Below are 72,089 nucleotides of genomic sequence, written 5' to 3'. Positions count from 1 at the left end.
CTAATAGTGATTGGCTGCCTCATTCTCCTTGGATAAATTATATAAAAAGGTCCTACTAGCAATGATTGTTTTTTTTTAAAAAAATAACCACTTGGGTTTCTATACTGGAGGGAATGGTGTTCAATTTTTTTGTGGCGGGGATGCACATGTAGTTTCCTTGTTAGACTTGATTCTATAATTTCTCTCACACCACATACTTCTAGAATTTAAACCCAACCCTATGACTATGTATTTAGCTTTCCCCTCTCTGGCCCAATGCATACACCCCAATTATCACTGCTGTCAGACAGGATCAAAACAGCAAATAAGTTCCAATGACTATAATGGTTAGACTGACTGGAGAGAACTGTGAAGAACTTCTTGTTTAGTATTGCATTGGTTGCAGTGAAACCAAGAGATCGAATGATGATTATTAGCTTAGCTATTAAAAAACAGGCCGTTAGGTGAATCTTCAGTGGTTATATTATAAGAGAGAGAGAGAGAGAGAGAGAGAGAGAGAGAGAGAGAGAGAGAGAGAGAGAGAGAGAGAATTTATAAGGAAAGCATTTAGAAAGGTGTCCATGCAATATTCTGGAAATTACTCAAGTTTTCCAAAAAGTATTGCCTTCACCAAAGGCTTCTGGACAAATTAATTAGTCATGGGATAATAAGACATTAACTGGTTGACAAACTGAAAACAGAGAGTAGGAAGAAGAAATGGACATCAGAGTGGTGATCTTCCAAAGATCTGTATTAGGAACAATGCTTTTTAACTTCTTCATGAATGACATATTTTGAAGTTAAGCAATGATATGGGTTGTAAAAAATAAAAAGGGATTGTGAGGAGTTGAGAAAGGATATTTCCCCAAAATTGAATTGGCATTCAAATGACAAACATAGCTCGGATGCACTCTGGGGCAATTTATCTATCTATGAACACACAGAGAGAGATGAGATCTGATATGACAGTGACATGACTATGTCATGATTCAATTAAAATGTCAGCCCTCTATGTGACAGTTTTGAAAAGGCTTTATTAAATATTATGGATTTGGAAATACCATAATGCCTTTGTATACTCTACCTTTGTACATTTGGGATGGTCTGCAGTTCAAGTCTTGAAAAGGATATTGTAGAGTTATAAAAAAAACACAGAAAAGAGCAACCGGAATCATATGAGCATGAAGCAATTCCATTATTAAGAAAAGGTTGTAACTTTTGAAACCTTTTACTTTAGAAAAAAAAAAGTTGAGGAAGGCAAGGGCATTACAGAGGTTTCTAAAATTATTCATGCTTTGGATTAAATGAGGAGACATTTCTTTTCCTCCCTGTCTCACAATTTTAGAATTGAGGCTCATCCAATGAAGCGGAATGGTTAGATATTCTGGGCAGACAATATATAACCACTGCTTACCCAAACATAAACTATGGAACTAACTATCACAATATGTAGAGATGGCCACCAACAAAAATGTTCTCAAGAGGCTATTGAAACCTACTAGTCTATGATGACCAGGGCTTTCTTTTCAGCTGGAATTCACAGGAACTCAGTTCTCTCACCTCGCAGGTGGATGTCATTGCCATTATAAGAGAACAATGGAGGTATTTATAGCGAGTCCCAGCACCTCTTTTTCTAGAAAAAAATGATTACTGGGTGTTACACCCAGGTTTATAGCCAGCACACAGCTGAATAATAATCTGCTGGGAAAGAGGCAGTGGGAAAGGGCTATTGCTCACATATTTTCTGTGTGGGTTTCCCATGGATATCTGCTTAGACACTGTAGAAAAAAAGATGCTGGACCAGATCGACCCACCAGGGCTTTGCTGATGTTGAGATGATGCAGGTACAGGAGGCAATGCTGAAAGCTGCTCCTACAAAAGCAGTCAAGGATAGAAAGGAGATATCGAGACAGAATGCCAGTTAATGCAGTATGAGTCTATATTTTTCTTCTTCTCTACTCCAGTGTGATGGTGAAAAAATATCAGCATGTCTTGTCCTTGGCGTATGCTGTAAAAGAGATCAATGAGAACTGCAAGATCTTACCCAACATCACTTTGGGGTTCCATATCTATGACAGTCACTTTGATGCACAGATAACTTACCAGAACACTTTGAATCTTCTCTTTAATCAGAAGAGGATTGTTCTCAACTACAACTGTGATGTGCAGAAAAATCTAATTGCTGTCATTGGAGGCCTTGACTCTGAAACATCATTCCACATAGCTACTGTCTTAGGCCTCTACAAGATTCCACAGGTAGGATGACAAAGGAAAGGTCCCAGATTTAATTCCTGGCATCTCCATGTAGGCACCAAATGTTAGCATTGGACAGGGTGCCGCTGATATTTCACAGCAATAACAGCAGCAGCAGCAGCAACAACAACAATTTTATTATTGATACTCCATCCATCTGATTGAGTTGCCCCAGCCACTCTGGGTGGCATCCAACATAATAAAAACACAGTAACTGTCCAACATTAAAAACTTCCTGATACAGAGCTGCCACTGGCTCTGTCTGCAAGTAAGGAAGATTTGAGGGGTAGATGTTCTGAGATGTTGTGTGAAGTTAAAAGTGGTGAGAGATCCCACATGCATAAGAACATAAGAAGAGCCTGCTAGATCAGGCCAGTGGTCTGTCTGTTCCAGAATGCTCTTTTCACAGCAGCCAAACAGATTCCTGTGGGCAAACTAAAATACCAATGGGCAAACAAGGTGCCTAAGGGTTTAGCATCGACTATTTTGTGTAGCAAATATGAAAGAAACAATCACTATTATAATTAAGCGAACATTTCCCCCAATGGAAACAAACATTATTTTCCTTGCTTAGGTCACCTATTGTTTATATGCACCAGGTGTGAGCGATGTAACTCAGCGCTCTCCCTTATATCGCATGGTGCCAAAGGAAGAGCATCAGTACACCGGAATTGTCAAGCTGCTGCTCCATTTTCAGTGGAAGTGGGTTGGGATCCTGGCTATGGGTGATGATAAAGGAGAAAAATTCATCCAGACCATGGACCACATCTTTTCCCGGAATGGTATCTGTACAGCCTTCGCTAAAAGGATGCCAAAACAGAGCAACATTTTAGGTGTGATTAACTTTTACGACATTTATATGGATATAATAGCTTCACTAAATGAGACAAGCGTCAATGTCTGTGTTGCAAGTGCTGATCCTCACATGATGTTGATTTTGCAAGTAGTGCTCAATCTAATTGAAACGGATATTATGATTCCCATAAGCAAGGTGTGGGTTATGACAGCCCATTGGGACTTTTCATTGGAGCCATTTTTCCACAATCTGGATGTAAACATTTTCCACGGTGCCTTGTCTTTTGCCATTCATTCTACTGAGGTGAAGGGGTTCAAAGATTTCCTTAAGATCCGGAATCCCTCCATCTCTGATGAAGATGGCTTTATCAGGGCCTTCTGGGAACAAGCATTCAGCTGTTCATTAACTGCAGATACTGACATGGGTAATGGATGCTGCACAGGAAAGGAGATGCTGGAGAGACTTCCTGGACCTTTTTTCGAAATGAGTATGACCAGCCAAAGTTATAGCATTTATAATGCTGTATACACTGTTGCACATGCACTGAATGCCTTATATGCATCTAGAAACAGATACAGAACCATTGCGGATAGAGACCTTCTGGAGATTTCAAAGATAAGTCTTTTAAAGGTGATGTACCATATGTTATTGCCTATTTATATTTTTAGGAACTGACTATGAAATTGACAATATTTGTTTGTTTATATGGGACCATCAATGTACATTGAGTTTTATGATATGCATTTATTTATTTATTTATTTATTTATTTATTTATTTATTTATTTATTTATTTATTTATTTATTCATACCCCAGCCACTCTGGGTGGCTTCCAACAAAAGATAAAAAAAAATACATTAAAACCCCAGTCATTTAAAACTTCCCTATACAGGGCTGCCTTCAGATATCTTCTAAACGTCAGATAGATTTTTATTTCTTTGATATCTGATGGGAGAGCGTTCCACAGGGCGGGCACCACTACCGAGAAGGCCCTCTTCCTGGTTCCCTGTAACTTTGCTTCTCGCAGTGAGGGAACCGCCAGAAGGCCCTTGGCGCTGAACCTCAGTGTCCGGGTTGGATGATGGGTGTGGAAATGCTCCTTCAGGTATACTGGGCCGAAGACTAAAGCCAGAAGACTAAAGACTTTAGCCAGAAGACTAAAGGCCAATTTCTTAGATTGTTTGGAATGTACTTCCTGATAAGATGGTTTCTGCAGGAGCCCCTCCAAGAAGAGTGCAGTGATCAACTGAGTTTATAAGGCATAGGTAGGCAAACCCATGCCTTATATATCCGGGAGCTGGATCCGGCCCAGTTGCCTTCTAAATCCGGCCCGCGGACGGTCTGGGAATCAGCGTGTTTTTACATGAGTAGAATGTGTGCTTTTATTTAAAATGCATTTATCAGTTATTTGTGGGGCATAGGAATTCATTCATGGTTGTTCTTTTTTCAAAATATAGTCCTGCCCCCCACAAGGTCTGAGGGACAGTGGATCGGCCCCCTGCTGAAAAAGTTTGCTGACCCCTGATATAAGGGGTAAGAAAACATTTTCAGGTATCATGGTCCCAAGCTGTGTAGGGTTTTATATGCCAAAACCAGCACTTTGAATTTAGCCCAGTAGTTAATTGGCAGCCCATGCAATTCTTCAAAAAGTGGGGTAATATACAGTATAAGCAGTACTCTGTCCCAGTGTATGGGGTATTTTGCACCAACTACAGTTTCCAGACCAATCTCAAGGGCAGTGCCGCACAGAGCACATTGCTTATAAAGCACATTCACACTTCAAAAATCTGACTTAAACATCTTTTACTCTAGCTTCATGCTTTTCTTAGGAGCATCTCATTCAACAACAGTGCTGGTGACAAAGTGTCCTTTGATGAGAAGGGTGAATTGTTAGCTGGTTTTGATATTATCAATTGGGTCACTTTCCCAAACAAATCTTTCCTAAAAGTGAAAGTAGGAAGAATGGAGCCTCAAGAACCACTGGAAGGACAGATCTCCATCAACGAGACAATGATTACATGGCACAACCAATTGAACCAGGTAGGGTCAGACTGGATAGTCTAGGGTACAAAGTTGATCAGTTAATCCTACTCTTGGAAGCCATTTGTGAAAAGCTGGAATAGAACTAAAACATATGAATGAATAACGGAGTAAATACTAAATATTGTTTGACCTTCCCCACATCCTTTTGTAAAATCAATTTTAGGTAGCACCTGTTTTTCCTATAAAAAAGGTGCTGGCACTCAAAAGCAGCTCCTGCCCTGACCATTGTGAGTGCCACCATCTAGGCAACCAGAATGCATATGACCAGCAGCTGTGCACAGTGCACAGTGGGGGAAGCACATCACATGCTGCACCATCCATTTTCAGGCTCCTTGGGGAGCAAGATTTGTGTGCTCAAGCTAGCCCGGTGTGTGTGTGTGTGTGTGTGTGTGGCAGCGACCAGACCCCAGCAGGCCTTTGCTCATGGCACAGCTCCCTACACAGCTGAGCATTGATTGTAGGGGGAGGGTGCCAATACTGTGTACTGGTGAGTACCACCAGAAAAAAAAGGATTGGTTTTAGGGGAGAAGATAAATTGGAATGAGGACAAAGGATCATTTTCTGTGTGAAAGTCCCAAATCAGATATTACTTAGGGAATGCAAACCTAATTCCATATGAGATCAATGTTTCTTTTTATTATTCTTAACATTTTTGTTCCATTTTTTTAAAAAACAACAACCACAAAGCTATTTCATTTTGTTTTGTAGCAGTTCACTAACACACACACATACACAGCACTGAAAAAAGAATGTGCCATTCTCTGTCAGTGCTTAAAACATTCCTCTTCTTTCCCGAGTTAGTATCAATAGCAGCCTGAATACAACCTCCCTGTGAAGTATATGATCTTTTGTTACAATTTAGCAACCTGTTCATTACAATATGAAATTGCACATATATCTTCTTTCTGTAATGGTTTTACTCACCAAGGCTTCTCTTCCCCAGTGTGATCCCAGCCTACCAGGTATTAAACGGTACACATGCTGGCATTACAACTCTACAAAGTTCTGTAAGAGGACAATGGGTTAATTTAAAGGGGGAAACCTCAACTTATTTAGAGTGAGGGCAAAGATTCCTGAATGACTCAAAACATAGATCCTATCTTTTCAGCAATTCATCCAGCATGACCCCACCAAGAAAACACCCTACTAAAAGGAAGTGGTATCTTCTAAGGGTGCTGACCCCTCACCCTTCATGTTAACTCTGGTTGAATAAACATACAAAACCCTATCAGAGGCACATGATGCTCTTTGTTAAATTCAGCAACCTCACTGTTACGAGAGATTTTATAAATGTTATCTCTTCCCTTTTATGAGCAGGCTATCCCCCTTGCCTTGTGTAATGACTACTGCTATCCAGGTTTCAGCAGAAAAAAGAAGGAGGGCAAGCCATTTTGTTGCTATGAGTGTCTTCCATGTGCAGAGGGGAAGATTTCAAATGCGAAGGGTAAGGAGACATCATTTTCTAAAGGATGTTCAGAACCTTTTTGTATCTCATAGGGTTATGCCACAAAATAATAATAAATACTTCCATTTAAAAAAAAAAACCTTTGCTGACCCATTATGAGCAATTGCATTTGAAAATGATCAAAGGAGAGAAACTTTGCTGAAATTCTCATCTGCAAGGTTTATTCACATTCCATTTGTGATGGCTGAAGAGTGTTCGTGGGTGTATTTTATTTCATTTTGCCAGTAATCTAACCAGTTGTCTGCAGTCTGCAGGCTTCCCACATGCCTATGGTTCAATAAGGGGGGGGGGGTGACATGGGGCTTTTTCAGATCAGGAAGCAAGGGAAGCTGGGAAGGCTATAGAGTGCTGGATAAAACTTTCGTTGAAAGACAGAAAACCACACACACACCACCCTAGGCCACCCTACAACAGTCACCATCAGGAATATTAGACAGAAATTTGTACAGCCCATCCAATCCACCCTGAGGCTCCCACTCTTTCCTATCAAGTGCCAACTAAGAGACCACCTGCTCCATTTTGCACCCTCTGGTCAAATAGTTCGGGGGGGACGGACTAATGCTAAATAAGAGGGTTTTTCGTTTTCCCCTAAACCTAGATAAGCATATGACCAGGAAGCAGGGGCAAGAAGGAGATGTATCTTCTAACCCCTTCTAATTGAAATTAGGGGGGTTAATTTTTCATGGTGCTGCTTTACAAGGGTCTTTTCTGCATTTGAAACAAATGCACTTCTGGGCTAAGCATTTTCTCATACTAGCCACAGGGAAACTAAATAGTTCTATGGTAATCTGCCAGCATGTTAGATAATCAACAATAACATCAGTCCATGCAATAACATCAGTCCATTCAATATCTCTATTATACTTCGGTAATACAGTATAATATGGAAGAACTTGTTGATTAAAATACTATTACCTTTTTCTTTTTCTTTTTAAAGATATGGATGATTGTTTTGAATGCCAAGAACATAAATATCCTAATAAAGAGAGAAACGAGTGCCTTCTGAAATATCTGAACTTTTTATCTTATGATGAACCTTTGGGCATCAGTTTGACTGTTTTGGCTCTGTCACTATCTTCAATGACAGTGTTGGTGTTTGGAATCTTTGTCAAGCACCGGAAGACTCCCATTGTCAAAGCCAACAACCAGAACCTCACCTACACTCTGCTCATCTCCCTCCTGCTCTGCTTCCTCTGCTCCTTGCTATTCATTGGAAAGCCTCAGACACTAACTTGTCAGTTACGACAAACTGCTTTCGGTATCATTTTTTCAGTAGCTGTTTCTTCTGTTTTGGCAAAAACCCTCACTGTGGTTTTGGCTTTCATGGCTACCAAGCCAGGATCCAAAATAAGGAAATGGGTGGGGAAAAGATTCTCAAACTCTATTATTTTCAGCTGTTCAGTTATCCAAGTAGGTATTTGCATACTATGGCTATGTACAGACCCTCCCTTTCCAGATTTAGACATGCATTCTCTTCCTGAAGAAATTGTAGTGGAATGCAATGAAGGATCAGCCCACATGTTCTACTATATTCTTGGTTACATGGGATTGCTGGCTCTTGTCAGCTTTGTTGTGGCTTTCTTTGCTCGGAGACTGCCAGACACTTTTAATGAAGCCAAATTCATCACTTTCAGCATGCTGGTGTTTTGCAGTGTTTGGCTTTCTTTTGTTCCAACGTTTCTGAGCACCAAAGGAAAATACATGGTGGCTGTGGAGATCTTCTCTATCTTGGCCTCCAGCGCAGGGATACTGAGCTGTATTTTCTCCCCTAAATGCTATATAATTGTCCTCAGACCTGAACTGAACAGTAAAGAGCAGCTAAAAAAGAGAAATAACTAAAAGTCAAACAACTGAAATCATGATACTCAGAAGTAAATCCAGTTGACTGAAATAGGCTTTATTTCCATTTAATTTTGCTGAGCAAATAGGTGGAATATGTCCAATGAGAGTCTGAAGATAGGATATTGACCATTAATCAGAGGTGGCATATTTACGAATACATCTCTGCCCCCCCCCCAAATGCTATGCTTTTCTCTACATAAAGATATTTTGTTTAAATGTTAGGTTAATGTTGTCCATCAGTTATGTTTGCTTAAAAGGTTTCCAGTTCAAAGAAACATGTTCCCTCTACAATTGTTCCAGTGCCATCATTAAAACTAATTTACAGTTGATCCATGTGGACACTGTGCCATGTCATATATAGATTATCACTATTTTTAGTTATTAAATTTATATACACCCCTTCATCAAGAGACCACAGGGTGGTTTACAGAATAAAACACAAATTAAACAATTTTATAATAGTAAAATGGGGGGAAGACAAAACTCATCCTGCTTTAAAAGGCCACAGAATCATTAACAGCCAAAGAGGAATGTTTTCACGTGGTGCCAAAATATATGCTGGGGAAATCATTCTGCAAACAGGGACCCACCACAGAAATGGCCTGTTATGATGCTGGCACCCTCCAAACCTCCATTCTCCATATGCCGCCTCCTCCATTACATATTTTTGGTGCCAGGTGTTTGATTCTGGATTGTTTTATTGATGTTTAATGTGCGGTAAACCACTTTGAGATTTTTCTTAAAAATATAAAGTGGTATAGAAATGAAAATAATAAACAAATAAAAACATTGTTCCAGGCCTTGGGCTCATTAAACAATCTATGGCCTCCTAGACTGTCCAAATTTTAGTGGCACCCTTGGTGACACCAAAATCCAGCACCCGCCACCTCTCACCTTCTGTTGGGCTTCATGGTTGTGGTGTCTGCTACAGTGCCCCAGAAGCTTCATACCCAGTGTGACCAAACTGTGTGAGCAAGCCAGTAGTTTGAGAAGAATATTAACAACAGATTATGCCACTGCATTAAGACTTACATTGGATGCCAATGAGCTAATAAAGTAAGCTGAAGGTCTGCTGCTGGCATGGGTTTAAAAAGCACTTTGCAGCTTGGGACAGGGTAAAAGATCATTTCACCTATCCTTATCCTTATTCTTATCCTTCATAATATATCCCACCTTTTCCCCAGTTTGGGACTCAATTTGTGGCTTACACACATAAAGTACAACAAGCTAAAGACATAGAAAGAGAACCATTAAAATGCACAATAAAACCATTAAACCACAATAGTATTAAAATAAGATGAAAAGATCCATTTGAAATTGACCCAGTACGTTTCCGAGCACAATTCAAAGTGTTGGTGCTGACCTTTAAAGCCCTAAACGGCCTCGGTCCTGTATACCTGAAGGAGCATCTCCACCCCCATCATCCAGCCCAGACACTGAGGTCCAGTGCTGAGGGCCTTCTGGCAGTTCCCTCGCTGCGAGAAGTGAGGGAACCAGGCAGAGGGTCTTCTTGGTAGTGGTGCCTGCCCTGTGGAATGCCCTCCCAGCAGATGTCAAGGAAATAAACAACTATTTTACTTTTAAAAGACAACTGTTTAGGGAAGTTTTTAATGTCTGATGCTGTATTGTTTTTAATATTTGGTTGGAAACTGCCCAGAGTAGCTGGGGAAACTCAACCAGATGGGCGGGGTATAAATAAATTATTATTATTATTATTATTATTATTATTATTATTATTATTATTATTATTATTATTATACAACATCAAACTTATTACTGCACCATGCAGGAGAGGTTCTCCTGCATCGACCATCTCATCAGGTGGTCCTTCCCTTTGAAATGGAGCTCTTACAAAATGGACCTGGGCCATGCTGCAAGCAAAGCATGTTCATTATGGTCCATCTGCGGGTGTTAGATTTTCTCTCTAGTTTTGTGGAACGTAGGCATTTACAGTGGTACCTCAGGTTAAGTACTTAATTTGTTCCGGAGGTCCGTACTTAACCTGAAACTGCTCTTAACCTGAAGCACCACTTTAGCGAATGGGGCCTCCTGCTGCTGCCGTGCTGCCGGAGCACAATTTCTGTTCTCATCCTGAAGCAAAGTACTTAATCCGAGGTAATATTTCTGGGTTAGCGGAGCCTGTATCCTGAAGCGTATGTAACCTGAAGCGTATGTAACCTGAGGTACCACTGTATTGCCTGTCTCACAACAGAGGACAGAAGAGCTTTGTCAAGAGGAGTAAAACATGATTTGCTCAATGGTTATATTACACATAATGCCAACTATGGTAGATTGCAATGCCCCAGGGACTATGAACCATAAAATTATCTCAAGGCACTGTGATTCAGCCTTCCTTCGGCAATAGCCACATAGCACTTTGGTGTCAACAAGTATATGCCAGAGTGAAATTCAGAATGTTTATAAAGACTACCCAGTTCCAATGAGAACTGATCTACCACGTATACCAACAGCCTGAGCTGCTCATAGCAACAGATTTCAGTGGAGGTTGACAGTGGAGGATGATAATGAGTTTAGACTGAAACAGGTGCTTTAATGTTAAGAAGAGTAGACTTTCATCTCAGGATATTAGAGGTACTTTTGTTGCTGCTACCCATCATGTTCCCTCTATTTTCAGAACATCCTGCTTTGCATTGTGTGACTGACCCCATCCATGTCCAACACCAATATTATCAGCCTGGGCACTTCATCATCGGTGGTATCACTTCACAGCTATTCTTACCCTCCTTCACTCCACTATACTTCAAGGAGAAGCCAAATGAAATGCTTGCTGATGAATATGCGTAAGAAGATTTTTCATTCTCTGGGTAAAAAAGTCCCAAGTCGGGAAAATACTAGATAACAGAAGCAACGCCATGTTCATGAAGCAATCTGCTTGTGGTGGCAGGTGCTCAATGAGACTTGTAAGATGGAAAGCAGGGAGACCAACAGTAGGTGGAGTTGGAGTCAATAAGGAGAAGAGACACCCCTGGGCTGGTTATAAATAGAGATGGGGGAGTACTTTGATTTCATTCACAATTAAAAACAGCCTACCTCTTTCACAATTGCTGGAACAATAGGGGAAGAGTCGGACATGACTAAATGACTAAACAATAACAACAAAAGAGCTATCCCTTCAAATTCACACTTTAATGAATTCTGCTATACAGTTTTCCATCTAAGTAGTGTGTACAAAAATGCAAATAATAGGGTAAAGTGTCACTATAAATACATACTGTTTATTGTTACAGACAGCATACAAAACTGTTGCAAAATTTCATAAAATCATGAGTATATTAGGCAAAATTTACAATGAAAGTGATGAATTTTCATGTATAAGCGTCATGAACAGAAAAGGATGACAAGTGGGGAAATCCATGAACTAATCCCCATGGGTGCATTAGCAATTTTTTGAGCAGGTTTACTCTTTATATACAGTACTGAACATCATCTTCTTGCATTCTTTATATATTTGCTATGGTGATTCTGTGCAGCACAGAGCAAATATTTAATGGGATTGAAACTCCCTTCTCATCCATACGAAATAAATATACAGGTTTGATGATGGACAGTGTGAATTAGTCTGCAGACTATACACCAGCGAAAGCAAGAAAACCCATTATACGCATCATCTTTTTTCTCTTGCTTCAGTGCAGTGCCAAAGAACTACCAGCATGCCCTATCCTTAGTCTTTGCTGTGAAGGAAGTTAATGAGAACGCCAAGATTTTACTAAACATCACTCTGGGGTTCCAGATCTATGACAGCTACTTCAATGCAAGGATGACTTATCAGAATACTTTGAATCTTGTCTCTCGCCATGAGAAGACTGTTCCCAACTACAAGTGTGGTGCTGAGAAGAACCTGATAGCTGTTATTGGGGGTCTTGACTCTGAAACGTCAATCTACATGGATTCCATCTTAAGCTGCTACAAGATTCCACAGGTAACATGATTCTAAATGGGTTGAAGCATTCACAACTGGGACATGTTTTTTTTTTTTTTTGCATATAATTTTTATTAATCCACAAATAATACAAAACAAAATGCATAAGTTTCACATCTTTTCCATTACTTATTTCTCTTTTGGACTTCCCTCAACTGTTCCGTAAATCATTCATAGTCGTAGTTATAATTACATATTTCTCAAATTTGTATTGACATTATTTATCTCTTTTTTTCTTATTCCCTTTAAACAATACTTCTTACTTTTCTTACAGAGCTTCTTTAAATCCCTTAAGCGTCATCTGTCCTTCACTTAGACATTCCAGATATTCCACAAATTTCCCCCAGTTCTCGATGAACTTTTGGTCTCTTAAGTATCTAATCTTTCCTGTCAATTTGTCTAGCTCTGCGTAATCTAACAGTTTTATTCTCCACTCTTCTATGGTCGGTATTTCTTGCTGTTTCCAACTCTGGGCCAGTAACACTCTTGCGGCTGTGATTGCATATCTAAAGAATTTGCAGTCTTCCCTTTTTATCTCATTTCCTACCATTCCCAACAGAAAGACTTCTGGTTTTTTCGTAAATGTGTATTTTAGAATCTTCTTTAACTCATTGTATATTTTCTCCCAGAAGTCTTTCACTTTCTTACAATCCCACCACAAATGGAAGAAAGTGCCCTCTTTATCCCTGCATTTCCAGCACCGATTGCATGTCTTGTACATTTTTGCCAGTTTTACCGGCGTCATGTACCATCTATAAAACATCTTCATCGTGTTTTCTTTTAACGTCATACAAGCAGTGAATTTTAATCCCTCATTCCACAGTTTCTCCCAATCTTCGAATTGTATATTATGACCCACATCCCTGGCCCAGCTGATCATCACTAACTTAACTTCTTCATCTTCCAAATTCCAATATAACAACAGTTTATACATTTTAGATAAATTTTTGCCATCATTATCAATAACCTCACTTTGAAATTTCGATTCCTTATCCGCAAAGCCTCGTTCTTTACTATCTTTCTTAAACATCTCATTTATTTGGAAGTAGTGCAGCCAATCGTATACATGTTCTTTTACCTGCTCATACGGTTTTATTTTCCACTTTCCCCCTTCTTTAAATAGCAGTTGGCCGTATGTTATCCAATTACTTCTCATATTGATTCCCTTTACGCTCATGACTTCTAGAGGTGATAGCCAGCGTGGTGTTCTAGGTTCTAATAGATTTTTATACCTGTCCCAGACCTCTATTAAGGGACCTCGGAAGATGTGGTTCTCAAAACCTTTATGGACTCTCTTTTTCTCCTGCCATAGATAGGCATGCCATCCAAATCTGTTTTCGTATCCCTCTAAGTCCAGCAATTTGTTGTTCTCTAACTTAATCCACTCCTTCACCCAGCAGAGACATGATGCCTCATAATACAGTTTCAAATCTGGCAGGGCAAAGCCTCCTCTTTCTTTTAAGTCTGTTAATAATTTAAATTGGATTCTCGGTTTTTTGCCCTGCCAGATGTATCTAGAGATCGCTCTCTGCCACTCTTTAAAGATCTTATTCCCCTTAATTATAGGGATACTCTGAAATAAAAATAATATATTTGGGAGGACATTCATTTTGATTGTAGAGATCCTTCCCCAAAATGACAATTTCAGCCTCCCCCACACCTCCATGTCCCTTTTTATTTCCTTCCACGCTGGTTCGTAATTGTTTTTAAATAAGTCTATATTTTTGGGAGTTATCCATATTCCCAGGTATTTCACCTTTTTAACCACCTCTATTTGTGTTTGTTGTTGCATTATTTCTATTTGATCTTGATCCATGTTCTTCACAATCATTTTTGTTTTTTCCCTATTTAATTTGAAACCTGTCACACTTCCAAACTGTTCCATTTCCTCCAAAACCTCTTTTACCGTACTTATTGGCTCTTCAATCATTATTACCAAGTCATCTGCGAACGCTTTGATCTTATATTCGTTCTGGCCAAGTGTCACCCCCTTTATTTCCTTGTTTTGTCTAATTGAGTTCAAGAGAACTTCTAATACCGTTATAAAAAGTAGCGGTGAAAGCGGGCACCCCTGTCTTGTTCCCTTTTGTATCCTTATTTCTTCTGTGACTACATTGTTTATAATCAATTTGGCTTTTTGTTCTGTGTAAATTGCTTTTATTCCGTTAAAAAACTCTTTACCAATTTCCATGTATTCCAAATTCCTCAGCATGAAGTCCCATGATATGTTGTCGAATGCCTTTTCGGCATCGACAAACATCATTGTAGCTTGTTTATCAATCCTAACAGACAGATATTCCATCATATTGATTATATTTCTTATATTGTCTTTCATCTGTCTGTTTGGAAGGAAGCCCGCTTGATCTTTGTGTATGATTTCTGATAAAATCTTTTTCATCCTCTTTGCAAGGATCGCAGCAAATATCTTGTAGTCTAAATTGAGGAGTGAGATCGGCCTGTAGTTTTTGACTTGGGTTGAATCTGAGTCCTGTTTTGGGATAAAAGTGATAAATGCCTCCTTCCATGTTTCCGGGATTTCTCCTTCTCTTAGGATGTTGTTCATCACTTCTTTCAGTGGCGTTACTAAAATAGATTCCATTTCTTTGTAATAACAAGCGGTGAATCCATCCGGTCCTGGAGCTTTCCCCCTTTTTAATTCCTTAATCGCCTCTCTTATCTCCTCTATCTCAATTGGGGTATTCAATTGCTCTTTTTTCTAGTCGGGATCTTTTGCACCTTTTTATCTCTTAGATATCTCTCTATCTTCCTCAGATTATTTCTTTCTCCTTTTTTGTAAAGTCTTCTATAGTAATCCAAAAACCCCTTTCTGATTCCCTTCGGGTTGGTTACCTCTTCTCCTTCTACTATAATCTTGTTTATTGTGCTCTGTTCTTTCCTTTTTTTTATTTGCCATGCAAGCCATTTTCCTGATTTATTCGCAAATTCAAAATTTTTCTGTCTCAATTTCTTTATATTCCATTCTACTTCTCTATTAATTATGATAGCAAACTGTGCTTGTAGGGCTTTGATCTTTTCTTTTATCTTCCCATTGTTTGGTTTTTTAATTAGTTTTTGTTCATTTACCATTATTTGTTCCAAAATTTCTTTTATTCCTTTTTCTCTATTTTTATTTTTAATTGTATTTTGCTGAATGAAGAATCCTCTCATTACAGCCTTGCTGGCGTCCCACACTACTTTAGCCTTTGTACCTTTGTCACAGTTATCTACAAAATATTCTGTTAGTTTTTTGTGCTTTTTCAACTATTTTCTGGTCATCTAAGAGGTAATCTTTCATTCTCCATCTGAAAGTTCTTTCTTCAAGGCTTCTTAATTCAAATTCTATTGGGTTGTGATCAGAGATTACTTTTGGTTGAATTTCTATCTGCTGTGTTCTTACTGTCAACTCGCTCGAGATCCAGATCTGGTCTATCCTAGACATTGACTGATTCGGTTCGGAGTAATACGTGAATTGTTTTTCTAGTGGGTGCTTGAATCGCCAGATGTCTATCAAATTACAACTTTTTATCATTGAAAAAAAAGATTTTGGTAATTTTCCATCTTTACTTGTTCCTTCCCTGAGTCTGTCCATTTCTGATGAGATCACTCCATTCATGTCACCCATTAAGATGATTTTCTGGTCTGCATATTCAAATAGTTTTTATTCTAAAACTCTGAAGAATTCTGTCTTATTTCCATTCGGTGCATAGATCCCGACTATTATCAATTTTTCTCCTTGCCAGTTGATTCTAACTGCTATTATCCTCCCCTCTTCGTCTTTAAAAATTTGTTGGGCTTCAATTTGGTTTCTAATATATATAACCACTCCTCTTTTTTTCACCTTATCTAAAGATACAAATTCGTTTCCCAGTCTTTTGTTAATTAATATTTTTTTGTGTCTTCTGGCTACGTGTGTCTCTTGTAGGCAGATGATATCTAAGTTTCTCTTTTTTAAGAACTGTTCGATTTTATTCCTCTTCCTTTTTTCGTTCATCCCATTTATATTCCAATTCCAAATTTTTAACGCCATGATATCTTAATTTAGGTAAAATTTAGTTATTTTCCTATAATTTATCAGTCTCTCCTTCTTCCTCGTCTTCCTCTTCTTCCGTTGTCTTACCGTTCTCTCCTTCCTCCTCTTCTGGTTTTTGTTCTCCTGGTGTTCTTCCTTGTGCTCCTTTGGATTCCTCCTGGTCTGTTTTTAGTTCTTTATATTTCCTCAAAAATTTCCCCGTTTCCTCTGGGTTTGTCAATCTATGCCTCTTGCCCCTATACATGAATGAGATTCCTTCTGGGAACTCCCACCTGAAGTCAATGTTGTTTTTCTTTAACGTCTGAACCAACAATTTATAAGGGTCTCTTCGCTTAAGCAGTCTAATCGGTATGTCTTTAAAAATAATAATGAAGTTCCCATCTATGTTCAATCTTTTTTCTCTGTTCCTCTGTAGAATCATATTTCTCATATATCTATCTCTAAATGTGATCAGGCAATCCCCTGTAAATCTTTTTGCTTTAGTTGTTTTCACTTTCATTCTAAATGCATTTTGGACCGCCTTTGCCATTTCTTCTGTAGGCAATTCTAGCCATTTTGCCAATTCTATTATCAACTTGTCTTTAATGTTTTCTCCTTGAGTTTCTGGTACCGCTCTGAATCTCAGATTCACCTCCCGCTGCCGGAGTTCATTCATCGCAATTACATCCTTCATCTCTTCCTGAGCTTTATTTAGTTCCAGTATTTCAACTTTTAATTTCTCTTCCTCCCGTTTGACCTCTTTTATCTCTAATTTTGTCTTCTTCAATCCCTCTTCTACAGATTGCGTTCTTCTGAACGCTTCTTTTATTTGCCCTTTCAGTTCATTTACTGTTTCATCCATTTTTTTATCCATTTTTCCAATCTTATTATCCACTTGTTCTAATTTGGACTCTAAGTTCTTTTCACTCTGCTTAATTTCCGCAAACATCCTTAAAATGTCTGCCTTAAAATCTGTCTCTTGTTTAGATCCTTTCCTCTCGGCAGGTGTCCCACCATCCACCCCTTTCTTTGTTGGGTTTGACATTTTACACAGTTATTTACCACTCAACAGCAACCTCTTGTCAAACCCCTACCACTCCCCCCACCCTCCGAGGTTTATCAAAGTTATCAGTTTTACCCTTTCCCCGTTATTCCACAGTTAATACAAATTATACAGTTATTCAAATTTACATTGTCTTTGTAACTTATCACCAAATGTTCAAGGGTCAACTGTGATCTTCTTGCCTCCACTCAGGCTAATCCTTTTTGTGAAATTGTTCTCTTAGTGGGGTCTAGTCAGACAAGAGAAAGAGAAATAAAGTATTTGTCCATCCAGTTGAAGGTTGGTTCTCCAAGTTCAGTTGGAAAACAGCAAGAAAACTGTTTGCAAGACCCTCTTCACTTGTTGCAAACAGTAGAACAGTTAAACGTTCGGTGAGAGTTACTAAAGTTTATATATCCAATATTAAGTTTAAGTCCAGTAGTCTGCCATCAAAACCCTTCAGAAAGGAGTATAAGACAAAACTCCTCAGGGAGAGAGAAAGAGGAGTCTCTCTTTGACCACTAGGGGTAATAGTGTGGCGTTATCTTCAGAGAGAAGGGGAAAAAAATGGAGGAGAAGGTGTAACAAAATGTATCAGTCTCTGTCAGTCTCAGTACCCCCAAAATCCAGAAAAAAGCCAATCCGTGAAAAAAAGAAGAAGAAGAAGAAAACGAGGGAGGAAATATCTATGTAGAAAAAAAAGGAGACGGCTTGTACCAGTCAAATAATAATGCTCAGATGTATTAAACTGCTGTGTCAGTACATGGACGCTTGAAGTATCTTAATGGCGTCGGAGCCTTCTCTTCCGTTACGCTACCCCCTTTGTTCTTAAGTGAAAATGGAGAAGCGCTCCTTCTTATCACTCACACCCTCTGTTACACCCAGAACTGCAGCTTGCAACAATTAATCTTCTGTCCCCCTTTCACTGGAGTAGTGTCTTTGATATAATGTATCTTCCTAGAAAGTTACTTTTTTAGAATAGGGACATGTTTTATTATTGTATATTCCCAGGCTTTGGGTGTGAGTGAAGGGAGAAATGTGCGTGAAGGGAGAAAAGGATTTGTTACAAACATAAAGCAGATGACACTGATGCACTTGCTTTAGAGTGGGGAAGAGTCACCAGTTGTAGCAAATAGGATAATAGGTCACACACAAAAATATTTTGACGTCACAGAAAAGCTTCTGATGAAAGCAGGGGGAGCTTGATGTCAAACTTTTTTTTCAGTTGTTTCAATTAATCTCATGGTGAAATTGTTTATATGGTTTATACTCCAGTATAAGGTCCAGTGGAAAACAGGAGAATGGGTGTAAGATAAAACTCTCTGAGTGTCCCTGGACCTAGTATCAGCTCTATGTGCAACTTCTCATCACACTTGGAAGGTTCAGCAGAGGTTCTTAAGAATACAATTATCAATTAGGATTGGACTAAGCGATCCTGAGCCCCATTGCTTTGTAAGATACTGTTTCTCAAATCATACTTGCCCTTAGCTTACATGCCATATGTCAGAGTCCAAAAGTTAAAAAAATAGGATGAAGGAGAAGGATAATCAGCGGTCTCTGGCATCATTCCTTGATGTTAAACATTCCTAAAATGACTAGCTGGAACAGAAACAGAGACTTAAATTCATCTTCTTCTTTGGCGATCACTCGTAGCCGAGTAAGATTGTCTTTCATAAACACTGTTTTAACAATGAGTCCGAAAGTGACCGTGGAGGCCAATTCTGGACCCACATGTCCTTTGATAAAGGGGACATTGGTTCCCAGGTGGGAGTTAATCACAGTGTGGATTTGCCAAGCGTGCCTTCCTCCTAGCACGTTTCTCCCTTGCGTTCTGAGTTTGAGTGTCTTCAAAGTCCATGACACCTTTGGTAAAGGCTGTTCTCCAACTGGAGCGCTCGCAGGGCAGTGTTTCCTAGTTGTCGGTGTTTATACTACTTTTTTTAAGATTTGCCTTGAGACAGTCTTTAAACCTCTCTTGTTGACCACCAACATTACGCTTTCCATTTTTAAATTCGGAATAGAGTCGTTGCTTTGGAAGACGATAATAAGTACAAAGAGCTAAACAGAACTTCTGTCTCTGCTGGGCTAATCGTATGACCTTGATCTCTCTCTCTCCTTTGTTCATGTCTAGATCACCTATTCTGCTGCACTGAGTGCAAAACAACATATTCCTTCCTTATACCAAATGACACCAAGTGAAGCAAATCAATACAATGGAATTGTTCAGCTTCTTGTGTATTTCCAATGGGTATGGGTTGGGATCTTTGTCACAGCTGACAATAAAGGAGAAATGTTTGTGAAGACACTAACAAACCAGTTTTCCTTGAGTGAAATATGTGCGGCCAGCATTGAAAGATTGCCAAGTGCCAGTCATTTTTTCAACATTAATGATATAGTGGAGAAATGTCAGGAAGTGGCCATTTCCCTGAGCAAAACCAATGTCAATGTGTTTGTTGTAAATGCAGACACTTACACCATGAAGTTTTTGCAGTGGATGCTAATAGCGGGTGTAATTTATGGTGTGAGGCCAATAAACAAGGTCTGGGTTATGACTGCCGACTGGGATTTCTCATCAGAAACATTTCACAGAGATCTGGATATACAAAACTTTCATGGTGCCTTATCCTTTGCCATTCATTCCAGTGAGGTTAAGGGATTCCACCATTTCCTCCTGAACCTAAATCCTCACTTTGAGGCTGATGGCTTTATCAGGTTCTTCTGGCAACAGGCATTTGATTGCCAGTTTCTAGATGTGGAGACGGAGGAGGAATCCTGCACTGGTGAGGAGAAGCTGGAGAGCCTTCCTGGGGCTTTTTTTGAAATGCAAATGACCAGCCAAAGCTACAGCATCTACAATGCCGTCTATGCTGTGGCACATGCATTACATGCCATGTTGGCATCTAGAACCAAATATGGTGAGATGATTCTTGGGCACTATGTGGGACTTCATGAGCCACAATATTTTCAGGTAATGTCTAACATGGTTCTTTGGAAAGTTGTATGTACAGTATTTATTATTATAAGGGCACAGAAGTGCTCCTAATGAAGGTGAGAATCAAACACATGGTTCCTTGAGTATAGGCTGCAGAAATCTATTGCTAATAAAAAGTTGTCTCTTCAGAAATTAAGGATATTTGTTACATATTTCTTTTTACTATCAATAGATGGTTCAGATTTCAATGAGATCTGATATAAAATACCACAATTAAGTTTAAAAGTGCTAACAAACACATTTGTAAACTCCCCCCCCCCCACACACAAACATGCCATATATTTCTATCCAATTGTGATAAAAACTACTGAAGTACTTTATTCTGGTTTGTCAAGGAAACAGACTTTCATTGGTTTGGTGAAATTCAATAAGCAGTTCAAGAGTCTTTGTTGTATTACCGTATTTTTCGCCCTATAGGACGCACCTTTTCCCCTCCAAAAATGAAGGGGAAATCTGTGTGCATCCTATGGGGCAGATACAGGCTTTCGCTGAAGCTTGGAGAGAGAGGGGGGTCGGTGCGCACTTCAGGGAGCTATCAGCAAGCCTGGGGAGCCCGCAGGAGTTCACGCATGGCTCCCTAGGCTGCAGATAGCAGCCTGCTATCCGGCGCGCGGGGGGCCCTGAAGCAGAGCGCCCCATGCTTTGGGCAGACATCGGCCAGCCCCACAAGCTCGGGGGACAGTGGGGAGGCGCAGCGCTGCCATCCCGGTGTTCCCCGACCTGGTTTGGGGGGGGGGAATAAAGGGAATTTTTTTCCCTTTATTTCCCCCCCCCCAAAAAAAACACTAGGTGCGTCCTATGGGATGAAAAATACGGTAAGTTGTATGGAAGCATGCTGGCAAATTTAAGCCAAAAGTCTTGCCAATATTGCAATGCTTGTATGTTTTTAGCAGGTACTGTACTGAAAAATGTTGAATGGAAATGTTGATCTTAGGATTGATGGATATGGGTTGAGGATTAAATATGTAAATTAAAATTTAAAGCTCCTGTCCAAAATGTGTGGGGAAAATATGAGACCAAACAGGCTGTGAAGCCCTTTTTTAGCAGATTAAAACCACTTATCCAACTTGCACTCTCCCGGACGCTAGGAATTAGGAAATTTCACAATTTATACCTGTTTATTTGTGTTCTGCTGATATTTCCTCACTTTCTACCTGTTGCTAAGAATAAACCACACAAATTTGAAAAACTAAAAAGGTTTACTTACATTCAATGAAGGCAGCTACTACTTCGAGGTAAAAAATTTTTCTTAGTTTCTAAAATGGAATCTAGACAGGCATGTCTCCGCTTAAAACTCAAGGGGAGTTTCAACAAATACTGTGAATTGATCCCAGCATGAGAAAACAGAAGCTTTGTGCTATGTGCTCTATTTCTACACAATTAACCATTCTCTTTCCTCCACTGAAGCTTCAACATTTCCTGAGGAATATCTTGTTTAACAACAGTGCTGGTGACACTGTCTTTTTTAATGAGAAACATGAGCTAGAAGGTGGATTTGATATTATCAACTGGGTGACTTTCCCAAATAAGTCCTTCTTAAGAGTGAAAGTTGGGAAGATGGATCCCCAAGCACCACTGGGCAGTGGTTTCTCCATTGATGAGAAGATCATTACATGGCACGAGAGTTTTAACCAGGTAGGACCCAATTGCAGCTTCTGAGGTCTATAGGTAGACATTCACCAGGTTTGTTTCATCATCATGTACACCCTGCTGAATGAGTCCCTTTTAGCTGCATTGATTCTTTGTATGGTTAGGGATGGGTTGTTTACATGTCACTGTAGTGATCTTGGTTTCCAGGGTTTAAAACCCTGCAGCTCTGCCCTCATTCACTGGTTGAAATCCCTAGACTATCTAGTTCAACCAAGATGTGTTGACCAGTGAAAGGTAGTTGGTGTAGTGTGTTTAGCAGCAAAGGGTTAGAGCCATTGCAATCATTCTGTGGAAGAACTTTTTAAGCTGAATATGCACAAATATTGGTGATTGAAACAACCATTGTAAAGTTGATGGCGCTATTTGATTAAAACAAAAAACCTCTGGGTGCCTTATTTCAATTCAGAACCATGTTGATGAAAAGGCAAGAAACAAACACAAATAGAATAGAGTACATGCAATGACTTCTGTTTTATGGGCAGGTGGTGCCCCTTGCCTTGTGTAATGACCACTGCCATCCAGGTTACAGCAGACAAAGGAAAGAGGGAGAACCTTTTTGCTGCTATGATTGTACTCCATGTCCAGAAGGGAAGATTTCAAACCAGACAGGTAGGGGACTTTATGCTAGTATATCAACTATATTGAGAACATGTTTTTTGTTAGCTATTTGTGAACCAATAGACGCCCTACAAAAGATTTGAAGATAAACATTTACTTGTCCGGTTGTCAACAAGTATAATACAACAAGTATTATTCATTCATATTCTCTCTCTCTCTCTCTCTCTCTCTCTCTCTCTCTCTCTCTCTCTCTCTCTCTCTCTCTCTCTCAATATATGAATGCAATGTGCTTCTGTCCCTTGAGCCCAAGAGAGGGTTTAGTCCTTTTTTGTTTTCAAAGCTCCTTCATAGCAGAGCATAAGTTTATAATCAATATCTTACCCGTCCTCAAAAACTCTCCAGACAGTGTTTGCTTGAAGGCACCAAACTCCCATGTTCTCAATCAAAGATGCAACTAACAGACGAACCAACCAACCGTCAACTATCAACTACCTTCTTTTTCCCCCAATACCATTTATTCTTTATGAAATATATTTACTGTTATTAAACCGAGGTACCACTGTACAAGTGTTTTATCATAAGCAATATTATAAATTGCTAACCAGGATATTTTCTGCTTACCTCCACACCTGAAAACTTCATGGATTGCATGGAGAGCAACTTACTTATCACCAAAATTCTAGAAATGTAATTCAATAGTATTTTTTTCACCATATTGCTAGGTGTGTTCAACTGAATTATATTAGCACCTTTAGTCTTCCGTTGACATTAGGCTTCCTTTCTGGGATAGGAAATGCTCTGAATATTGGTAAATGAAACTTCCTATTTTACAACCATTTCTACTGGTAAGCTGTGAAACATTAATGTTTAATTATTATTTCTCTATTCAGATAGGTTGGAAAGCTCCTATTGCTAGAATGGGGACTTTTTTCTCTCTAAACACACCTTTCAATTGCATGTGTAAACACAAACAAATGGAGCTTACCATTTAGATTTAATTCTCATTTAATTATCCACTGAAAAGAATCTTCCAAAAATAGCTTACCTTAAAGACAAAACATGTTAACACTCTAACAATTTCCTGAAAAAAACGATGTTTTGTATCATGTATACTATAAATTACATTCAATTATAGTACAGTGAAATTCAAGGTTTCCTGATCCGATACCATAAATATTTGTATATCAGTGAGACTGAAAATACTATAACTGTAATCCTGATTTCTTTATACTGCAAGATATGGATGACTGCTTCCAGTGCCAAGAAGATCAGTATCCTAACCAAGAGAGAAACCAGTGCATCAGCAAGAAAGAAAACTTCTTATCTTATGAAGAACCTTTAGGCATCAGTTTGGCTCTTTTGGCTCTGGCTTTTTCTGCAACTACAGCCTTGGTGTTTGGAATCTTCATCAAACATCAAAACACTCCCATTGTCAAAGCCAACAACCGGAATCTCACCTACACCCTGCTCATCTCCCTCCTGCTCTGCTTCCTCTGCTCCTTGCTATTCATTGGGCGACCCCAGTTACTGACCTGCAATCTACGACAAACTGCCTTTGGTATCATCTTCTCAGTGGCTGTTTCTTCTGTTTTGGCTAAAACCCTCACTGTGGTTCTGGCTTTCATGGCCACCAAACCAGGATCCAAGATGAGGAAATGGGTGGGAAAAAGATTTTCCACCTCTATTATTCTCTTTTGCTCATTTATCCAAGCAAGTATTTGTATGCTATGGCTGGGTACTGACCATCCATTTCCAGATCTGGACATGCACTCTCTGCCTGAAGAAGTCATAGTGGAATGCAATGAAGGATCAGCCAACATGCTCTACTATGTTCTTGGTTACATGGGATTGCTGGCTCTTGTCAGCTTCGTTGTGGCTTTCTTTGCTCGGAAGCTGCCAGACACTTTTAATGAAGCCAAATTTATAACTTTCAGCATGTTGGTGTTTTGCAGTGTGTGGCTTTCTTTTGTTCCATCCTACTTAAGCACCAAAGGGAAGTACATCGTGGCTGTGGAGATCTTCTCCATCTTGGCCTCCAGTGCTGGAATCTTGGGTTGTATCTTCTCCCCAAAATGTTATATCATTGTCTTCAAGCCTGAACTCAACTCAAAAGGGCAGCTAAAAAAGAGAAAAAAGTAACAACCTAACTATTAAAATCATTATAGTGGATAACGTTTTACATGTTTTAAGGTTTGTGTGTTTGGGAAGGGTTTAGCTTTCATGTTCTCTTGATATAGATGTTGCTTACTGTCAGAACTGCAGTCGTCAAAATGTGGAAAGCCTTATAGTAATTGCAACCTGCTCCAGTATAAAAATATGTGTTGTTTAGTACTAGTTGAAAAATTTGCTCATAGAAATATGTGTTTCCAAAAACAGTGAATATCATGAAAAATTCTGTGTAGTTTGGTGGGATTTTATCATCTTCAGAACACAAGAAATATAGACACAAAGGAGTCCCTTTCCATGGTACAACATGAAATTTGGCCTTCCTAATGATCTTAAGTATTCTACTTATCTAATTAAATCTCTTTCAGATATATTGCTTTTATGTATTTATATTTGTGCTTCTACACCCAATATTTTTATTGTGTTGTTCTACTTGATTTACTTTGATTAATTAATATAGAACATGTGATAGTAGAGTTGGAAGAGTCCTTGAAGGTCATCCAGCCCCAAACCCAGAATGCAGGAATCTCAGCTAAAGCACCCGTGACAGATGGCCATCCAACCTCTGCTTTAAAACCTCCAATGAAGAAGAGCCCACTACTGCCTGAGGGAGTCCCTTCCACTGTCTATCAGCCTTTCCTGACAGAAAGTTCTTCCTGATATTTAGTCGCGGAATCTCCTTTCTTGTAACTTGAATCCATTGGTTTGGATCCTACCCTTCAGAGCAAGAGAAAAGAAGCTTCCCTGTGACAGCCCTTGATATATCTGAAGATGACAATTATATAAACGTACTATAAAGATATTAAACATATGATGGCTAAACATACACACCCATTCAACTGTTTCTCCTAAGGCTTGGTTTCCAGACCCTTGATCATCTTTTTTTTTCTGTTTGTGCCTGAGACGGTGATTCTCTCTCTTTTTTAAATTACTTTTTATTCAAAATTAAAACAAAACATATTATCTAGAAACATATCATCCTTATTTTCCCCTTTTTCCTCCCTCCCCTCCCTCCCCCCACAGTTCCCACCCCGACTTCCCTCAGTTCCAGTCTTTGATTTCTCTAAAAATGCTGTTTTCTTCATGTTACAAGTTGTATAGATCCTCAAACTATTTAAGTAATAATTATCAATAAAAAGTTTGTGAATGTTTATTCAAAACTAACCAAGCAGTCCAGTAAGCTTTGTTGTGTCTTGAAATACTTTGTAAAGGGTTCCCATTCATCTTTAAAGTCACAGTTATCCTTGTCCCGTAACTTGTATGTCAGTTTGGCCAGTTCTGCATAGTCCATCATTTTTTCTTGTCATGATTCTTTAGTTGGGGTTTCTTCAGTCTTCCATCCTTGTGCTACTAAAAGTCTAGCGGCCGTTGTCACATACATGAAGATGCTTTTCAGCTTTTTTGGCAGATCTGTCCCTACAATCCCTAATAAAAATGCTTCAGGTTTTTTAACAAATGTTAAATGAAACATTTTCTTCAATTCGTTATATATCATTTCCCAAATTTTTTTAATTACCTTACAATCCCACCACATATGATAAAATGTTCCTTCCTTTTCCTTACACTTCCAACGTATATTTGAACTAGTTTTGTACATTTTCCCTAACTGCACTGGTGTTATATACCATCTGTACATCATCTTCATGTAATCCTCCTTCAATAGGGAACAATCTGTAAATTTTAAATCACTTTTCCATAATTTTTCCCAGTCTTCCATCATAATGTTGTGACCTACATCTTGTACCCATTCAATCATGACTAATTTTACCTCTTCATCTTTCGTCCCCCATTCTAATAGTATACTGTATGCAGCCTTCAGTAATTTCACTTTCCCTTCGATCACTTCTGTTTGAAACCTAGATCTTGTGTAAATCAATCCTTTCTTGCTGTCTTCTTTATGTGTTTCATATAGTTGTTGATAAGGGACGCGGGTGGCGCTGTGGGTAAAACCTCAGTGCCTAGGACTTGCTGATCATATGGTCGGCGGTTCGAATCCCCGCGGCGGGGTGAGCTCCTGTCGTTCGGTCCCAGCTCCTGCCCACCTAGCAGTTTGAAAGCACCCCTAAGTAAAGGTAAAGGTAAAGGTACCCCTGCCCGTACGGGCCAGTCTTGACAGACTCTGGGGTTGTGCGCCCATCTCACTTAAGAGGCCAGGGGCCAGCGCTGTCCGGAGACACTTCCGGGTCACGTGGCCAGCGTGACATCGCTGCTCTGGCGAGCTAGAGCCGCACACGGAAACGCCGTTTACCTTACCGCTGGTAAGCGGTCCCTATTTATCTACTTGCACCCGGAGGTGCTTTCGAACTGCTAGGTTGGCAGGCGCTGGGACCGAGCAGCGGGAGCGCACCCCGCCGCAGGGATTCGAACCGCTGACCTTTCGATCGGCAAGTCCTAGGCGCTGAGGCTTTAACCCACAGCGCCACCTGCGTCCGTTTGAAAGCACCCCTAAGTGCAAGTAGATAAATAGGTACCACTTTATAGCGGGAAAGGTAACGGCGTTTCCGTGCGCTGCGCAGGTGCTGGCTCGCCAGAGCAGCTTCGTCACGCTGGCCATGTGACCCGGAAGTGTCTGCGGACAGCGCTGGCTCCTGGCCTCTTAAGCGAGATGAGCACGCAACCCCAGAGTCGGACACGACTGGCCCATATGGGCAGGGGTACCTTTACCTTTAACTTTTTTATATTTGTCGATAATGCAACCAACTCTGAAAGTGGTCTTTGATCTCATCATAAATTCTTAATTTCCATTTTCCATCATGTTCCTTTAATAAATCAACATATGCGAGCCATTTTCCTTTCTTTCCAAGTGGTTTGAGCAGTAATGCTTCATGTAGTGAAAGCCATCACGGGGATCTTTTGTTCCAATAAGTCTTTGTATCTCTCCCATACTCTCATTAGTGATTTCCTGATTATATGGTTTTAAAAACTTCTATGAACCTTCCCTTTCCCATACCATAAGTATGTGTGCCAGCCGAATCTGTTGTCATGTCCTTCTAGTTCTAATGCCTCTTGCTTATCCAATCTCATCCAGTCCCTGATCCATACCAAACAAGCAGATTCATAATACAATTTAAGGTCTGGGAGGGCAAACCCACCTCTATCTTTTACATCTGTAAGTATTTTATGTTTTATCCTTGGCCTCCCCCCCCCCCCGATAAATCTTGAAATCTCTTTCTGCCATTTTTTAAAACATTCATCTTTCAGGATGAATGACAGATCACTTTGATCTGTCAACTTAATCCCTCATGTAGGCAAGAAAGAGGCCTTCTCCTGAACCCAGGCATCCTCTCAGGTAAGTCGTGATACTGCGTCCAGCGAGTGTCAGGATCTGGCAGAATGAGGAAGCGTGGTGGCAGCTAGTGGTCCAGGAGGCACCTGAGGGTGAAGGGGATTTTAAACCAGGTTCAGACTGGTGGGACAGGGAGGAATCACCAGCGGAGAGTGAGGGTGAAGGGGAGCAGCTTGAGGTAACCACAGATGCTGATAGAGAAGGAGTGAGGATTGTGTCTCCTGCTCTGCAATACAGTCCTGATTCAGCTCCTTCCCCTGCTCCACTCTCAGCGCTGGATAAGAAGGGACGGGAAAATGCTAGAATGATTAAGGAAGCTGCGTCACCGTGAAAAAAATGCAAGGACAGAGGTATAAGTAAGGGGGAGTGAAGACAGAATCTTAGCTTCTGCAACTGACGTGCTTATCTGATAGATGTACCGTGTGCTGACTCCTTGATTACGGAGGAATAAAGTTGATTTCTGCAATCAGAGTGCCTGGTTCTGCTTAGAGCATCAGACAACAGACAGAGGGCCTTGCAAGGCATTTTCTATACTGTGGAACATTCCCTTCTCTGGAGCATAATGGAACACCAGCCTTTCCATTTTCTCCCATGGCCTGGCTAATCCACAATTATTTTCACACCCATTCAGATCTTCCTGAAACTAGGTGCTCTGCCGGATCTGCAATGCAACAAATAATATCTTCTCAAGGGGGCAAAACATATTTTGTTCAATGTTTCTGCGGCACATGGTGCCACAGACCTAGAAACCCCCCTGGGGTAGTGTACCATGTTATTATCTTAACACACAGCAATTCATTCTTTCTCTAGCAGTATCCATATGGTATTTTGAAGCCCATATGCCACAGAGAAACAGCAGAATGCTTATAAAAAACCACCCCAGTGCCAATGACAGCTACTCTACCATTTATTTATAAACATAAATTAGAGCTGCTGGAGGGAAACAGGACAGAAGGTGATGACATTGGGTGATGATAAGTATTTTAGACTGAAACAGGTGCTTTATTTTTAAGAGGAGAACCTCCACATCTCAAGATGTTAAGTTTGCCTTTCTGGACCCTACTCATGCTGTTCCCTCTATTTTTGATACGTTCTGCTTTGCATTGTGTGATTGACCTCTTCCACGTCCAACACCAGTATTATCAGCCGGGGCACTTTCTTATCGGTGGAATCACTTCACAGTTCTTCTCACCTGTCTTCACTGAAATAGACTTCAAGGAAAAGCCAAAGGAAACACCTGTTGATGAATATGTGTAAGAACATGATTTTTCTTCTTTTGGGGATAAAAGCTTCTGGTTATGTACGTACATAATAAAAATTATATAATAAACGTGATAGTATGATCAAAAAGCAGTCTCCTCAGTGGTGGCAGGTGGGTAGTTGGATTTGTAGTAGAGAGGACAGGCAGACCATCAGTAGATTGAGCTAGAGTCAATGACATGGGACCATCGCCTGGACTGTCCATAAGTAGGAATAGGGGGGAACACTAGCTCAATTTACATTGAAAGACACATCTAACTAACTCAGATTTCTTGAAATGTTTTTAAAAACCAAACACTGACATCCTTTGAAATTCATATTTCATCTGCAGCCATATTTTTCCCTTCTGCACTTTCTTCCTACTCTGCCCTTCAGCAGTTGTGTCATATATTTCATCCTGTTCTCCACAGAGACTTCAGTAGAACTAGCAAATGTAAGAAAGGCCTTGCTAACTCCGGCCAAGGGCCCATATAGCCCTACACTGTAATCTCACAGTGGCCTACCAGATGCCATGAGAAACCCACAAACTAGTCCTGAGTATTACAGGAGTCTTCTCAGCTCCTATTCCCAGAAACTGGGATTCAAAGGCATGGTGCCTCCATTGATGGGGAGAGAACATAGCCACTGTGCTTAATAGCTACAGTGGTGCCCCGCAAGAGGAAAGAGTTTTCCATTTTGGAGGTGCTTCGCAAAATGAATTTCCCTATGTGGTTTCTTCGCAAGACGAAAAAATCTTGCGTCCCCCCACGGGTTTTTTCTGCTTTTTCCGCCCTTTTACTAAGCCACTAAGCCGCTTATCAGCTGTTCCTCTGATAAGCCGCTTAACAGCTGATCGCTTGAAGCCGCTAGACAGCTGTAGTGCTAAGCTGTCAATGGGCTTGCTTCGCAAGACGAAAAAACCGCTAGACGAAGAGAATCGCGGAACGAATTCTTTTCGTCTAGCGAGGCACCACTGTATATCTCTCATTAGAAATGTCAAATCTTCATTTAAACCCATATAAGTTGTTGGCCATCACTAACTCTTGTGGGAATAAATTTCATAGTTTTCCTAAGTGTTTACTTTCTTTTCTCTCCCCTGGATCTTTCAAAATTCAATTTCATTGCATGTCCTCAGCTTATAATCTTATGGGATAATGTGTGTATTTGTGTGTGTTTATCAACTTTCAAAACATGAGGTCTGTCCAGCAGAAGCAAGACAGAGACAGAAGCAGGAAAACCCACCACATGCATAATCTCTGTATTGTTTCAGCACAGTGCCAAAGAACTACCAGCATGTCCTTTCCTTAGTCTTTGCTGTGAATGAGGTCAACGAGAACCCCAACATTTTATCCAACATCACTTTGGGGTTCCAGATCTATGACAGCTACTGTGAAGCAAAGATGACTTTTCGGAATACTTTGAACCTCATCTCTCATCATAGGGAAACCATCCCCAACTACAAGTGTGGTGTTGAGAAGAAGCTGGTAGCTGCCATTGGGGGCCTTGACTCGGAAACTTCAAGCCACATGGGCTCCATCTTGGAGCTTTATAAGATTCTACAGGTAGGAAGAGTGTGGCTGGAATGAAGACTCCACAACTGTTGTATATGATATAGCCTTAGTGTGTATTCCCCTTGGCATTGGGAGGGGGAGAAGGAAAGGAGAATGTTTTTGGCAGGCTAAAACAAAAAAGTCTTGCTTTTTTAAAAACAACAACATAGTTATCTGTAGAAAATCATGTCAGTAATTGCCAGCTGATTATGATGCATATCAGTTAATATCTTGACCCTCAAAAATATCTGTTTACCTGTTTTCCTATGTCATGAAGGCTGAAATTTCAAGTGAGTGGAGCTGTGAAAGCCTGCCAAGGCCACAGCCTGTTCTGCGCACCCCCTTCAGGCCCCAATCCCCCTCCTAAAATCCTGTGCTGCCCCCAAAAGTAAAGCTTGCGGTACAATGGCAGTGCTGCCGCCCGGTTTTCCTTTGTGTGGCACCGGAAGGAACAGCTCAGTGGTGTGATGAAAATGCACCTAATGTATCCAATGCAGCACTCACCATAATGCATTTGCACTGTTCAAACCTCTCTCCCTTCCTTTTTGCCCTCCCTGTACATCACAAAGACTCTTGTCCCAAGATGCCCAATAAGTTCCCCGGACCCACTCCACCAGCCAGTACTGCCTATAAGACATGGCAAAAGTAGGAAAAGGAGGAGCTGGGATGTGGAAAAGCAGATTCAAAAAGTAATCCTTAAATTCAGAAAGTTATTGAATTCAGCAAGAATAAAAAACCTAAGGACACATAGATATCCTACCTGGTGATTTAAAAATCCTCTGTTCTTTGCTAGATCACCTATTCTTCATTTACTCCAGCGATGAATGAAAAAAACCCTATTTCTTCCTTGTACCAAATGGCCCCCAGTGAAGCACATCAATACACTGGCATTGTTCAGCTTCTTCTCTATTTCCAGTGGAAGTGGGTTGGGATATTTGTCACAGCTGACGATAAAGGAGAAACATTTGTGAAAAGGTTGTCACGCCAGCTTTCCCGGAATGGCATATGTGTGGCTGTCACTGAGAGAGTGGTAAACCACAGTGGGTTTGGTGATAATGGGTTGATAGAGAAATGTCAGAATATGGCTGAGTCCCTAAGCAAAACAAACATCAATGTATTTGTTGTCAATGCAGACAAAAACACCAAGACAGGTTTGCAATGGCTGCTACTGATAGGTAGAATGATGAGTATGAGTCCCATAAACAAAGTGTGGGTTATGACCGCCGACTGGGATTTCTCTTCAGAGCCATACCACAAAGATCTGGATGTACAAAACTTCCATGGTGCCTTTTCCTTTGCCATTCCTTCCAGTGAGGTGAAGGGGTTCCACCGTTTCCTCCTGAACCTAAATCCCCACTCTGAGGCCGATGGCTTTATCAGCTTCTTCTGGCAACAGGCATTTGGTTGCCAATTTCTAGATGTGGAGATGGAGGGGGAATCCTGCACTGGTGAGGAGAAGCTGGAGAGCCTTCCTGGGGCTTTTTTTGAAATGCAAATGACCAGCCAAAGCTACAGCATCTACAATGCCGTCTATGCTGTGGCACATGCTTTGCATGCCATGTTGGCACCCAGAACCAAACAGGGAGAGATGGTGCTTGGTAACTATCTGAGACCTCAAAATCAATATTTCCAGGTAATGGCTAACATAGTTTGTCAAGGAATACACACTTGCATTGGTTTCGTGAAATTCAATAAGCTGATCAAAAGCTTTTGTTGCGTTAAATTCTATGTAAGCATGCTGGCAAATTTAACTAAAATGGCTTGCCAGTACTGCAATGCTTGAATGTTTTTAGCAGTTGAAAAGAGCTAAAAAGAGATGAATGGAAATGTTGAACTTAGGTGGATGGATATGGATTGAGGATTAAATCTGTAAATTAAAATTTAAACCTCCTATCCAACATGTATGTGAGAAAAAGGATGGCAAGGAGGCTGTGAAGCTAGGAATTATGAAATTACATATTTTATCTCTGTTTATTTGTGTTCTGCTGATCTTTCCTCAGTTTCTACCTGTTGTTCAGAATAAACCCGGCAAATTTGTAAAAGTAAAAATGTTTACTTACATTGAATGAAGGCAGCTCCTACCTTTAGGTAAAAAATGCTTCTTAATTACGAAATACAAAATTAGTTACTGAAATGGAATCTGGGCAGGTATGTCTCCCCTTAAACTCAAGCGGGAAGTTCAATGAATAGTATGAATTGATCCCAGCATGAGAAAACAGAAGCTTTGTAGTGTGTTCTCTACTTTTACCCAATTTACCGTTCTCTTTCTTCCTCTGTAGCTTCAACCTTTCCTGAGGAATATCTTGTTTAACAACAGTGCGGGGGACACTGTCTTTTTCAATGAGAAACGTGAGCTAGAAGGTGGATTTGATATTATCAACTGGGTGACTTTCCCAAATAAGTCCTTCTTAAGAGTGAAAGTTGGGAAACTGGATCCTCAAGCTCCACTGAGCAGTGATTTATCCATTGATGAGAAGATCATTACATGGCACCAGAGTTTTAACCAGGTAGGACCCAGCTGCAGCTTCTGAGGTCTATAGGTAGACATTCACCAGATTTGTTTCATCATCATGTACACCCTGCTGAATCATCATGTACACCCTTTTAGCTGCATTGATTCTTTGTATGTTAGGGATGGCTTGTTTACATGTCACTGTAGGGATCTTGGCTTTCAGGGTTTAAAACTGTGCAGCTCTTCCCTGAAACACTATTTGAAATGCCTAGACTATTTAGTTGAACCAAGATTTGTTGACCAGTGGTAGGGGTGTTGGTGTAGTGTGGCTAGCAGCAAAGGGTTACACCCTTTGTAGTCATTCTGTGGAAGAACTTTTTAGGTGTCAGGGAATTATAAATTAATAAAAATTATAATTAATTTTTGGTGTGTTCTTTGGCTCCCATATACATCTGCCTACGCACTGTATTTCTGCTGTTGCCATGTTTGAGATTTCATTTTTCTTAAGGTGGACTGTGAAGTAATAATCCAATAATGAAATAAATGTTTTATAATGAGAACATCCACATGCAACAAGCACAGAAAGCATGCAATACAAAATTGTGCTTCGTAGGAATCTTTAGTTTCATTTCTGTGATTCATTTCTTTAAAGGAACCAAGTTGCCACTTCTCATCTCTAAAAACATAAAATCTACACATATCAGTAGATATTCACATTTTCTTTGCCTGAACCATTTACTGGCTGAGTGGCTCAGTTGGTTAGAGCAAGGTGCTGATAATGCCAAGGTTACAGGTTTGATCCCTTTATAGGACAGCTGTATATTCCTGCATTGCCCGGGGGTTGGAATACATGATCCTTAGAGTCTCCTCCAACTCTATGATTCTATCATCTTTATTGCGTTGAATATGCAGAATTATTGGTGTCACAACCATTGTAAAGTTAGTGGCGCTTATTAATTAATTAATTAAAAAAAAAACCCTCTGGGTGCCTTATTTCAATGCAGCAGCCTGTTGATGAAAAGGCAAAGAACAAACATAAATAGAATAGAATACATGCAATATCTTGTGTTTTATGGGCAGGTGGTGCCCCTTGCCTTGTGTAATGACCACTGCAATCCGGGTTACAGCAGACAAAGGAAAGAGGGGAAACCATTTTGCTGCTATGATTGTACTCCATGTCCAGAAGGGAAGATTTCAAACCAGACAGGTAGGGGACTGTATGCTATAATATATCAACTATATTGAGAACATGTTTTTTGTTAGCTATTTATGAACAAATAGACGCCTTACAAAATATTTGAAGATAAACCTTTACTTGTCTGGTTTTCAACCGTTGAACAAGTATTATCCATTCATGTATATATATGAATAAGACGCCTTACCCAAGACCTGAAGAGAAACGTTATTTGTCTGGTTGTCAACAGTTGAAAATCAAGTATTATTCATTCATATATATATATATATATGAATGTGTTTCTGTCCCTTGAGCCCAAGAGAGGGTTTAGTCCTTTTTGTTTTCAAAGCTCCTTCATAGCTGAGCATAAGCTAATAATCCAAATCTTGCCCGTCCTCAAAAACCCCTCCAGACAATGTCTGCTTGAAGTCACCAAACTCCCACGCTCTCAGTCAAAGATGCAACTAAGAAAACTAAGAGAAAAATCAACCAACCGTCAAGTACCTACTGCCTCCATCTTTCCCCAATACCATTTATTCTTTGTGAAATATATTTACTGTTCTTAAACCAAGGTACCACTGTAAAAGTGTTTTAATAAAAACAATCTTACAAATTGCTAACCAGCATATCTTCTGCTTACCTCCACACCTGAAAACTTACTTGATCACCAAAATTCTAGAATTTTCAATTCAATAGTATTTTTTTGACCATATTCCTAGGTGTGTTAACTGGATTATATCAGCACCTTTAGTCTTCCATTGACATTAAGCTACCTTTCTGGGATAGGAAATACTCTGAATATTGGTAAATGAAACTTCCTAAATTAAAACCATTTCTACTGGTAAGCTGTGAAACATTAATGTTTAATTATTATTTCTCCATTCAGATAGCTTTGAAAGTTCTTATTGATGAACTAGGGATTTCTCCCCTCTAAACACACCCAAATTCCAATTCTATGCACGTGTAAACACAAACATACAGCTATGGAGCTTATCATTTAGATTTAATTCTGATTTAATTATCCACTGGAAAGAATCTTCCAAAAATAGCTTACCATAAAGACAAAACATGTTAACACTCTAACAATTTCCTGAAAAAGATAATGTTTTGTATCATGTATACTGTGAATTACGTTGAATTATAGTACAGTGAAATTCAAAGTTTCCTGATCCGATACCATAATTTTTTTTATCTCAGTGAGACTCAAAATGCTATAACTGTAATCCTGATTTCTTTATACTGCCAGATATGGATGACTGCTTCCAGTGCCAAGAAGATCGGTATCCTAACCAAGAGAGAAACCAGTGCATCAGCAAGAAAGAAAACTTCCTATCTTATGAAGCACCTTTAGGCATCAGTTTGGCTCTTTTAGCTCTGGCTTTTTCTGCAACTACAGCCTTGGTGTTTGGAATCTTCATTAAACATCAAAACACTCCCATTGTCAAAGCCAACAACCGGAATCTCACCTACACCCTGCTCATCTCCCTCCTGCTCTGCTTCCTCTGCTCCTTGCTATTCATTGGGCGCCCCCAGTTACTGACCTGCAATCTACGACAAACTGCCTTTGGTATCATCTTCTCAGTGGCTGTTTCTTCTGTTTTGGCTAAAACCCTCACTGTGGTTCTGGCTTTCATGGCCACCAAACCAGGATCCAAGATGAGGAAATGGGTGGGGAAAAGATTTTCCACCTCTATTGTTCTTGGTTGTGCTTCTATCCAGGCAACTACTTGTATAGTATGGCTCTGTACTGACCCCCCTTTCCCAGATCTGGACATGCACTCTCTGCCTGAAGAAGTCATAGTGGAATGCAATGAAGGCTCAGCCAACATGTTCTACTATATTCTTGGTTACATGGGATTGCTGGCTCTTGTCAGCTTCGTTGTGGCTTTCTTTGCTCGGAAGCTGCCGGACACTTTTAATGAAGCCAAATTTATCACTTTCAGCATGTTGGTGTTTTGCAGTGTGTGGCTTTCTTTTGTTCCATCCTACTTAAGCACCAAAGGGAAGTCCATAGTGGCTGTGGAGATCTTCTCCATCTTGGCTTCCAGTGCTGGAATCTTGGGTTGTATCTTCTCCCCAAAATGTTATATCATTGTCTTCAAGCCTGAACTCAACTCAAAAGAGCAGCTAAAAAAGAGAAATAAGTAACAATCTAACTATTAAAATCATTATAGTGGATAACGTTTTACATGTTTTAAGGTTTGTGTGTTTGGGAAGGGTTCAGCTTTCACGTTCTCTTGATATAGATGTTGCTTACACTTCCAACATATATTTGAACTAGTTTTGTACCATCTGTACATCATCTTCATTTAATTCTCCTTCAATAGGGAAAAATCTGTAAATTTTAAATCACTTTTCCATAATTTCCCCCAGTTTTCCATCATAATGTAGTGACCTACATCTTATACCCATTTAATCATAACTGATTTTACCTCAGTTACAGATAGGTAGCCGTGTTGGTCTGCCATAGTCAAAACAAAAAAAAAAATGCTTCCAGTAGCACCTTAAAGACCAACTAAGTTAGTTCTTGGTATGAGCTTTCGTGTGCATGCACACTTCTTCAGATACACTGAAACAGAAGTTTCCAGACCCTTCTATATAGTGAGAAGGTGGGGAGGGGTATTACTCAGAAGGGTGGTGGGAATGGGTGATTGGCAGATAGCTGTGATGAGCCTGTTGACGACTCTTAACGACTGCAATAGGTCTTACAGGAAAAAGCAAGGGGTGAGAAGGTGAAAAATGGCTTTGTCATGTATAATGAGATAAGAATCCAAGGTCTTTGTTCAGACCAGGTGTCTCCATGGTTTTAAGTTTGGTGATAAGTTGCAATTCAGCAGCTTCTCTTTCCAGTCTATTTCTGAAATTCCTTTGTAGTAAAACAGCTACTTTGAGATCTTGTATAGAATGTCCTGGGAGATTGAAGTGTTCTCCTACTGGTTTCTCTGTCTTGTGATTCCTGATGTCCGATTTATGTCCGTTTATTCTTTGGCGTAAGGTCTGGCCTGTTTGTCCAATATAGAGAGCTGAAGGACACTGTTGGCATTTGATGGCATACACAATGTTAGACGATGAGCAATTAAATAGTCCCGAGATGGTATGTGTGATGTTGTTGGGGCCAGAAATGGTGTTGTCCGGGTGTATGTGGCAGCAAAGTTGGCATCTGGGTTTATTGCAGGCTCTGGTGCCAGTGTCCGTGTTAGGTCTGGTTGTAGTATTATTGTGGGTTAGGAGTTGTTTAAGATTGGGTGGCTGTCTGTAGGCAATGAAAGGTCTTCCTCCCAGAGCTTGAGAAAGAGAACTGTCATTGTCCAGGAGAGGTTGTAGATCTCTGATGATGCGTTGTACTGTTTTAACTTGGGAGCTGTATGTGATGACTAGAGGTGTTCTGTTATTTTCTTTTTTGGGTCTGTCTTGCAGCAAGTTCTCTCTGGGTATCAGTCTGGCTCTGTTGATCTGTTGTTGATTTTACCTCTTCATCTTTCGTCTCCCATTCTAATAGTATACTGTATGCGGCCTTCAATAATTTCACTTTCCCTTCGATCACTTCCGTTTGAGACCTAGATCTTGTATAACTAAATCCTTTCTTGCTGTCTTCTTTATGTGTTTCATATAGTTGTCAATAATGCAACCAACTCTGAAAGTGGTCTTTGATCTCATCATAATCTCTTAATTTCCATTTTCCATCATGTTCCTTTAATAAATCAACATATGTGAGCCATTTTCCTTTCTTTCTAAGTGGTTTGAGCAGTAATGCTTCATGTAGTGAAAGCCATCATGGGGGTCTTTTGTTCCAATAAGTCTTTGTATCTCTCCCATACTCTCATTAGTGATTTCCTGATTATATGGTTTTAAAAACTTCTATGAACCTTCCCTTTCCAGTACAATAAGTATGCGTGCCAGCCGAATCTGTTGCCATGTCCTTCTAGTTCTAATGCCTCTTGCTTATCTAATCTCATCCAGTCCCTGATCCATACCAAACAAGCAGATTCATAATACAATTTAAGGTCTGGAAGGGCAAGCCCGCCTTTATCTTTTACATTTGTATTTTACGCGTTATCCTTGGCCTTTTGCCCCCCCCCCCAATAAATTTTGAAATCTCTTTCTGCCATTTTTTAAAACATTCATCTTTCAGGATGAATGACAGATCACTTTGATCTGTCAACTTAATCCCTATGTAGGCAAGAAAGAGGCCTTCTCCTGAACCCAGGCATCCTCTCAGGTAAGTCGTGATACTGCACACAGCAAGTGTCAGTATCTCGCAGGATGAGAAAGAGTAGTGGCAGCTAGTGGTCCAGGAGGCACCTGAAGGTGGATTTTGAACCAGGTTCAGACTGGTGGGACAGGGAGGAATCACCAGCGGAGAGTGAGGGTGAAGGGGAGCAGCTTGAGGTAACCACAGATGCTGATAGAGAAGGAGTGAGGGTTGTGTCTCCTGCTCTGCAGTACAGTCATGATTCAGCTCCTTCCCCTGCTCCACTCCCAGCGCTAGATAAGAAGGGATGAGAAAAGGCTAGAACAATTAAGAAAGCTGAGTCTCCGTGAAAAAAATGCAAGGACAGAGGTATAAATAAGGGGGAGTGAGGACAGAATTTTAGCTTCTGTAACTGACGTGCTTATCTGATGGATGTACCGTGTGCTGACTACTTGATTACTGAGCAATAAAGTTGATTTCTGCAATCACAGTGCCTGGTTCTGCTTAGAGCATCAGACAACAAACTGAGGGGTTTTTCTGGCAGCCTGACAGTGAGCGACTAAGTACTCAATGCTAATAGATGCCATGCTTGCAAAACAGAAAAGCAATGTTAACACTGGCCAAGTTCTCAGTGAACTATTTCTTCCTTCCTTTGTTAGTCAAGATGCTGGACCTGACCACCTTTTCATGCAAGGCATTTTCTATACTGTGGAACATTCCCTTCTCTGGAGCATAATGGAACACCAGCCTTTCCATTTCCTCCCATGGCCTGGCTAATCCACAATTATTTTCACACCCATTCAGATCTTCCTGAAACCAGGTGCTCTGCCCAATCTGCAATAAAACAGATAATATATTTTCAAGGGGGCAAAACATATTTTGTTCAATGCTTCTGCCACAGACCTAGCAACTCTGCTGGGACTGTGTACCATGTTATTATCTTAACACACAGCAATTCATTCTTTCTCTAGCAGTATCCGTATGATAGTTTGAAGCCCATATGCCACAGAGAAATAGCAGAATGCTTATAAAATACCACCCCAGTGCCAATGACAGCTATTCTACTATTTATTTATAAACATAGACTAGAGCTGCTGAAGGGCAACAGGACAGAAGGTATGCTGACATTAGGTGATGAGAAGCATTTTGACTGAAACAGGTGCTTTATTTTTAAGAGGAGAACCTCCACATCTCAAGATGTTAAGTTTACCCTTCTGGACCCTACTCATACTGTTCCATTTATTTTTGACACGTTCTGCTTTGCATTGTGTCATTGACCTCTTCCATGTCCAACACCAGTATTATCAACCGGGGCACTTTGTAATTGGTGGCATCACTTCACAATTCTTTTCCCCCAGCTTTTCAATAGACTTCAGGGAGAAGCCAAAGGAAACACCTGCTGATGAATATACGTAAGGAAATATTTTTATTTTTCTGGGGGGGAAAGCTCCTGGTTATGTAAGTAAATAATAAAAAAAACTAGATAATTTTCTTTATATAGAATAGTTTTTATTTGGTTTTAAATATATATATACTTCTAACAAAATCAATTACAAATTCATATAAAGAGATTACTCTGAATCTCAGAACTTCCCCCATCCTCTCCATGGCTCCTAATGTCAACATTTACAACTGAATATGGATCTGTTATCCTTTTTTTTAATCCCAAAGTCTTTATTAGTTTATAAATCAGATTAAAATCCTGCTAATGTTTTCATCTGTTTACAATGGTCTCCTAAATAAATTATAATTTCCTCCCATTCTTTTTAAAAGTTCTTGTCCTCTTGGTTCCTGAGCTTTCCAGTTAGTTTTGCCATTTCAGCATACTCCATCAACTTGGCTTACCATTCTTCCCTAGTCGGGATTTATTCTTATTTTCACCTCTGGGCTAATAACATCTGAGTGGCTGTTGTCACATACATAAATAGTCTTTTCTGATCCTTTGGAATCTCAGTACTTATAATTGCTAATAAAAAAGCTTCCAGGTTTTCAACAAACATTCTTTTAAACTTTTTCTCAATTCATTATATATCATATCCCAGAAAGTTTTTATTACCTTACATGACACCACATATGCCATACTTTTCACTCTGTTCTACACATAGAGGTCATAAGAACTAGCAAATGTAAGAAAGGCCAAGGACCCATATAGCCCCATGCTATGATCCCACAGCAGCCAACCAGATGGTTACGATAAACCCACAAGTAAGTCCTGAGCATTACAGCAGTCTTCTCAGCTCCCATTCCCAGGAACTGGGATTCAAAGGCATAGTGCCTCCAATGGTGGGGAGAGAACATAGCCACTGTGGTTAGTAGCTACCTCCCTTGTTGTTGTTGTTGTTGTTGTTGTTGTTGTTGTTGTTGTTGTTGTTGTTTTAATATTCATTTAAAGCCATATAAGTTGTTGGCCATTGCTAACTCTTGTGGGAATAAATTTCATAGTTTACCTAAGTGTTTACTTTCTTTTCTCTCCCCTGGATCTTTCAAAATTCAATTTCATTGCATGTCCTCAGATAATGTGTGCATTTGTGTGTGTTTATCAACTTTCAAAACATGAGGTCTGTCCAGCAGAAGCAAGACAGAGACAGAAGCAGGAAAACCCACCACATGCATAATCTCTCTATTGTTTCAGCGCATTGCCAAAGAACTACCAGCATGTCCTTTCCTTAGTCTTTGCAGTGAATGAGGTCAACGAGAACCCCAACATTTTATCCAACATCACTTTGGGGTTCCAGATCTATGACAGCTACTGTGAAGCAAAGATGACTTTTCGGAATACTTTGAACCTCATCTCTCATCATAGGAAAACCATCCCCAACTACAAGTGTGGTGTTGAGAAGAACCTGATAGCTGCCATTGGGGGCCTTGACTCTGAAACTTCAAGCCACATGGCCTCCATCTTGGAGCTTTATAAGATTCTACAGGTAGGAAGAGTGTGGCTGGAATGAAGACTCCACAACTGTTGCGTATGATTTAGTGTTAGTGTATATTCTCAGGGCATTGGGAGGGGAGAAGGAAAGGAGAATGTTTTTTTGCAGGCTAAAACAAATATTTCTTGCTTATTTATTTATTTATTAAATTAAAGAATAATAATAAAACTACCCTGTTCTTTCAGCATTCAGTATGCCATGACTAGAAGAAATTAAGATCAATTCCCTTAGTAGGCCACTGAGGGTGTATGGTATGAAGAAATCAGAATTTTAAATTGTATGACAAATTTTTTCAAACATCAGGTTGGGATCCACCAGTGGATTGTCCTCAGTGCCAAAGCCAGACCAGTTCCCCCTCTCTTGCCATGACAACACCCTTAGGTTGGATCACTGTCAATGTGGTTTGGAGACAGGGAAAGTTTATGGGAAGAGATGTTAAAGTTGGATGGGTATTGGAATTAAAGGAAATTGGAACGTGGGATAAAAGTTTAATATTTATTAGTAAATAAATCTATTAGCAAATATATATTAAGCTCAGAACACAATGGAAATGTATAAGTGAGTTAAAAAAAATCATAAGCAAGTATATGGTTGAATGGATGAAAAAGATATACCGTAGATTCCAGCGTATAAGATGAATTTTTAACCCCAGAAAATCCTCTAAAAAGTCGGGGGTCATCTTATACGTCGGATATGGGTTCACTGGGCAGCAGCAGTGGGCGGCTGGCTCTGCGCTGGGAGGAAGCTGCCCAGCGATAATAAGCCGGCTTCGCTGGGCGGCTTCCTCCCAATGGGGAGCGGAGCCCGCCGCCCACTGCTCCTGCTCAGCAAAGCTGCTGAAGCTGCCAAAGCCGGCTTAGCTTCCTCCCGGCGTGGAGCCCACCGCCCACTGCCGCTGCCCAGCAAAGCTGCCACATATAAGCAGCTGCCAATTTGGGGGGTCGTCTTATACACCCAGTCACCTAATACGCCGGAATCTACGGTAAGTGGTGTGTGAAAGGAGAATGTGAGATGAAATGACTTTGAGGAACATGTGGAGCTGGGAATGGAAAAAATATAAAATCATATGTTTTATCCACTTAGAACCCCTGGATCAGGAAATTCTCCCTAAAATAGATTAACTGAGTCACAAAATCTCCATAACAAATGTTTGTGCATAGTGTAGAGGAAAGCTGAGCTATGGAACCCATTTTTTCAGAAGGAAAATACTGTGAAAAAGAATTCAACCATTTTCAGAGATGAATTAGTTATCTGTAGAAAATCATGTCAGGAATTTCCAGCTGATTATGCCAAACTCTGCCTCTGGCTAACTATCATACGTCTAATGGGCCTCAGTAATTTCCACCCATGTAAGTGGGCCCTGTGGTTAGGAAAAAATGAGAAAGTTTGACAAACCATGCTTTAGAAGATTCTACAAATTTTGCTCTGAAGTATCACATGGAAATCAGCTCTTTTTCCTGCAAGGCGGACCTCCCAGCACCATTTTATGTGTGCTGTAAACAGAAGGAAAGGTATAGAGGTGAAGAGCTAGGTTGGTGTGATGAAAACGCACCAGTATCCAATCCAGCACTCACCATAATACATTTGCCTCTCTCCCTTCCTTTTTGCCCTCAATGTACAAGAGGCCAAATAATTTCCCCTGACCCGCTCCACCAGCCACTACTGCCTATAAGACATGGTAAGAGTAGGAAAATGAGGAGAAAGGATGCGGAAAAGCAAATTCAAAAAATAATCCTTAAACTCAGAAAGTTATTGAACTCAGCAAGAATAAAAAACCTAAAGAAACATAAATATCCTACCTGGCGATTTAAAAATCCCTCTGTTCTTCGCTAGATCACCTATTCTTCATTAACTCCAGCTGTGAGTAAAAAAGACCGTATTTCTTCGTTGTACCAAATGGCCCCCAGTGAAGAACATCAATACACTGGCATTGTTCAGCTTCTTCTCTATTTCCAGTGGAAGTGGGTTGGGATATTTGTCACAGCTGACGATAAAGGAGAAACGTTTGTGAAAATGTTGACACGCCAGCTTTCCCAGAATGGCATCTGTATAGCTGTCACTGAGAGAATGGTAACCAACAGGGGTTTTGATGATACTGGGTTGATAGAGAAATGTCAGAATATGGCCGAGTCCCTAAGCAAAACAAATGTCAATGTATTTGTTGTCAATGCAGACAAAAACACCAAGACAGGTTTGCAATGGCTGCTACTGATAGGTAGAATGATGAGTATGAGTCCCATAAACAAAGTGTGGGTTATGACCGCCGACTGGGATTTCTCTTCAGAGCCATACCACAAAGATCTGGATGTACAAAACTTCCATGGTGCCTTATCCTTAGCCATTCATTCCAGTGAGGTGAAGGGGTTCCACCGTTTCCTCCTGAACCTAAATCCCCACTCTGAGGCCGATGGCTTTATCAGGTTGTTCTGGCAACAGGCATTTGGTTGCCAGTTTCTAGATGTGGAGATGGAGGGGGAATCCTGCACTGGTGAGGAGAAGCTGGATAGCCTTCCTGGGGCTTTTTTTGAAATGCAAATGACCAGCCAAAGCTACAGCATCTACAATGCCATCTATGCTGTGGCACATGCTTTGCAGGCCATGTTGGCATCCAGAACCAAACAGGGAGAGATGGTGCTTGGTAACTATCTGGGACCTCAAAATCAATATTTCCAGGTAATGTCTAACATAGTTTGTCAAGGAATACACACTTGCATTGGTTTGGTGAAATTCAATAAGCAGTTCAAAAGCTTTTGTTGTATTAAAATCTATGTGAAAAGAGTTGAATGGATATGTTGAGCTTAGGTTGGATGGATATGGATTGAGGATTAAATCTGTAAATTAGAATTTAAGCCTCCTATCCAACATGTGTGGGAGAAAAAAGATGGCAAGGAGGCTGTGAAGCTAGGAATTATGAAATTACATATTTTATCTCTGTTTATTTGTGTTCTGCTGATCTTTCCTCAGTTTCTACCTGTTGTTCAGAATAAACCCGGCAAATTTGTAAAAGTAAAAATGTTTACTTACATTGAATGAAGGCAGCTTCTACCTTTAGGTAAAAAATGCTTCTTAATTACGAAATACAAAATTAGTTACTGAAATGGAATCTGGGCAGGTATGTCTCCCCTTAAAACTCAAGCGGGAAGTTCAATGAATAGTATGAATTGATCCCAGCATGAGAAAACAGAAGCTTTGTAGTGTGTTCTCTACTTTTACCCAATTTACCGTTCTCTTTCTTCCTCTGTAGCTTCAACCTTTCCTGAGGAATATCTTGTTTAACAACAGTGCGGGGGACACTGTCTTTTTTAATGAGAAACGTGAGCTAGAAGGTGGATTTGATATTATCAACTGGGTGACTTTCCCAAATAAGTCCTTCTTAAGAGTGAAAGTTGGGAAGATGGATCCCCAAGCACCACTAGGCAGTGATTTCTCCATTGATGAGAAGATCATTACATGGCACCAGAGTTTTAACCAGGTGGGACCCAGTTGCAGCTTCTGAGGTCTATAGGTTGATATTCACCAGATTTGTTTCATAATCATGTACACCCTGCTGAATGAGTTCCTTTTAGCTGCATTGATTCTTTGTATGTTAGGGATGGCTTGTTTACATGTCACTGTAGGGATCTTGGCTTTCAGGGTTTAAAACTGTGCAGCTCTTCCCTGAAACACTATTTGAAATGCCTAGACTATTTAGTTGAACCAAGATTTGTTGACCAGTGGTAGGGGTGTTGGTGTAGTGTGGCTAGCAGCAAAGGGTTACACCCTTTGTAGTCATTCTGTGGAAGAACTTTTTAGGTGTCAGGGAATTATAAATTAATAAAAATTATAATTAATTTTTGGTGTGTTCTTTGGCTCCCATATACATCTGCCTACGCACTGTATTTCTGCTGTTGCCATGTTTGAGATTTCATTTTTCTTAAGGTGGACTGTGAAGTAATAATCCAATAATGAAATAAATGTTTTATAATGAGAACATCCACATGCAACAAGCACAGAAAGCATGCAATACAAAATTGTGCTTCGTAGGAATCTTTAGTTTCATTTCTGTGATTCATTTCTTTAAAGGAACCAAGTTGCCACTTCTCATCTCTAAAAACATAAAATCTACACATATCAGTAGATATTCACATTTTCTTTGCCTGAACCATTTACTGGCTGAGTGGCTCAGTTGGTTAGAGCAAGGTGCTGATAATGCCAAGGTTACAGGTTTGATCCCTTTATAGGACAGCTGTATATTCCTGCATTGCCCGGGGGTTGGAATACATGATCCTTAGAGTCTCCTCCAACTCTATGATTCTATCATCTTTATTGCGTTGAATATGCAGAATTATTGGTGTCACAACCATTGTAAAGTTAGTGGCGCTTATTAATTAATTAATTAAAAAAAAACCCTCTGGGTGCCTTATTTCAATGCAGCAGCCTGTTGATGAAAAGGCAAAGAACAAACATAAATAGAATAGAATACATGCAATATCTTGTGTTTTATGGGCAGGTGGTGCCCCTTGCCTTGTGTAATGACCACTGCAATCCGGGTTACAGCAGACAAAGGAAAGAGGGGAAACCATTTTGCTGCTATGATTGTACTCCATGTCCAGAAGGGAAGATTTCAAACCAGACAGGTAGGGGACTGTATGCTATAATATATCAACTATATTGAGAACATGTTTTTTGTTAGCTATTTATGAACAAATAGACGCCTTACAAAATATTTGAAGATAAACCTTTACTTGTCTGGTTTTCAACCGTTGAACAAGTATTATCCATTCATGTATATATATGAATAAGACGCCTTACCCAAGACCTGAAGAGAAACGTTATTTGTCTGGTTGTCAACAGTTGAAAATCAAGTATTATTCATTCATTCATTCATATATATATATATATATATATATATATATATATATATATATATATATATATATATATGAATGAATATGTTTCTGTCCCTTGAGCCCAAGAGAGGGTTTAGTCCTTTTTGTTTTCAAAGCTCCTTCATAGCTGAGCATAAGCTAAGAGAAAAATCAACCAACCGTCAAGTACCTACTGCCTCCATCTTTCCCCAATACCATTTATTCTTTGTAAATTATATTTACTGTTCTTAAACCAAGGTACCACTGTAAAAGTGTTTTACCAAAAACAATCTTACAAATTGCTAACCAGCATATCTTCTGCTTACCTCCACACCTGAAAACTTACTTGATCACCAAAATTCTAGAATTTTCAATTCAATAGTATTTTTTTGACCATATTCCTAGGTGTGTTAACTGGATTATATCAGCACCTTTAGTCTTCCATTGACATTAAGCTACCTTTCTGGGATAGGAAATACTCTGAATATTGGTAAATGAAACTTCCTAAATTAAAACCATTTCTACTGGTAAGCTGTGAAACATTAATGTTTAATTATTATTTCTCCATTCAGATAGCTTTGAAAGTTCTTATTGATGAACTAGGGATTTCTCCCCTCTAAACACACCCAAATTCCAATTCTATGCACGTGTAAACACAAACATACAGCTATGGAGCTTATCATTTAGATTTAATTCTGATTTAATTATCCACTGGAAAGAATCTTCCAAAAATAGCTTACCATAAAGACAAAACATGTTAACACTCTAACAATTTCCTGAAAAAGATAATGTTTTGTATCATGTATACTGTGAATTACGTTGAATTATAGTACAGTGAAATTCAAAGTTTCCTGATCCGATACCATAATTTTTTTTATCTCAGTGAGACTCAAAATGCTATAACTGTAATCCTGATTTCTTTATACTGCAAGATATGGATGACTGCTTCCAGTGCCAAGAAGATCGGTATCCTAACCAGGAGAGAAACCACTGCATCACCAAGAAAGAAAACTTCCTATCTTATGAAGCACCTTTAGGCATCAGTTTGGCTCTTTTAGCTCTGGCTTTTTCTGCAACTACAGCCTTGGTGTTTGGAATCTTCATTAAACATCAAAACACTCCCATTGTCAAAGCCAACAACCGGAATCTCACCTACACCCTGCTCATCTCCCTCCTGCTCTGCTTCCTCTGCTCCTTGCTATTCATTGGGCGACCCCAGTTACTGACCTGCAATCTACGACAAACTGCCTTTGGTATCATCTTCTCAGTGGCTGTTTCTTCTGTTTTGGCTAAAACCCTCACTGTGGTTCTGGCTTTCATGGCCACCAAACCAGGATCCAAGATGAGGAAATGGGTGGGGAAAAGATTTTCCACCTCTATTGTTCTTGGTTGTGCTTCTATCCAGGCAACTACTTGTATAGTATGGCTCTGTACTGACCCCCCTTTCCCGGATCTGGACATGCACTCTCTGCCTGAAGAAGTCATAGTGGAATGCAATGAAGGCTCAGCCAACATGTTCTACTATGTTCTTGGTTACATGGGATTGCTGGCTCTTGTCAGCTTTGTTGTGGCTTTCTTTGCTCGGAAGCTGCCAGACACTTTTAATGAAGCCAAATTTATCACTTTCAGCATGTTGGTGTTTTGCAGTGTGTGGCTTTCTTTTGTTCCATCCTACTTAAGCACCAAAGGGAAGTCCATCGTGGCTGTGGAGATCTTCTCCATCTTAGCCTCCAGTGCTGGAATCTTGGGTTGTATTTTCTCCCCAAAATGTTATATCATTGTTTTCAAGCCTGAACTCAACTCAAAAGACCAGCTAAAAAAGAGAAATAAGTAACAATCTAACTATTAAAATCATTATAGTGGATAACGTTTTAAATGTTTTAAGGTTTGTATGTTTGGGATGGTTCAGCTTTCAGGTTCTCTTGATATTGTTGTTGTTGCTGTTTAGTCGTTTAGTCGTGTCCGACTCTTTGTTACCCCATGGACCAGAGCACGCCAAGCACTGCTGCCTTCCACTGCCTCCCGCAGTTTGGTCAAACTGGTAGCTTCGAGAACACTATCCAACCATCCCGTCCTCTGTCGTCCCCTTCTCCTTGTGCCCTCCATCTTTCCCAACATCAGGGTCTTTCCCAGGGAGTCTTCTCTTCTCATGAGGTGGCCAAAGTATTGGATCCTCAGCTTCACGATCTGTCCTTCCAGTGAGCACTCAGGGCTGATATCCTTAAGAATGGATAGGGTTGATCTTCTTGCAGTCCATGGGACTCTCAAGAATCTCCTCCAGCACCATAATTCAAAAGCATCAATTCTTCGGTGATCAGCCTGCTTTATGGTCCAGCTCTCACTTCCATACATCACTACTAGGAAAACCATAGCTTTTACTATACGGACGTTTGTTGGCAAGGTGATGTCTCTGCTTTTTAAGATGCTGTCTAGGTTTGTCATTGCTTTTCTCCCAAGAAGCAGGGGTCTTTTAATTTTGTGGCTACTGTCACCATCTGCAGTGATCATGGAGCCCAAGAAAGTAAAATCTCTCACTGCCTCCATTTCTTCCCCTTCTGTTTGCCAGGTGGTGATGGGCCCAGTGGTCCTGATCTTCGTTTTTTTTTTTTTGATGTTAAGCTTCAGACCAGATGAGGTGATCAGGCACTCCCATTTCTTTAAGAACTTGCCATAGTTTGCTGTGGTCGACACAGTCAAAGGCTTTTGCATAGTCAATGTAGCAGAAGTAGATGTCTTTCTGGAACTCTCTAGCTTTCTCCATAATCCAGCGCATGTTTGCAATTTGGTTTCTGGCTCCTCTGCCCCTTCGAAATCCAGCTTGCACTTCTGGGAGTTCTCGGTCCACATACTGCTCAAGCCTTCCTTGTAGAATTTTAAGCATAACCTTGCTAGCGTGTGAAATGAGTGCAATTGTGCAGTAGTCGGAGCATTCTTTGGCACTGCCCTTCTTTGGGATTGGGATGTAGACTGATCTTCTCCAATCCTCTGGCCACTGCTGAGTTTTCCAAACTTGCTGGCATATTGAGTGTAGCACCTTAACAGCATCATCGTTTAAAATTTTAAATAGTTCAGCTGGAATACCATCACTTCCACTGGCCTTGTTATTAGCAGTGCTTTCTAAGGCCCATTTGACTTCGCTCTCCAGGATGTCTGGCTCAAGGTCAGCAACCACACTACCTGGGGTGTACGAGACAGCCATATCTTTCTGGAATAGTTCCTCTGTGTATTCTTGCCATCTCTTCTTGATGTCTTCTGCTTCTGTTAGGTCCTTACCACTTTTGTCCTTTATTATGGTAATATTTGTACGAAATGTTCCTTTCATATCTCCAATTTTCTTGAAGAGATCTCTGGTTCTTCCTATTCTGTTGTTTTCCTCTATTTCTTTGCATTGCTCGTTTAAGAAGGCCTTCTTGTCTCTCCTTGCTATTCTTTGGAAATCTGCATTTAATTTCCTGTATCTTTCACTATCTCCCTCACATTTTACTTGCCTTCTCTCCCCTGCTATTTGTAAGGCCTTGTTGGACAGCCACTTTGCTTTCTTGCATTTCCTTTTCATTGGGATGGTTTTCGTTGCTGCCTCCTGTATAATGTTGTGAGCCTCCATCCATAGCTCTTCAGGCACTCTGTCCACCAAATCTAAATCCTTAAACCTGTTCCTCACGTCCACTGTGTATTCATAAGGGATTTGATTTAGATTGTATCTTACTGGCCCAGTGATTTTTCCTACTTTCTTCAGTTTAAGCTTGATTTTTGCTATAAGAAGCTGATGATCTGAGCCACAATCAGCTCCAGGTCTTGTTTTTGCTGACTGTATAGAGCTTCTCCATCTGTGGCTGCAGAGAATATAATCAATCTGATTTTGATACTGCCCATCTGGTGATGTTCATGCGTAGAGTTGTCTCTTGTGTTGTTGGAAAAGCGTGTTTGTGATGACCAGCTTGTTCTCTTGACAGAACTCTATTAGCCTTTGCCCTGCTTCGTTTTGATCTCCAAGGCCAAACTTGCCAGTTGTCCCTTTTATCTCTTGATTCCCTATTTTAGCATTCCAATCCCCTATAATGAGAAGAACATCCTTCTTTGGTGTCATTTATATAAGGTGTTGTAAGTCTTCACAGAATTGGTCAGTTTCAGTTTCTTCAGCACCAGTAGTTGGCGCATTAACGTGGATTACTGTGATGTTAAAAGGTCTGCCTTGGATTCGTATTGAGATCATTCTATCATTTTTGAAATTCCATCCCAGTACAGCTTTCGCGACTCTTTTGTTGACTATGAGGGCCACTCCATTTCTTTTACGGGATTCTTGCCCACAGTAGTAGATATGATGGTCATCCGAACTGAATTCACCCATTCCTGTCCATTTTAGTTCACTGATGCCCAGGATGTCAATATTTATTCTTGCCATCTCACTTTTGACCACATCCAACTTACCCAGGTTCATGGTTCTTACATTCCAGGTTCCTATGTAATATTTTTCTTTACAGCACTGGACTTTCCTTTCGCTTCCAGGCATATCCACAACTGAGTGATCTTTCAGCTTTGGCCCAACCACTTCATCAGCTCTTAATCTACTTGTAATTGTCCTCCACTCTTCCTCAGTAGCATGTTGGACGCCTTCCAACCTGAGGGGCTCATCTCTTGATATAGATGTTGCTTAGTGTCAGAACTTCAGCTGTCAAAATATGGAAAACCTTACAGTACTTGCAACCTGCTCCTGTATAAAAATATATGTTGTTTAGCATTAGTTGAAAAATTTTCTCATAAAAAAATGTGTTTCCAAAGTCTGTGAATGTCGTGAAATATTCTGTGCAGTTTGGTGGGATTTTATCATGTACAGAACACAAGAAATAGAGACACAAAGGATTCCCTTTCCATGGTACAACATGCAATTTGGCCTTCGAAATGTTCTTAAGTACTCTACTTATCTAATTTAAATCTCTTTCAAATATATTGATTTTGTGTATTTCTATTTGTACTTCTACACCTAATATTTTTATTGTATTGTTCTGCTTGATTTATTTTGATTAATTAATATAGAACATGTGATAGTAGAAGGGACGTGGGTGGCGCTGTGGGTTAAACCACAGAGCTTAGGACTTGCCGATCAGAAGGTCGGCGGTTTGAATCCCTGTGACAGGGTGAGCTGCTGTTGTTCGGTCCCTGCTCCTGCCAACCTAGCAGTTCAAAAGCACGTCAAATAAATTGGTACCACTCTGGAGGGAAGATAAAGGGCATTTCCGTGCACTGCTCTGGCTCACCAGAAGCAGCTTAGTCATGCTGGTCACATGACCCGGAACTGTACGCCGGCTCCCTCAGCCAATAAAGCGAGATGAGCGCCGCAAGCCCAGAGTTGGACACGACTGGACCTAATGGTCAGGGGTCCCTTTACATTTACATTTAAACGATAGTAGAATTGGAAAAGTCCCTGAAGGTCATCCAGCCCCAACCTCTGAATGCAGGAATCTCAGCTAAAGCACCCGTGACAGATGGCCATCCAACCTCTGCTTTAAAACCTCCAATGAAGAAGAGCCCACTACTGCCTGAGGGAGTCCCTTCCACTGTCTATCAGCCTTTCCTGACAGAAAGTTCTTCCTGATATTTAGTCGCGGAATCTCCTTTCTTGTAACTTGAATCCATTGGTTTGGATCCTACCCTTCAGAGCAACAGAAAAGAAGCTTGCTCCATCTTCCCTGTGACAGCCCTTGAGATATCTGAAGATGGCAATTATATAAACTTACTATAAAGATATTAAACATATGATGGCTAAACATGCACAGCCCATTCAACATGTTAAACTTGTGGTCCACCAAGACCCGTAGATCCTTTGCCCATGTACTGCTAGTAAGCCAGGTTTCCTCCATCTTATATTTGGGGATCTGGTTCTTCCTGCCTAAGTGCAGAACCTTATGCTTGTCCTTATTGAAATTCATTTTGTAACTTGGGCCCAGTTCTCCAATGTCTTATGATCATTTTGAGTTCTAATTCTGTCTTGTGAAAGCAACTGTCAAGCTTTGCAATGCTTGTGGTGGTAGTTCTGTTCTCTCATAAAAGGTAAAGGTAAAGGGACCATTAGGTCCAGTCATGACCAACTCTGGGGTTGCGGCGCTCATCTCGCTTTATTGGCTGAGGGAGCTGGCATACAGCTTCCAGGTCATGTGGCCAGCATAACTAAGCCGCTTCTGGTGAACCAGAGCAGTGCACGGAAATGCCGTTTCCCTTCCGGCCAGAGCGGTATCTACTTGCCTATGTATCTACTTGCACTTTGATGTGCTTTCGAACTGCTAGGTTGGCAGGAGCAGGGAATGAGCAACGGGAGCTCACCCCGTCGTGGGGATATGAACTGCCGACCTTCTGATCGGCAAGTCCTAGGCTCTGTGGTTTAACCCACAGCGCCACCCATGTCCCCTGCTGTTCTCTCATACGGTGTGCAAATTCCATAATTTCAAGTGTATTGCAAGTGATCCTGTTTATGTCCTACATGCATGGCACCGGACAGGTGAAATATTTCTTGGTTGTATTGTGTCTTTTATCCCTGTCAAAGGCTCTGTTTACATTGAGGGGGCCTGCCCCTTGACTGAAAAGGACTTTTACCACCATCTCAAGATCTTGCCCGCAAAGGGGTTATTTGTCAATGGACATGCACACTGCCTTGCCCCTGTGATCGGGGGTTCCTGGGCAGTGTGATGTCAGCAGGCCATGCGTACATGCCATAGGGTGTCCTGTAGTCACTTACACACACTGTGGGGTGTGTTGACATGTCATGCAGACGCCCCATGGCTTCCACACGAGTCACAGCATGCTGACATGCCAGGGTCCCCTCAATTACAATGGCAAAGTGGGGTGATGCTAGCATGCCCTTTGGTTTGCGCCACAATGGTCGCCATGAAATGTTGAGGGAGCCCTGCCCCTTCCTTGAAATTTTTCATGGGTAGCCCCCACCCCCCATTTAGCACCCCTGTCACTGGGTCATAGTTTATGGCTCGTAGCTTCTAGGTCCAAAAAGGTTCTCTTAAAGAGTGGGTGTGCCATTGCCTCTATCATGCCACACACTTTACTCTGAACTGCTCTGGGACTGCCCCTGTATCACATTTTCATTTTATTTAAGATACGCAGCCCTGACCTGGGTTTTCCTTTGGTGTTTTAATAAACATGCCCTTTATACCTGCTGCCCCCACAGATCACTTTGATCTGAAAACTTAATCCCCCATGTAGGCAAGAAAGAGGCCTTATCCTGAACCCAGGCATCCTCTGATGTAAGTCCTGATAGTGCACACAGTGAGTGTCATGGTCTGGCTGGATGAGAAAGAGTGGTGGCAGCCAGGAGGCACCTGAGGGCGAAGGGGACTTTGAACCAGGTCAGACTGATGGGACAAAGAGGAATCACCAGCAGGGTGAAGGGGAGAAGCTTGAGGTAGCAGCAGGTGCTGATAGAGTAGGAGCAGGGGCTGTGTCTTCTGCTCTGCAATACAGTCCTGATTCAGCTCCTTCCCCTGCTCCACTCCCAGCGCTAGATAAGAAGGGATGAGAAAAGGCTAGAACAATTAAGAAAGCTGAGTCACAGTGAAAAAAATTCAAGGACAGAGTTATAAATGAGTGGGAGAGAGGACAGAACTTTAGGTTCTGCAACTGACAAGGTTATCTGACAGATGTGCCATGTGCTGACTCCTTGATTATTGAGCAATAAAGGTTATTACTGCAATCAGTGTGCCTGGTTCTGTTTACAGTATCAGAAAACAGACAGAGGGCCTTTTCTGGCAGCCTGAAAGTAAGCAGGAAGTACTCAATGCGAATGGACATCATACTTCCAAAAAACCACAAAACCACATGTTAACACTGGCCAAGTTCTCAGTAAACTATTTCTTCCTTCTTTTGTTAGTCAAGATGCTGGACCTGACCACCTTTTAATGCAAGGCATTTTCTATACTTTAGAACATTCCCTTCTCTGGAGCATAATGGAACACCAGCCTTTCCATTTTCCCCCATGGCCTGGCTAATCCACTATTATTTCCACACCCATTCAGATCTTCCTGAAACCAGGTGCTCTGCCCAATCTGCAATAAAACAGATAAGATATTTTCAAGGGGGGAAAACATATTTTGTTCAATGGTTCTGCTGCACATGGTGCCACAGACCTAGCAACCCCTCTGGGACAGTGTACCATGTTATTATCCTAACACACAGCAGTTCATTCTTTCTCAGGCATCATCCATATGGTATTTTGAAGCCCATATGCCACAGAGAAACAGCAGAATGCTTATAAAAAAACACCCCAGTGCCAATGACAGCTATTCTACCATTTATTTATAAACATAGATTAGAGCTGCTGGAGGGCAACAGGACAGAAGGTGATGACATTGGGTGATGATAAGTATTTTAGACTGAAAGAGGTACTTTATTTTTAAGAAGAGAACCACCACATCTCAAGATGTTAAGTTTACCCTTCTGGACCCTACTCATGTTGTTCCCTCTATTTTTTATACATTCTGCTTTGCATTGTGTTATTGACCTCTTCCATGTCCAACACCAGTATTATCAGCCGGGCCACTTTGTTATTGGTGGAATCACTTCACAGTTCTTCTTACCAGTCTTCACTTCAATAGACTTCAAGGAAAAGCCAAAAGAAACACCTGTTGACGAATTAGTGTAAGAACATGATTTTTATTCCTTTGGGGATAAAAGCTTCTGGTTACGTACGTACGTACATAATAAAAAATTGATAATAAATGTGATGGTATAGTCAAAAAGAAGTCTCATCAGTGCTGGCATGTGGCTAGTAGGATTTGTAGTAGAGAGGACAGGCAGACCATCAGTAGACTGAGCTAGAGTCGATGAAATGGGACCATCACCTGGACTGTCCGTAAGTAGGAATAGGGGAGAACACAGATGGCCATGAGAAACCTACAAGCAAGTCCTGAGCATTACAGCAGTCTTCTCAGCTCCTATTCCCAGAAACTGGGATTCAAAGGCATGGTGCCTCCAATAGTGGGGAGAGAACATAACCACTGTGCTTAATAGCTCTATCTCTCATTACAAAAGTCAAATCTTCATTTAAAGCCACATAAATTGTTGGCCATCACTAACTCTTGTGGGAATAAATTCATAGCTTACTTAAGTGTTTACTTTCTTTTGTCTCCCTTGGATCTTTCAAAATTCAGTTTCATTGCATGTCCCCAAATTTGAATCTTGTGGGATAATCCCTTTGTGTGTTTATTCACTTTCAAAACATGAGGTCTGTCCACCAGAAGCAGGAAGACCCACCACATGCATAATCTCTGTATTGTTTCAGCACAGTGCCAAAGAACTACCAGCATGTCCTTTCCTTAGTCTTTGCTGTGAATGAGATCAACGAGAACCCCAACATTTTATCCAACATCACTTTGGGGTTCCAGATCTATGACAGCTACTGTGAAGCAAAGATGACTTTTCGGAATACTTTGAACCTCATCTCTCATCATAGGAAAACCATCCCCAACTACAAGTGTGGTGTTGAGAAGAACCTGATAGCTGCCATTGGGGGCCTTGACTCTGAAACTTCAAGCCACATGGGCTCCATCTTGGAGCTTTATAAGATTCTACAGGTAGGAAGAGTGTGGCTGGAATGAAGACTCCACAACTGTTGTATATGATATAGCCTTAGTGTATATTCCCCTTGGCATTGGGAGGGGGAGGAGGGCAGGAGAATGTTTTTGGCAGGCTAAAAAAATAACATAGTTATCTGTAGAAAATCATGTCAGTAATCACCAGCTGATTGTGCTAAACACTGCCTCTGCTTCAAGGAAAATGATGTGACAAAGAATTCAACCATTTGCAGTAATGAATTAGTTATCTGTAGAAAATCATGTCAGTAATTGCCAGCTTATCGTGATGCATATCAGTTAATATCTTGACCCTCCTCCACAAAAATATCTGTTTACCTGGCCATTTTCCTTTGTAAGAAAATATGAAATAACATAAAACCATTTTTGCAGCAGGCAAAAAAAAAACAATGTGTGTGGGGGGTGACAAGAAATTTTCCACACCGAGAAATTTCTTCCTATGCCTCTGTCTCCCAACACCATTTTTGGTGTGGCATAATCAGAGGGAAAGGTGTAGGGGTGAAGAGTTTGGTTGATGTGATGAAATGGCACCTAATGTATACAATCCAGCACTCACCATAATGCATTTGCACTGTTCAAACGTCTCTCCCTTCCTTTTTGCCCTCAATATACATCTCAGAGACTCTTGTCCCAAGAGGCCGAATAAGTTCCCTTGACCCACTCCACCAGCCACTACTGCCTATAAAACATGGCAAAAGTCCTTCTGGGAAATGATTTATAACGAAATTAAGAAGGTACTTAAATGTACATTTCATAAGAAACCAGAGGCATTTCTCCTGGGCATAGTCGGCCAAGTGGTGTCTAAGAAGGATAGGACTTTTTTTTTATGTACGCTACCACAGCAGCAAGGATTCCTTTAGCAAAGTATTGGAAGATGCAAGAATTACCCACGCTGGAAGAATGGCAGACGAAGGTGATTGATTACATGGGACTTGCGGAGATGACCGGCAGAATCCGTGACCAAGAAAAAGAGACGGTGGAAGAAGATTGGAAGAAATTCAAAGTATACCTTAAGAACTGTTGCAAAATTAATGAGTGCTAAAATGTCAAGGGAAAGGAAAATATAGAATTATAGCTGTAATTGATTAAATATGAGAAGTTAAAAAAAGAAAATAAGTAATTAGACAATTGGTGTGAGAGGTTGTTGAAAAAATCTCAAAACAGGGATGCAGAAAAGGGGAGGTAAGGGGAAGTCTGGGAAGTAAGGTTTATGAAAAAGAGGTTTTGAAATTATACATGTTTATATGTTTTGTTTGTCTATGTATTGTGTGTTGTTTTGTTTTTAATTTGTGTTGGAAAACCAATAAAAATTTATATATAAAAAAAAAACATGGCAAAAGTAGGAAAATGAGGAGCAGGGATGCGCAAAAGCAAATTCAAAAAGTAATCCTTAAATTCAGAAAGTTATTGAATTCAGCAAGAATAAAAAACCTAAGGACACATAGATATTCTACCTGGTGATTAAAAAACCCTCTGTTCTTTGCTAGATCACCTATTCTTCATTTACTCCAGCGGTGAGTGAAAAAGACCCTATTTCTTCCTTGTACCAAATGGCCCCCAGTGAAGCACATCAATACACTGGCATGGTTCAGCTTCTTCTCTATTTCCAGTGGAAGTGGGTTGGGATATTTGTCACAGCTGACGATAAAGGAGAAACGTTTGTGAAAAAGTTGACACGCCAGCTTTCCCGGAATGGCATCTGTATAGCTGTCACTGAGAGAATCGTAACCCACAGGGGTTTTGATAATACTGGGTTGATAGAGAAAAGTCAGAATACGGCCGAGTCCCTAAGCAAAACAAACATCAATGTATTTGTTGTCAACGCAGACAAAAACACCATGACAGGTTTGCAATGGCTGCTACTGATAGGTAGAGAGATGAGTATGAGTCCCATAAACAAAGTGTGGGTTATGACCGCCGACTGGGATTTCTCATGGGAACCATACCACAAAGATCTGGATATACAAAACTTTCATGGTGCCTTTTCCTTTGCCATTCCTTCCAGTGAGGTGAAGGGGTTCCACCATTTCCTCCTGAACCTAAATCCCCACTCTGAGGCCGATGGCTTTATCAGCTTCTTCTGGCAACAGGCATTTGGTTGCCAGTTTCTAGATGTGGAGATGGAGGAGGAACCCTGCACTGGTGAGGAGAAGCTGGAGAGCCTTCCTGGGGCTTTTTTTGAAATGCAAATGACCAGCCAAAGCTACAGCATCTACAATGCCGTCTATGCTGTGGCACATGCTTTGCAGGCCATGTTGGCATCCAGAACCAAACAGGGAGAGATGGTGCTTGGTAACTATCTGAGACCTCAAAATCATTATTTCCAGGTAATGGCTAACACAGTTTGTCAAGGAATACACACTTGCATTGGTTTGGTGAAATTCAGTAAGCAGATCAAAAGCTTTTGTTGTATTAAATTCTATGTAAGCATGCTGGCAAATTTAAGTCAAATGGCTTGCCAGTACTGCAATGCTTGAATGTTTTTAGCAGTTGAAAAGAGCTAAAAAGAGATGAATGGAAATGTTGAACTTAGGTGGATGGCTATGGATTGAGGATTAAATCTGTAAATTAAAATTTAAACCTCCTATCCAACATGTATGTGAGAAAAAGGATGGCAAGGAGGCTGTGAAGGTAGGAATTATGAAATTACACATTTTATCCTTTTTATTTGTGTTCTGCTGATCTTTTGTCAGTTTCTACCTCTTGCTCAGAATAAACCAGGCAAATTTGTAAAAGTAAATATGTTTACTTACATTGAATGAAGGCAGCTCCTACCTCTAGGTAACAAATGCTTCTTAATTACGAAATACAAAATTAGTTTCTAAAATGGAATCTGGGCAGGTATGTCTCCCCTTAAAACTCAAGGGGAGCTTCAACAAATAGTATGAATTGATTGCAGCATGAGAAAACAGAAGCTTTTTAGTGTTCTCCCTTTTTACCCAATTTACCGTTCTCTTTCTTCCTCTGTAGCTTCAACCTTTCCTGAGGAATATCTTGTTTAACAACAGTGCGGGGGGCACTGTCTTTTTAAATGAGAAACGTGAGCTAGAAGGTGGATTTGATATTATCAACTGGGTGACTTTCCCAAATAAGTCCTTCTTAAGAATGAAAGTTGGGAAACTGGATCCTCAAGCTCCACTGGGCAGTGATTTCTCCGTTGATGAGAAGATCATTACATGGCACCAGAGTTTTAACCAGGTGGGACCCAATTGCAGCTTCTGAGGTCTATAGGTAGACATTCACCAGATTTGTTTCATAATCATGTACACCCTGCTGAATGAGTTCCTTTTAGCTGCATTGATTCTTTGTATGTTAGGGATGGGTTGTTTACATGTCACTGTAGTGATCTTGGTTTCCAGGGTTTAAAACTCTGCCCTCATTCACTGGTCAAAATACCTAGTTGAACCAAGCTCTGTTGACCAGTGGAAGGTAGTTGGTGTAGTGTGGCTAGCAGCAAAGGGTTAGAGCCTTTGTAGGAATTCTGTGGAAGAACTTTTTAGGAGTCAGGGAATTGTAAATTAATATCATTCCCTTGGTTCCCATACAACTCTACCTACCCACTGTATTTCTGCTGTTGGCATGTTTGAGATGTCATTTTTCTTAACATGGAATGAGAGCTAAAAATCAATCATTAAATAAATGTTTTGGAATGAGAATATCTACATGTGACAACCACAGAAAGCATGCAATACAAACTTGTGCTTCCTGGGAAACTTTAATTTTTATTCTGTGATTCATTTTTTAAAAGGAACCAAGTTGCCGTTTCTCATCTGTATAAACGTATTTTAAAAGGAAACATATATCAGTAGGTCCATTGGCTTGCACATTTTATTTGCCTGAACCGTTTAGTACCTGAGTGGCTCAGTTGGTTAGAGCATGGTGCTGGTAATGCCAAGGTCACAGGTTTGATCCCTTTATAGGACAGCTGTATATTCCTGCATTGCCCGGGGGTTGGAATACATGATCCCCAGAGTTGCCTCCAATGCTGCAATTCTTTGAAATATATATATATATATATATGTATATATGTATATATGTGTGTATATATATATATATATGCTTTCGTAGATTTTCACGGGTACAGGAATGCAGGTTTTGGTGTCCTCGGGTGTCTTCCCGTGTAAAAGTTGGGGTGTCTAGGCGACGTTTCGACGAGGTCTCACTCGTCATCTTCAGGCTGGTGCTTTCGGCTTCTTGTTACTGGAACAGAGCAGGATCTCAGTGTTTGAGTTCCTATAAATACTGTTGAGGGGGTGTGGTGTATAGCCTCCAATGTTCTGGGCAGAGAGGAAGTTCCCAGGTTAGTGTGCCTTTTCTTCTTTTGTTCCTTAATTACTTGAGGGATATCTTGAGTGATTTCTTGAGTGATATCCTGAGTACCACTTAGGTGGGTCATTAGGTGTGGATTAGTTGCTAAAGTCTTTGTGTCTTGACCTCTTGAACTTTGTGAAGAGTTTTTCTGAGAAGATGGCTGTACTGCACTTAGTTGTGCTCTGGCTTGGCTTCGTGTATAGGGGCGAGCTGTGGTTTTGTGGCCTGTGTCAGCCAGATCTGTGTAGGGATTGCAGGGGGGTGCAGCATCCGGAGGTGCCACCATGGTTTGGCTACTGGATGGTGTCTGTAATTTATCTGTGGAGAGGGTCTGGGTTTGGGTCTGGTGTGGTTGATTGGTGATAGCGTTCTGTGTGCCTCTGGATCTGGTGTCAGTTTTTGTGGGGAGGGCTAATTTCCAGATGTCTGGCAAGCGGGATGTGTCGTCACGCTTGTTCATGTTGTGAGGGTGTTTCTCTATCTCGATGGCTTCCATGATTATTCTCTTGTGGTGATGTTCCATGTTAAAGAGCAATTTGGAATCTGCAAAATTAATTTCGTGTCCTGTTTCTTTCATGTGTTGGAAAAGAGAGGAAGTTTTTTCTTCTTTTTTGACGGCATTCTTGTGTTCTGCGATACGTGCATTTATTCGTCTGTTTGTTTGTCCAATGTACGTGGCTGGGCAGACTTTGCAGGGTATTTCATAGACCCCTTGGTTTTCCAACTGGATTTTATCCTTGGGGTTTCTGAGGATATTGGCTATTTTTTGGTTGGTGCAAAAGGCTGTTTTGATATTGTGTTTATGGAGGATTTTGCTAATTTTATCTGTAGTGCCCTTGATATAAGGAAGGATATATATATATGCAGGTTTTGGTGTCCTCGAGTGTCTTCCCGTTTAAAAGTTGGGGTGTCTAGGCGACGTTTCGACGAGGTCTCACTCGTCATCTTCAGGCTGGTGCTTTCGGCTTCTTGTTACTGGAACAGAGCAGGATCTCAGTGTTTGAACCCAGCAAAACAGGGTTACGAAGCTAATCCAAAAAGAAACACCCCCCAAAAACCAAGACACAGAAGAAAACAATGGCATGGCCCTCCTTCCTTATATCAAGGGCACTACAGATAAAATTAGCAAAATCCTCCATAAACACAATATCAAAACAGCCTTTTGCACCAACCAAAAAATAGCCAATATCCTCAGAAACCCCAAGGATAAAATCCAGTTGGAAAACCAAGGGGTCTATGAAATACCCTGCAAAGTCTGCCCAGCCACGTACATTGGACAAACAAACAGACGAATAAATGCACGTATCGCAGAACACAAGAATGCCGTCAAAAAAGAAGAAAAAACTTCCTCTCTTTTCCAACACATGAAAGAAACAGGACACGAAATTAATTTTGCAGATTCCAAATTGCTCTTTAACATGGAACATCACCACAAGAGAATAATCATGGAAGCCATCGAGATAGAGAAACACCCTCACAACATGAACAAGCGTGACGACACATCCCGCTTGCCAGACATCTGGAAATTAGCCCTCCCCACAAAAACTGACACCAGATCCAGAGGCACACAGAACGCCATCACCAATCAACCACACCAGACCCAAACCCAGACCCTCTCCACAGATAAATTACAGACACCATCCAGTAGCCAAACCATGGTGGCACCTCCGGATGCTGCACCCCCCTGCAATCCCTACACAGATCTGGCTGACACAGGCCACAAAACCACAGCTCGCCCCTATACACGAAGCCAAGCCAGAGCACAACTAAGTGCAGTACAGCCATCTTCTCAGAAAAACTCTTCACAAAGTTCAAGAGGTCAAGACACAAAGACTTTAGCAACTAATCCACACCTAATGACCCACCTAAGTGGTACTCAGGATATCACTCAAGAAATCACTCAAGATATCCCTCAAGTAATTAAGGAACAAAAGAAGAAAAGGCACACTAACCTGGGAACTTCCTCTCTGCCCAGAACATTGGAGGCTATACACCACACCCCCTCAACAGTATTTATAGGAACTCAAACACTGAGATCCTGCTCTGTTCCAGTAACAAGAAGCCGAAAGCACCAGCCTGAAGATGACGAGTGAGACCTCGTCGAAACGTCGCCTAGACACCCCAACTTTTACACGGGAAGACACCCGAGGACACCAAAACCTGCATTCCTGTACCCGTGAAAATCTACGAAAGCATATATATATATATATATATATATATATATATATATATATATATATATATATATGATTGCTTTGAATATGCACAAATATTGGTAATTGAAACAACCATTGTAAAGATAGTGGTGCTAATTAATAATAATAATAAAAACCCTCCGAGTGCATTATTTCAATGCAACACCCTGTTGATGAAAAGGCAAAGAACAAACAAAAATAAAATCAAATACATGCAATACCTTCTGTTCCATAGTGTGTGTGGTGTAGTGGTTAAGAGCGGTGGACTCGTAATCTGGTGAACCGGGTTCGCATCTCCGCTCCTCCACATGCTGCTGCTGGGTGACCTTGGGCCAGTCACACTTCTCTGAAGTCTCTCAGCCCCACTCACCTCACAGAGTGTTTGTTGTGGGGAGGAAGGGAAAGGAGAATGTTAGCCGCTTTGACACTCCTTCGAGTAGTGATAAAGTGGGATATCAAATCCAAACTCCTCCTCCTCCTCCTCTTCTTCTTCTTCGTCTTCTTCATCTTTATGTATAGGTGGTGCCCCTTGCCTTGTGTAATGACCACTGCCATCGAGGTTGCAGCAGACAAAGGAAAGAGGGGGAACCATTTTGCTGCTATGATTGTACCCCATGTCCAGAAGGGAAGATTTCAAACCAGACAGGTACGTTTCCAAGCACAATTCAAATTGTTGGTGCTGACCTTTAAAGCCCTATACGGCCTCGGCCCAGTATAGCTGAAGGAGCGTCTCCACCCCCTTTGTTCAACCTGGACACCGAGGTCCAGCTCCAAGGGTCTTCTGGTGGTTCCCTCACTGTGAGAAGCGAAGTTACAGGAAAACTGGCAGAGGACGATCTCAGTAGTGGAACGCCCTCCCATCAGATGTCAAAGAAATAAACAACTATGTGACATTTAGAAGACATCTGAAGTAAGCCCTGTTACGGGAAGTTTTTAATGACTGATGTTTCAATGTATTTTTTAAAAAAGTTTTTTATTAACAATTTCAACATAACAAAATATCAAAACATATCATATTCATTATTTTTCCCCTTTTCCCCCACCCCCATCAAACCCTCCCTGCCCCACCAAGACTTCTCTCAGCTCCTCTCTCTGATTTCTCAACACATGTTATTCTCTGCATATTAAAAAATTGTATAAATCCTTATATTATCTATCTACCATGTTAAAAAGGTAAAGAGACCGCTGACCATTAGGTCCAGTCGTGGCCGACTCTGGGGTTGCGGCGCTCATCTCGCTTTATTGGCCGAGGGAGCCGGCGTACAGCTTCCGGGTCATGTGGCCAGCATGACTAAGCCGCTTCTGGCGAACCAGCGCAGCGCACGGAAACATCGTTTACCTTCCCTTCCCTATTTATCTACTTGCACTTTGATGTGCTTTTGAACTGCTAGGTTGGCAGGAGCAGGGACCGAGCAACGGGAGCTCACCCCGTCGCGGGGATTTGAACCACCAACCTTCTTATCGGCAAGTCCTAGGCTCAGTGGTTTAACCCACAGCGCTACCCGTGTCCTTCTATCTACCATGTTATCAATCAATAAATTTTTGTATGTTTATTCAAAACCTTCCAAGGATTCCAATTCATTTTGTTGTCTTCTTAAGTAATTTGTAAAAAGTTCCCATTCTTCTTTAAAGTCACAGTTGTCCTTATATCGCAGTTTGTATGTCAGTTTAGCCAATTTTGCATAGTTCATCAATTTCTCTTAATCTTCTGTTGAAAGCCGCCCAAAGTGGCTGGGGAAACCCAGCCAGATGAGTGGAGTATAAATAACATCTTCTTCTTCTTCTTCTTCTTCTTCTTCTTCTTCTTCTTCTTCTTCTTCTTCTTCTTCTTCTTCTTCTTATTCTTCTTATTCTTCTTATTCTTCTTATTCTTGTAGGGACTGTATGGTACAGTATATCAACTTTTTTAGCTATTTGTGGTAGAATAGATGCCTTACACAAAACATGAAGATGAATCATTACTTGTCAGGTTGGCGACAGTTGAACAACAAGTATTATTCATTCATATATAATGATATTGATATTGATATCTATACTGTGTTTCTGTCTCTTGAGCCCAAGAGAGGGTTTGTTGTTAGCTATTAAAAAAAAAAAATAGATGCCTTACACCAGACTTAAAGATAAAACTTTACTTGACAGGTAAATATATATTAATGAATGAAATGTGTTTCTGTCCCTTGGACCGAAGAGATGGTTTAGTCCTTTTTTAGTTTTCAAAGGTGCTTCATAGCAGAGCATGAGCTAATAATCCATAGCTTGCCTGTCCTCTGAAACTCCTCCAGACAGTGTCTGCTTGACCACACTCCCACGTTCTCAGTCAAAGATGCAAGTAACAGAATAATCAGCCAACCACCAACTATCAACTTCCTCTTTCTTTCCTCTATACCATTTATTCTTTGTGAAATAAATTTACAATGCAAACACAATACAAATACAAACATTTGTAATATCTGTGATGGAAATTGCTATATCAAGAGGAAGAGATGGAGATCACGGAAAGGGTAATGTTCTGTTGTTGTTGCTGTTCAGGAAGAAGCTGACAAACACCCTCATTAAAAAGAACAACCTCTCATTGGTTTGGTGTATCGTAATTGGCTCTGTAATGAGTGGCACCAACTAGTGGCATTAGCTGTTTTAAAAATACGTAATTCCATATATTTCAGAATGTCTTCCATAAAAATAGTATGTTAGAGATACAAGTGTTTTATCATAAACAATATAATAAACAGCCAACCAACATAGTTTCTGCTTACCTCCACACCTGTAAAATGCATGGATTGCATGGACAGCAACTTACTTAATCACCAAAACTCTAGAATTGTCAATTCAAGCGTATTTTTTTTTATCATATTCCAAGGTGTGTTAACTAGGTTATATTAGCACTGTTAGTCTTCCATTGCTTTTAAGCCTCCCTTCTGGGATAGGAAATGCTGTGAATACTGGTAAATGAAACTTCCTATTTTACAACCGTTTCTACTGGTAAGCTGTGAAACATTAAAGTTTAATTAATATTTCTCAATCCAAATAGCTTGAAAGTTCTTAGTGCTAGGATAGGGACTTTATCCCTCTAAATAAACCAAAATTTCAATTGTATGTGTTTGTAAACAAAAATTCTTTGAGAATTATTATTTAGATTTATTTCTGATTTAATTATCCACTGGAAATTATCCACCGAAAAATAGCTTAACTTAAAGACAAAACATATTAAGACTCTAAGAATTTCCTGAAAAAGATATTTTTCTCTATTGTGTATGTTGTGAATTATACTGATTTATAGTGCAATAAAATTCAAAGTTTCCTGATTCTAAAGCATAAATATTTGTATCTCAATGAGACTCAAAATGCTATAACTGTAATCCTGATTTCTTTATACTGCAAGATATGGATGACTGCTTCCAGTGCCAAGAAGATCGGTATCCTAACCAGGAGAGAAACCAGTGCATCAGCAAGAAAGAAAACTTCCTATCTTATGAAGCACCTTTAGGCATCAGTTTGGCTCTTTTGGCTCTGGCTTTTTCTGCAACTACAGCCTTGGTGTTTGGAATCTTCATCAAACATCAAAACACTCCCATTGTCAAAGCCAACAACCGGAATCTCACCTACACCCTGCTCATCTCTCTCCTGCTCTGCTTCCTCTGCTCCTTGCTATTCATTGGGCGACCCCAGTTACTGACCTGCAATCTACGACAAACTGCCTTTGGTATCATCTTCTCAGTGGCTGTTTCTTCTGTTTTGGCTAAAACCATCACTGTGGTTCTGGCTTTCATGGCCACCAAACCAGGATCCAAGATGAGGAAATGGGTGGGGACAAGATTTTCCACCTCTATTGTTCTTGGTTGTGCTTCTATCCAGGCAAGTACTTGTATAGTATGGCTCTGTACTGACCCTCCTTTCCCAGATCTGGACACGCACTCTCTGCCTGAAGAAGTCATAGTGGAATGCAATGAAGGCTCAGCCAACATGTTCTACTATGTTCTTGGTTACATGGGATTGCTGGCTCTTGTCAGCTTTGTTGTGGCTTTCTTTGCTCGGAAGCTGCCAGACACTTTTAATGAAGCCAAATTTATCACTTTCAGCATGTTGGTGTTTTGCAGTGTGTGGCTTTCTTTTGTTCCATCCTACTTAAGTACCAAAGGGAAGTCCATAGTGGCTGTGGAGATCTTCTCCATCTTGGCCTCCAGTGCTGGAATCTTGGGTTGTATCTTCTCCCCAAAATGTTATATCATTGTCTTCAAGCCTGAACTCAACTCAAAAGAGCAGCTAAAAAAGAGAAATAAGTAGCAATCTATCAGACGAAACCCAATTCCAAAGTAAGCACAGTCAACTGGAACAGGCATTGCTTCTATTTATGTAGGAATACCAAATGCTTCCAATGTGTCCCATTATAGCCTGAAGGTATGATGTTTTGCTTCTGTCAGAGACTGCAGATTTATAAATGCTCTTGTGTTCCTCAGAATATTCTACACTTTTGTCTAAAGAATGATGCCCTAGGCTGCATGTGCATCATATTTTATTCCAGAATCATTGAAGATGAGATATTTATTTTCCTATATAGTGTAGACACAATTTTGATCTCTGGATATAATTTGCCTTTAAAAGTGATTTTAAAAAATAAAATAAAATAATTTGGTTTCATTTTAGTAGCAGATGTTTATTCTTTGGAACATGCAGGACTGCCCAAGGAAGCTGCAGTGCATGGCAATACATTCTCAACTCTTAAGTAGATAATAAATAATAAAGCAGCTGGTTTAGTTCTGAAAATAAAGACTGACTACCCATTGCTTCTGCATTACTCTGCTGTGTGTCCATTTGAAAATATGGAAGCAGGAGAATGTAATTCCAGCAATGGGAGATGTACTCACACCTTCCTTCTTTATTCACCTGGGACATAAAGAGGTCTACCTGATCAGGGTTGTGGTTCTCAAATGTGTGTTCTTTTCTTGTGGATGGTGGGATCCTGGACTAATCTAGGTTGATAGCAATCCCACAAATAGGGTGGGAAAAGACACATTTCAAATGTCAAATGTCAAAGGTCAAGGTGAAGCTGTGTAGCTATGGTGCCACACTGCCCCCTCTGTGGGGAGGGAATTCCAAGGGCCACAAGAGACAACACTTTTCCCAGACCAACCTACCCTGATATGTCTGAGGGCAGTGAAACTACCAAGAAGGTGATTCTTAGGAGATGATAAAATTGAAGAGAGTCTGTAGAGAAGGAGATGCACTCTCAGTTGTTTAGGGTTTTAAAGACTAGTCTGAGCAAATTTGCAGAACAAACAGACAACCAAGAACAATGTGGTGGGTTGCACTCCTTCCTTCTCTCTCCTGAAAATATCTTCAGCCAGGGCAAGCAAGTCAGTATAGTTGCCTTGACCAGGCCTGAAACCAAACTGAAATTGATCCAGACATTCAGTCTCCTCTAAGTGTACCTGGAGCTGGACACCCACCACCATCTCAAGTATCTTGCCCCAAACAGATTATTTGTCACTGTGCATCAACGCTGCCTTGCCCCTGTGATCGGAGTTGTCTAGGCAGTGTGATGTCAGCAGGCCATGGGCTGTTCTGATGTCACTTGAACACAGTGTGGGGTGTGTTGACATGTCATGCAGATACCCCATGGCTTCCGCACGGGTCACAGCATGCTGACATCATGTGGCCCGTGCCCCCTCAATTGCGATGGCAAAGTGGGGTGGCGAAAGCATGCCCTTTGGCCTGCGCCACAATGGCTGTTATTAAATGTTGAAGGAGCCCTGCCCCTTGCTTGAAAATTTTCAGGGGAAGCCCCCAGCCCCACTTAGCACCCCTGTCACTGGGTCATACTTTATGGCTCGTAGCTTCTGGGTCATAGCTTCTGGGGCTATAAAGGTTCTCTTAAAGAGTGGGTGTGCCATTGCCTCTATCATGCCACACACTTTACTCTGAGCTGCTCTGGGACAGCCCATTCTCCCCTGTATCACATTATCATTTTATTTAAGATACGCAGCCCTGAGCTGGGTTTTCCTTCGGTGTTTAAATAAACATCGCCTTTATACCTGCTGCCCCCACATATCACTTTGATCTGAAAACTTAATCCCTCATGTAGGCAAGAAAGAGGCCTTGTTCTGAACCCGGCCATGCTCTGAGGTAAGTTCTGAGACTGCACGCAGCGAGTGTCATGGTCTGGCTGGATTAGGAAGAGTGGTGGCAGACAGGCGGCACCTGAGGGTGAAGGGGACTTTGAACCAGGTCAGACTGGTGGAATAGGGAGGAATCACTAGCGGAGAGTGAGGGTGAAGGGGAGACGCTTGAGGTAGCCACAGATGCTGATAGCGAAGGAGTGAGGACTGTGTCTCCTGCTCTGCAATACAGTCCTGATTCAGCTCCTTCCCCTTCTCCACTCCCAGCACAGGATAGAAGAGACGGGAAAAGGCTAGAATGATTAAGAAAGTTGAGTCACAGTGAAAAAAATGCAACGGGGTGGTATAAATCAGGGGGAGAGAGGACAGAATTTTAGCTTCTGCAACTGACGTGCTTATCTGATAGGTGTGCTGTGTGGTGACTCCTTGATTACTGAGCAATAAAGTTGATTACTTCATTCACTGTCCCTGGTTCTGCTTACAGCATCAGACAACAGACAGAAGGCCTTTTCTGGCAACCAGACAATGAGCAACAAAGTACTCAATGCTAATAGATGCCATGCTTGCAAAACAGAGAAGCAACCATATGTTAACACTGGCCAACTTCTCAGTGAACTATTTCTTCCTTCCTTTGTTAGTCAAGATGCTGGACCTGGCCACTTTTTCATGCAAGGCATATTCTATACTGTGGAACATTCCCTTCTCTGGAGCATAATGGAACACCAGCCTTTCCATTTTCTCCCATGGCCTGGCTAATCCACTATAATTTTCATTCATATCTTCCTGAAACCAGGTGCTCTGACTGATCTTCAGTGCAACAGATAATATCTTCTCAAGGGGACAAAACATATTTTGTTCAATGTTTCTGCTGCACATGGTGCCACAGACCTAGCAATCTCCCTGGGACAGTGCACCATGTTATTATCCTAACACACAGCAGTTCATTCTTTCTCTAGCAGTATCCATATGGTATTTTGAAGCCCATATGCCACAGAGAAACAGCAGAATGCTTATAAAAAACCACCCCATTGCCAATGACAGCTACTCTACCATTTATAGACAGAGACTAGAGCTGCTATGCTGACATTGGGTGAGGATAAGCATTTGTAGACTTAATCAGGTGATTTATGGTTAAGAGGAGAAGCTCCTCATCTCAATAATGCTAAGTTTACCCTTCTGGGTCCTACTCATGGTGTTCCCTCTATTTTTGGCATGTTCTGCTTTGCATTGTGTGATTGACCCCCTCCACGTCCCACACCAGTATTATCAGCCAGGGCACTTTCTTATTGGTGGAATCACTTCACAATTCTTTGAACCTATCTTCACTTCAATAGAGTTTGAGGAGAAGCCAAAGAAATCAGCTGATGATGAATATCTGTAAGGGCATTATTTTTATTCTTTTTTGGGGGGGACCTCCTGGTTATGTACGTAAATAATAAAAATTAGATAATAAACGTGATAGTATGATCAAAAAGCAGGCTCCTCAGTGTTGGCAGGTGGCTAGTAGGATTTGTAGTAGAGAGGACAGGCAGACCATCAGAAGATTGAGCTAGAGTCAATGACATGGGACCATCGCCTGGACTGTCCGTAAGTAGGAATAGGGGAGAACATTAGCTCAATTTACATTGAAAGGCACACCTAACTAATTCAGATTTCCTGAAAGGTTTTGAAAACCAAAACATTGACATCCTTTGAAATTCACATTTGATATGCAGCTATATTTTTCTCTTCTGCACTTTCCTCCTACTCTGGCCTTCAGCAGTTGCGTAATACATTTCATTCTGTTCTCCACAAAGAGATCATAAGAATTAGCAAATGTAAGAAAGGCCCTGCTGGGTCTGGCCAAAGGCCTATATAGCCCTACACTCACAGTAGTCGATGGGTGGCCATGAGAAACCCACAAACAAGTCCTGAACATCACAGCAGTCTTCTCAGCTCATATTTCCAGAAACTGGAATTCAAAGGCATAGTGCCTCCAATGGTGGAGAGAGAACCTAGCCACTGTGCTTAATAGCTATATCCCTGAGGTCTGTATAGCAGAAGCAAGACAGAAGCAAGAAAACCCAGCACGTGCATAATCTCTGTATTGTTTCAGCACATTGCCAAAGAACTACCAGCATGTCCTTTCCTTAGTCTTTGCTGTGAATGAGGTCAACGAGAACCCCAACATTTTATCCAACATCACTTTGGGATTCCAGATCTATGACAGCTACTGTCATGCAAAGATGACTTATCAGAATACTTTGAACCTCATCTCTCATCACAGGAAAACCATCCCCAACTACAAATGTGGTGTTGAGAAGAACCTGGTAGCTGCCATTGGGGGCCTTGACTCTGAAACTTCAAGCCACATGGCCTCCATCTTGGAGCTTTATAAGATTCTACAGGTAGGAAGAGTGTGGCTGGAATGAAGACTCCACAACTGTTGTATATGATTTAGCCTTGGTGTGTATTCCCAGGGCATTGGGAGGGGGGGGGAAGGAAATGAGAATGTTTTTTGGCAGGCTAAAACAAATACTTCTTGCTTATTTATTGTTTATTTATAAAAACAAAACTACCCTGTTCTTTCAACTTCCAGTATGCCATGACTAGAAGAAATTAAGATCCACTCCCTTAGCAGGCCACTGAAGGTGTATGGTATGAGAAACCAAAATTTTAATCTTTATGACAGCAGGTTGGGATCCACCAGAGGATCCTCAGTGGTAAAACCAGACCAGTACCCCTCCCTTGCCATGACAACACCCTTAGGTTGTGTCAAAGACAAAGTGGTTTGGAGACAGGGAAGGTTTATGGGGAGGGATGTTAAAGTTGGATGGGTATTGGTATTAAAGGAAATTCGAAAGTAGTATAAAAGATTAATGTTTTTAGTAAATAAATTTATTAAGAAATATATATTAAGCTCAGAATACAAAGGATCCACTCCAACAGCCACTACTGCCTATAAGACATGGCAAAAGTAGGAAAATGAGGAGCAAGGATGAGGAAAAGCAAATTCAAAAACTAGTCCTTAAACTCAGAAAGTTATTGAGATTGCCAACTTAAATGGAAAACCTAAAGTAGATGAGGATTACCTAAATAAAACTGACCTCTCATCTGCGTTAGTGTAATGTTTCTGGTCCCAATCTCTCCCTCTGCTGAAGCATGATGTACTAAAAATGTGTTTGATTACTTAAAGACACATAAATATCCAGCACTCACCATAATGCATTTGCACTGTTCAAACGTCTCTCCCTTCCCTTTTGCCCTCAATGTACATCTCAGAGACTCTTGTCCCGAGAGGCCGAAGAAGTTCCCTTGACCCACTCCACCAGCCACTACTGCCTATAAAAGATGGCAAAAGTAGGAAAATGATGAGCAGGGATGCGCAAAAGCAAATTCAAAAAGTAATCCTTAATTTCAGAAAGTTATTGAATTCAGCAAGAATAAAAAACCTAAGGACACACATAAATATCATATCTGATGATTAAAAATCC

At 40.7% G+C, this 72,089-nt stretch overlaps 2 protein-coding genes and 1 long non-coding RNA gene across 3 annotated transcripts in view; all 3 read left to right on the top strand.

Moving 5' to 3' along the window:
- The window catches only part of LOC309356027 (vomeronasal type-2 receptor 26-like), a gene marked incomplete at both ends in the record, with an annotated part of 12,856 nt that extends 223 nt beyond the window's left edge, over positions 1-12,633 (top strand). Inside the window, 8 exons of the mRNA XM_081887209.1 lie at positions 1,944-2,235; positions 2,807-3,658; positions 4,840-5,067; positions 6,388-6,514; positions 7,473-8,342; positions 11,013-11,178; positions 12,026-12,317; positions 12,592-12,633. Of these exons, the coding sequence (XP_081743335.1) occupies positions 1,944-2,235; positions 2,807-3,658; positions 4,840-5,067; positions 6,388-6,514; positions 7,473-8,342; positions 11,013-11,178; positions 12,026-12,317; positions 12,592-12,633 (2,869 nt within the window). The remainder of the gene's footprint in view (positions 1-1,943; positions 2,236-2,806; positions 3,659-4,839; positions 5,068-6,387; positions 6,515-7,472; positions 8,343-11,012; positions 11,179-12,025; positions 12,318-12,591) is intronic.
- A 9,237-nt stretch (positions 12,634-21,870) lies between these two features.
- On the top strand, positions 21,871-29,209 carry LOC309354672. The gene is made up of 3 exons (XR_014162374.1): positions 21,871-21,995; positions 22,493-22,619; positions 29,158-29,209. It is a non-coding gene; the product is annotated as an uncharacterized lncRNA (long non-coding RNA).
- A 12,180-nt stretch (positions 29,210-41,389) lies between these two features.
- On the top strand, positions 41,390-48,238 carry LOC309356026 (vomeronasal type-2 receptor 116-like; the record flags this gene model as incomplete). Its single annotated transcript, XM_081887208.1, has 4 exons — positions 41,390-41,551; positions 44,802-45,029; positions 46,047-46,173; positions 47,337-48,238. The coding sequence occupies 4 exons, from the start codon at positions 41,390-41,392 to the stop codon at positions 48,236-48,238; spliced, it is 1,419 nt and encodes a 472-aa protein (XP_081743334.1).
- Between the last annotated feature and the right edge of the window lie 23,851 nt (positions 48,239-72,089).

The sequence above is a fragment of the Podarcis melisellensis genome (genome assembly GCF_964234715.1).
Source record: "Podarcis melisellensis genome assembly, chromosome: 13".
Classification (NCBI taxonomy): Eukaryota; Metazoa; Chordata; class Lepidosauria; order Squamata; family Lacertidae; genus Podarcis; species Podarcis melisellensis.
This window is presented reverse-complemented; position numbering and strand designations above follow the sequence as displayed.